Raw genomic sequence first — 72,089 nt, forward strand, 5'->3', positions numbered from 1 at the left:
ACAACATAATTTGCTAATACTATCAGGACTAAGTTCATGATAAATTAAAGTTCAATTAATCATATTACTTAAGAACTCCCACTTAGATAGACATCCCTCTAATCCTCTAAGTGATCACGTGATCCAAATCAACTAAACCATGTCCGATCATCACATGAGATGGAGTAGTTTCAATGGTGAACATCACTATGTTGATCATATCTACTATATGATTCACGCTTGACCTTTCGGTCTCAGTGTTCCGAGGCCATATCTGCATATGCTAGGCTCGTCAAGTATAACCTGAGTATTCCGTGTCTGCAACTGTTTTGCACCCGTTGTATTTGAACGTAGAGCCTATCATACCCGATCATCATGTGGTGTCTCAGCACGAAGAACTTTCGCAACAGTGCATACTCAGGGAGAACACTTATACCTTGATAATTTAGTGAGAGATCTTCTTATAATGCTACCGTCAATCAAAGAAAGATATGATGCATAAAATATAAACATCACATGCAATCAATATAAGTGATATGATATGGCCATCATCATCTTGTGCTTGTGATCTTCATCTCTGAAGCACCGTCATGATCACCATTGTCACCGGCGCGACACTTTGATCTCCATCGTAGCATCATTGTCGTCTCGCCAACTTATGCTTCTACGACTATCACTACCACTTAGTGATAAAGTAAAGCATTATAGGGCGATTGCATTGCATACAATAAAGCGACAAACATATGGCTCCTGCCAGTTGCCGATAACTCGTTTACAAAACATGATCATCTCATACAATAAAATATAGCACCATGCCTTGACCATCTCACATCACAACATGCCCTGCAAAAACAAGTTAGGCCTCCTCTACTTTGTTGTTGCAAGTTTTATGTGTCTGCTACAGGTTGAGCAAGAACCGTTCTTACCTACGCATCAAAACCACAACGATAGTTCGTCAAGTTAGTGCTGTTTTAACCTTCTCAAGGACCGGGCATAGCCACATTCGGTTCAACTAAAGTTGGAGAAACTGACACCCGCCAGCGACCTATGTGCAAAGCACGTCGGTAGAACCAGTCTCGCGTAAGCGTACGCGTAATGTCGGTCCGGGCCACTTTATCCAACAATACCGCCGAACCAAAGTATGACATGCTGGTAAGCAGTATGACTTGTATCGCCCACAACTCACTTGTGTTCTACTCGTGCATATAACATCAACGCATAAAACCTGGCTCGGATGCCACTGTTGGGGAACGTAGTAATTTCAAAAAAATTTCCTACGCACACGCAAGATCATGGTGATGCATAGCAACGAGAGGGGAGAGTGTGTCCACGTACCCTCGTAGACCGAAAGCGGAAGCGTTAGCACAACGCGGTTGATGTAGTCGTACGTCTTCACGATCCGACCGATCAAGTACCGAACGCACGGCACCTCCGAGTTCTGCACACGTTCAACTCGATGACGTCCCTCGAACTCCGATCCAGCCGAGCTTTGAGGGAGAGTTCCGTCAGCACGACGGCGCGGTGACGATGATGATGTTCTACCGATGCAGGGCTTCACCTAAGCACCGCTACGATATGACCGAGGTGGATTATGGTGGAGAGGGGCACCGCACACGGCTAAGCGCACACGGCTAAAAGATCCAAGAGATCAATTGTTGTGTCTATGGGGTGCCCCCCTCCTCCGTATATAAAGGGGGAGAGGAGGAGGGGGCCGACCAAGGGGAGGAGGCGCACCCAAGGGGGGGCAATCCTACTCCAAGTAGGTTTTACCCCCTTTCCTATTCCAACTAGGAGAAGGGGGAAGGAGGAGTTGGAGAGAAGGAAGGAGAAGGGGGCTGCCGCCCCCTTCCCTTTCCCAATTCGGATTGGGGCAAGGGGGGCCGCGCGCCACCTCCTGCCGCCGGTGTCCGAATATAGTTGTCCAATATATCAATCTTAATGTCCCGACCATTTCGAGACTCCTCGTCATGTCCGTGATCACATCTGGGACTCCGAACTACCTTCGGTACATCAAAACACATAAACTCATAATATAACCGTCATCGAACTTTAAGCGTGCGGACCCTACGGGTTCGAGAACTATGTAGACATGACCGAGACACGTCTCTGGTCAATAACCAATAACGGAACCTGGATGCTCATATTGGCTCCTACATATTCTATGAAGATCTTTATCGGTCAAACCACATAACAACATACGTTGTTCCCATTGTCATCGGTATGTTACTTGCCCGAGATTCGATCGTCGGTATCTCAATACCTAGTTCAATCTCGTTACCGACAGGTCTCTTTACTCGTTCCGTAATACATCATCCTGCAACTAACTCATTAGTTACTATGCTTGCAAGGCTTGAGTGATGTGTATTACCGAGTGGGCCCATAGATACCTCTCCGACAATCGGAGTGACAAATCCTAATCTCGAAATACGCCAACCCAACAAGTACCTTCGGAGACACCTGTAGAGCACCTTTATAATCACCCAGTTACGTTGTAACGTTTGGTAGCACACAAAGTGTTCCTCCGGTAAATAGGAGTTGCATAATCTCATAGTCATAGGAACATGTATAAGTCATGAAGAAAGCAATAGCAACATACTAAACTATCAAGTGCTAAGCTAACAGAACGGGTCAAGTCAATCACATCATTCCCCTAATGATGTGATCCCGTCAATAAAATGATAACTCGTGCCTATGGTTAGGAAACTTAACCATCTTTGATTAACGAGCTAGTCAAGTAGAGGCATACTAGTGACACTATGTTTGTCTATGTATTCACACATGTATTATGTTTCCGGTTAATACAATTCTAGCATGAATAATAAACATTTATCATGAAATAAGGAAATAAATAATAACTTTATTATTGCCTCTAGGGCATATTTCCTTCAGATTAAACTACCAAGTCTTCTATTGCCAAGTAGTACATAATAAAAGCATCAAACAAACATATATCTATGTCCTATGGTTACTGCATTGTCTTGCGAAATAAAAATAGAGACATGGTTCAAATCATATTAGTTCAAGACAAAGCAGTAGTGAAAGAATACGAAGTGTGGGAAACTACAGAGCGCAACAAGATTTCAGATGGGTACCACGGGTCTACATGTACAACAACACTATTTGCTCTGTTGTGATGCTAGTAATGTGCATGATATGAGAAGTCAACTGTATACATAATTGAAATTGAAATCAACAGAGCTATTGATAAGAGCAAACCTGTTAAAGAAACATGCGTAAACATACCTGCTGTGCCATTGGAGTTTCGGTTGGATCCTTCTATTTAAAAGTAAGTTTGTATGAGTAAATACAGTGATACAAGAGCAAAGCAGTATGCACGATAGCAATGGAATCTTAAATCAGAACATTTGTTCTTCAGGTTTAAGCACTTGTTGTACATGAACAGAGTACAATAAGACGCAAGAATATAGTACTTAAAAATAGAAAATGAGCTCATAGACCTTACCACGTTCTTGGTTCAGGACCAGTACAGAACAAGGCGTTCCCAGTCATCGTCCAACAAATGTGTCTCAGGAGAACATAAGGGAATATGATGAGTTTCTTTGCCAGTGAAGTACGTTTTCTTCAGGTAATTCTGATACTACCACCAAGAATTCTTGAAGATCGCAGAGGTATTAGCACAGGTTACCTCATTGTGAGTTTCCGAATTGGTCCTTCTCTATAGAGAAAAATGGGAAAATTTGCTACATTATAACCATCATGGAGGTAGAATGTATGGGACAAAGCAAAGTAATTGCCATGAATAACATTACTTACACATAACTCCTAGAAAAACACCTCCAAATGGCATTTTCCTTCATCTTCAGTATAATATTTCCAAGATGGGAAGATACACACATAGGATTTAACAACATCAAATGCGATAGATGCTAAACTACGACTGGTTGGTTGTGCTTCCTCCACAGGAATAGGCGTACTAACTGGTGGAGTTGGGGTTCGCCGTGGTAGTAATGGCCCTTTGGGCACTAGAGCTGCCTTACTAACTGCTCTTGTTCGGGAGCTCTGTGGTGGAGATGGTGCTGTGTCAACAGGAACTGGGTTACTATCTGCTGGGGTTGGGGTTAGATTGGGTGAAGCTGGTTCTCTGTCCATCGCAATAGGGGTACAATCTACGAGAGTCTGGGTTATGTGTGGTAGGGCTAGTTCTCGTGCATGTACAACCGGGGTGTTATCTCCACCAAGAGATATCACTGTTTGATCTGGAGACCATGTTTTTACTCTGCTAGATACTGGCATCACACCGCTCCAATTCAAATGGCTGATAAACAGGAAACATAGTTGAATGTACAGACATTGTATGATAGACATATGTAATAGATAGTGTGGAAAAAAGAGGGCATGAAATAGTTGACATGTATAATGTTTAACTAAAACGGATAGCATGACATAATTTCACATATATGATGTCTATCTAAACTGGATAGCATAGCATAACATAATTCAAAGATATGATGAACAACTAGACAGGATCGCATGACATAATTCACATACATGTTATTTAAGTAATCAGGATCACATGATTTAATTCACACATGTGATTTATATGCTAAACAGAGGGAATTCACATATATGATGTCTGAACTAAGAACATGGTGTTGAATATTGTGTATATGATGTCTAAACTATGCAATGCAAGACACCATATGCATGATATGAGCAGTATAACCGTGCCAAGTTAGAGCATACACCTCAGCGGGGGAATATGACTGTTCATCTATCTCTGAATCCATCTGAGGAGCTATCGGGACCCAACAAGAGATCTGCTTCGACATGTAGCACTGTCTGCTTTGAAGGCCTTGTTTTCACTCCAGATTTTTCCATCTCCCACCCAAATGGCTGATTCACAGGTAGAGTAGTTTAATGTACAAACATTGTCGACAAATGGAAATGTAATGAAGAAAAGGATGGGCAAGATATCATTCAAATACATGATGCCTGGTTAAACAGGATGGCATTGCACATTTCACATATATTATGGCTGGTTAAAAGACATGAGACTGCATAATTCCCATATACGTTATAGAAACTAAACAGGTGGCATTGTAGAACATGTCTAAACTAAGCAGATGACATATATGATGTCAAAAGTAGGCACTGCAAGGCAACATATGCATGATATGACTAACATCATCATGCCAAGGTAGAGCAAACACCTTGTGGGTAAATAGGAGTGGTCAGCTGCATCTGAATCCGCCTCAGAATAGATAACTTCCTCTGGATTACAATCTAGAGAGGGGGGGGGGAGGTTTGCCTTTGAACCCTCCATGGAGCAATGTCTGCATGACATTGTATTGCCGCGCAAAACTCTTTTCTTTTTCTCTACATGTTCAGCATGACTGTGTACAATATCTGACATGCATACGAAAAAAATATGGTGAGATTATGTAAGGAGAGCATGCAGAAATCTAGAGTGATGGTAACAACCAGTGGATGGATCCAAAAATAATGATAGCAGGTTGATGATTGCTTTAATTTAATAAAAAGACAGATGATTATTGCTTTACTTTTTGTTTCCCACCCAAGATGAACAACGTAGGCATACCCTAGGTGAACCAGATATTAGACAGGGATACTATAATATTCATTGCTGCCTCAATATCTGCCCCACAACTAATTTAGAACTCAAGTTTGAACATTAATTTGGACCTGACTTGGAGTCTAAGAGGTGAACAGGACGATAAAGTAGCAGGTAATTTTAAGCAATGCATAGCATAAGCAGAAACAAAAGAGTGCGACCTCTCTTGTGGACCCGTGTACTCCTTAGGTTCATCTGCTGAGTCGATGATGCACTGGTGTGCATCGGTCCTAAACAAACGGTTTTTAACCCCTTTCCACGACGGCATTTGGAACCGTCGCCAAGTGAGTGTGGGTGATAGGGGGGTCCTTCCCGCACGACCCAGAAACCGTCGGGCATATGCCCTCCTGGCACACATGCTCGGCAAAATGAGGTCGTGTGCGACCGGCGAGCGCTCAAATATGGAAATACGTACAGTAGAGCTAAAAAATACAATTATACGACGAAATTGTTTCCGATCGCAAGTACATCCCACACAGTCAGTCCCCGCTAATCGTTTCTGTTCGCATGTACATCCCACACAGTCGCCCCAAGGAAAATGTTTCCGTTCACAGGTACATCACACACAATTTTTCCCGTTAAACCCATTTGTGATAGCATTGCCATTGCACACGATATTAATAATTTTATCGTTTGCGTTATTGAATGCACCACACACGGTGCGTAGAAGAAACTGTGTGGCAAAGGCTGTCCATCACACACACTTTTTATGTGGTAAACGTTTGCGCAAGGTGGCCTAACGCAAACAGTTTTCAAGAGAAAGTTGTGTGTGCAGTAGAGATTGATCGCACACGTAGTGGATCCTAGAAACATTTCTGATCTCCACGTATATCGCAGACGTTTTGCTTTTGCAAACCGTGTGCAGTGTAATCCCTAATTAATCCCTCATTTAAAAATCACATGTTTTGAATTTGAAAGTAGGCAATCACTTATTTCATATCCAACCATGTTTATTACAAATACAGGTTCAACCACAAATTCGATGCACATGAACATATACTGAAGAACTACAGAAGCACCAAGTAAAGAATGATGAACCACAGTTGTACTAAATACTGTAAAGAGAGAGGCGAAAGACATTCTTGTTGCTGGAGAAGGTGAAGCGGAATGCCCATATTGTGCCCTCCTCCATGCGTAATGCGCGCACGACTCTAGGCCAACCCCTTGTGATGGTTGCCTATCCATCGATCACTGTCTTCATTAGGACTTCTCGATGCTCATTATAGTCTGGATGAAATACTTTAACCTTCATTGCGTGTCCACCAATCATGTACTCTGCAAGGTAATCTTGAGTGAACTTCTTCGGGAACCACTGGGAACGAAAAAGATTCAGACATTGTTGTCTAACAACTCATTATGGGCAGTAAAAAGAGAAGGCTGCAAAGTTTGTAGTTACCATCCTACAGCTCACTGCTGTGTTGGATAGCATAAACAAATAATTTGTTTGCCACCATTCGTATCTTTTTGCTAATAATCCTTATTAGTTTCCTCACTTGATGCTTGTTCATCAATATCTCATTGCCCCATACACAAAAAGGGTCGATGCATGGATCCTTGCCAAGGGCATATGTACCTACAAGCAACAAGTCAACATTAGAAGCTAACTAGTGTCCAGACCTGGATCTATATGCACTACATTATGGAATGACGGGGGGAGTACAAGCCGAGGGATGAAGCTAACCTCGGCGGAAAAAATGGTGGCCACTCCCGTTGTTGTCCTGCATAAGTAGTGGAAAGGCATGATAAGTACAACAATCTTAACATCAAACAAATATAGCAAAGGTAAACAACATAATCTCCAAATGATAGCTTGAATGTGTTGGTTTCAGCATGCTGTTAAAGCTGATATAAAATGGAAGGCAATGTTACCGACAACATGCTTAACAGGCATCAAATATTGCAATTCAAACTGGTATTGTTGAAAATGAATAGAACGTAGGTAATGCTTAAACATCACACTGGACAAATGTCTAAAATTGAAATAAAGGGCATGTGTTAACTACACCAGGAATAACTGGAACCAAATATAGCCGTTCAAACTGGTATTGATGTAGTCGAGCGACACAGTTCCGACTTGCACATAATGAACAACACATTGTGAATGACTGAAATAAACAAGGCATAAATGACCAGTATAACAACCAAATATAGCCATTGAAAATTGGACAGAGTCTCACTGCAACCAACCTAACAAGCAAATACAGATAAACATGGCATATGCTTGAAAACTGGACAAATGTTCACTTCAACCAACCTAACAAGCAGATAAACATAAACAAGGCATCTTCTTGATAACTGGACAAATGCTAAAAAAAGCAACCTAACAACCAAATATAGATAAACAAGGCATCTTCTTGATAACTGGACAAATGCTAAAAAAGCAACCTAACAACCAAATAAAGATAAACAAGGCATCTGCTTGATAACTGGACAAATACTCACTCCAACCAAACTAAGAACCAAATACAGATAAACAAGGCATCTGCTCGATAACTGGAAAAATGCTCACTCCAACCAACCTAACAACCAAATACAGATAAACAAGGCATCTACTCACTATAAACAACCAAATATAGCCATTCGTGAAACTGAAGTGGACAATTCATACTTAAACATCACATAGACCTATTGAACAATACATTTTTGCATAACTGAAATAATTAAACATGACACAGTTAAAGCACCGAACGGAAAATGCTACTACAACAAAGGGTACGGGTTGGCAAGCTAGAAAAGGTAAGATTTGCTGATAGAATGTTGTGTCACATTTCATGGACGGGATCCTTCCAGTTGGAAGAGCACAGACCCATGGTGCGCTCTCTGATGTCACAAATGGGCTGTTTCACCTTGGAAGAACCTTCGTGGGTGCCCTCCTCATGGTCGTGGTCATGGTTGATGAGATCTGACTTGGCAATTGAGGATCCCAAGCTACCACCGTAGAACGTGTCCTTCAGAAGTGGCAAAATGGGCTCGATGGCATATAAAGCTCGCAAATCCTTGACCGCTTGGCAGAGGAGATCAGCGACAGGGCCGTCGAAGAGATCAACAGCGGTTGAACCAGAGGGGTTGGGGATGGACCACTTAACCTGTGACATGGCCCGCGTGAAGCCGTCGGTGTGGACGAGCTTGATGTCGTAGCCAGCTTTCCCGAGATACAGTAATACGCTAGCCCGCTGAGATGAAGCCTTCAGCATGGCAACGTAGTCAACGTCTTCGCCAGCTTCCGCGGCGACGTGTTGCTCCGAGATTGACAGGTTGGGGCGAATGGCGACCACCTCGCCAACGTTCGCCGGAGAGGCCATGATAAACCTCTTCTCGGCCGAACGCTTGTCTGGCTCCCCGGGATACGCGGTCGAGCTTAGGCTGCGACATTCTAGAGCAGGGGATGTGGATCTGGAGGGGAGGGACACTACAAGCCTCATCTAAAAACTCAGGGGAGTGGGGCGACGGTATGGGACGCGCAGACCGGCAGGGGTTGGCGGCGGCGGACGCGAGCTAGGGTTTAAGGGGGAAGGGGGGCGGGTGGGGGACTATGGAGGGGAGGGGGGTGGTGTTTGAGGATACATCATGGCTACTGAAAATTTTAGTAATGGTGGGTGGAGATGGTGGTGGACGAGGGAGGGCGACGGTTCAAATGCCTCGGCTACTGCAATTTTACTATAAGGTCGGTGCTGGAGGAGTGTGGGCGATGGTTGAAGTACGCCTGCTACTAAAATTTGTGTAAAGGAATTGATGTGGGGCGGGAGTGCCCAAGATCGCGCATGATCCAATAACAATATGCATGTATGATAATAAGGAAAAGTGGTGCGGATCCGCCGATTGTTGCAACGCTCAAGGCGGGTAGTTTTTTATATATATTTCTAGCTAGCTGGTCTATCGCACACAGTTCGTCCTAATTTCCAAATAAACTTACCTTCATTTAGCTTACACATGTGGTGGTTTTACATCGCACTTGCATCGCACACGGTTAAGCCAGTACCTCCACCCTTTGCTCTCGCTTGCGCGGTGGTGGTGATTTCAGCGCACTTGCATCGCACATGGTTGAGCCAGTACCTCCACCTTAATTTGCTCGCGCTTGCACAGGCGTGGTGATTCACATCGCACTTGTATCGCACACGGTTAAGATATTATACCCCGTGTCCGTTGAGGGTCATCAGAGTATTTGCAGCAAAAAATAACGTTAGAGAGGGTCAAAAGATAGCCACACCAGCATGTGGCCCAAATATATATGAGTGAAAAGGGTGGTCTGTGATGTTCAAAATTCCAATGTACAACTTTGACCCCACGGGCCCACGGTTGGGAGCGTCGTTGAAGATCGATGAGAGGGGCCAGAAGTCAAGAACCACCTGGAAGTGGCCAAATATATGTACGAATATTGGGGATGTTTAAAACTTTAAATACACAATGCATAACTTTGGTGGCACCTGCCTCGCAAACCTGAAAGCACCCTAACAACCACCTAGCTAGGATATATATAATGACATAATGTCGTACCTAGCTAGGATGCTTGGCCCACCACCTCCCACTTCGTGTGAGCGGGTCGGATGCACGTAATGATCGATACTTTGGTCATACATGCATGTCGCCATGACCTACCATAAGACGGACCAATGGATCTATCATTTGGTCAAATGACAATTGTTGTTGTCGATAAACCGCTTGGGCCAATAAATTGAACCATCATAAAAATCGCACGAGAGGGACCACAAAACCAGCACCTCTTGCATGCGGCCCAAAATGATGTACGTTGGGAAGGGGTGATGTGTGTTTTCAATATAGAATAACGTACAATTTAGATGTGGTGCCTACCTCTCGATACAGACAACAACCATGAAGGCAAGGTAGTTAAGGACGAGATACGTACGCAGGGTTTGATGTAGGTCGAACCCAACAATCCGGGCATCTGGGAGGGAATCTTGACAACGCATGAGCTCAAACTTTGGTTGACCGACATTTGACGGTGACCGTCCCTAACACGAACTAGGAGGAATCCATTCATGGCCAACACATACCCCTCATTATCGGTCAAAGGGATGAAATATATACACTCGGGAGCCCACAGATATCCATGTCATCATAAAAAACTGGAGTGAAGTCTGAAAAAAACCTTGAACTCATGTGGCTCATCGCAATTAAACCCTGACCTTCGAATCCCTGAAATCGGCACCCTATACTCTGTGATCCCGGTCAATATTAACCCTTAAGCTGTTTGGAGCACCTGGAAAATATCCAAGCCGGCCAGGATCAGAACCTACTGTCACTTACATCCCTGTCCCACATGTCATATTTTTCTCAACATGTCATATTTTTCTCATCATATACCCCCACAGCCTCATTCACCCGCCTGCTCGCAGTGGCGCTCCACGACACACCCTCCGCCTTGCGAGTCGTACTCACGGGCATGCAAGGCAGCGACCGCATGATCGCCATTCATGCATGTAAGTCGGCCTAATCCAATCAATTCAACATTGTACTGTACACTAGTAGCAAGATCGATCAGTAGGCATATCAATGGACAACAGCTAGCTAGCCTCGAATCACACGATGGCTCTGGGGCCTCCGACTTGTCCAGGCACGATGCATGGGTGAGGACGATGACGATGGTCACCGGCCAACAGTAGTACGCGGCGAGGTCGCTGAGCGTGACACCGTGCACCTCATCGTCCACTTCAGAACGGTGCGCACCGGCAGCTTTTCAGGCACAATGCCGTCGCTGACGTGCTGACAACCAAATTAGAGCTACCTCTCTGGCGCCATGAGTCAGACCAGAAACTTGCACCACAATGTGGTCGCATGCCACTCTACGGTAGTGAGGTGCAACCGTGCTGTCATCGTATGCCATGCCGAGCGACTACCATTATGTCGAACAGTTATAGTGTGCATGCACTCCTCAGCAGCTCACCTCGCCTCTGAGCTCACTCCGACCGCCCCTATGGCTTACCGCGTCCTTGGATGATCTCTATAATTTCTCCTTATACCTTGATTTCTTCCCCCACTGCTCGAACTAGGCAGTTGCTTGCTCCGCCGCAAGAGCTCGCCATGCAGAACGCACGCTGCATGGATGGCGACGAGACCGGCGCCCATGCGGTCATGCCTCTCAAATTTCTTTCTCATGATACACGCCAAGACATCCATGCTTCTCTGCTATCCCCACACGCCACGGTAGTCGTTGCTGTGCTGCTGGCATGGTGCTCGCCAGTGGTTGCCCACCGTCCCGTCGATGGTGCGTGGACAGGCAACGCAGACCATCCTCCAGACTCCACTTCCTCCACCCCGAGTCTTCAAATCCCTCTGCTTAACCTCATGCTCGTCTCAATTTCAAGGAAACGCTACTTCGGCGAGCTCTGTCGAGCCTTGCCACCACCACCCGCTCGGACCACGAGGCTGTCGATCGTCATTGTCGTCATCGCCAGTGACCCGAAGCCCTGCCCCTGGGCCCGTGCCGAAGCGTTGACCGGTCAACTCGCACCAACCATTGCCTAGCTGGGTGCCTACTGCATCGGTCCGAGGTACGCGTTCTTGGGGAGAGAGAGGGACGCATAGAAGATGGACATGGGATAGAAGCTGAACAGGAAAGGTGGACCTGTGTAGTCAGTGAGAGTAGTGTGTGATCCCGATCGGGATCGTTCTTTCCTACCATGCCAAACTAGTTTGAACGGGTTCAGGGTTGAGATTAATCGGGATTGACAAGTACAGGGTACCGATTTCAGGGATTGAGAAGTTAGGGTTCAGTTTTGACTGCATGTATAAAATCAAGGTTTAAAATAGACTTCACTCTAAAAAACTGTACAAGGGAGACGTGGTCAATCAGAAGACCCCGTATAGACTGCATGCGTCCCGAGAATATGTATGGGTACGATGGTGTATGATGTGTTTAAATCCAAAATGCACAACTTCGATGGGCCACGCCAACTACATTACAAACCGAACACCGTACCCGACTCCAAGCCTGGTTCAATACCTATGATGTCAGTTTCCCAACTTCGAGGCGGCGGGGGGGGGGGGGGGGGGGGGGTCGTCCCATGCATGCGCTCAAACTTTATTTTGTCTAGCATGGGACACATCTATATATATCTATACATCTATATCTATACACCTATATAGTGTGCGGATAACTTTGAAAGTTGCTCGTTGGATGAAGCCAATCCGACGGTACAGAGATGGCAAATCCGAGCAATACTGGCCGTTGGATATCATCTACATTCCACCAGATTCTGCCACATGTACAATCTAGAAGACTCCATGGTTGAACTTAAGCATAATGCACAAACCTGAAAACACAAGCAGTTCTCCTTTGTTCTCTAGAATCTTCCATATCTTAATTGCCCAAACCTTTTTTTCTAAATGAATTGTCACTTTTTGTTTTTACCTTTACAATGCACAATTCCATGAATCTTAAAATAGTTTTTTTATAAAACTAATTGATTTTGGATGAGATGAACTATAAGAATTAAACGAACATCTACATCATGCATATCTGGGAGAAGAGGCGGGAAACCGATGAGAGGAGTGGCGAGAAACGGTATCCTATTTTGAATGAAAACCTAGTAGAGAAGGAAGCGTGAGCTACACGACGCATGCGCATAGTGCTTACCCATGTACTACATGTGCTGTCGAAAGGGCTCAGGGTTGCCATTTGATCTGGGAGCATCCAACGGTGCACACGTACGATCCGTGGGGTTTGGGTTCTGGCCAGTCAGAACGCATGAATCAGATCACGCGCGCAGCATGGGGGGGGGGAGGATATCATACGGAAACTAACATTCGGTGGAAATCGGTGAAAACCACGAGAAAAAGATTTTTTGAATTTAAAAAAAATTCCAAAAATATGTGAGATGTTAAGAGGATGATGTTTTATTGCCACATAAAATTTCAAGTTGAAACACATTACGAGATGTAAGCTACGAAAAAGACAACATCTGTGTTGAATAGTGCCGAATAGTAATGTCACTATTCAGGACAGAATTTGTCTTTTTCATAGCTCACATCTCGTAATGTTTTTCAACTTGAAATTTTGTTTCGCAATAAAACATCAGCTTCTTAACATCCCACATTTTTTTCCAGATTTTTATGAAACTTTAAAATATGGTTTCCACGAAGATTTCATTGAATATCGGCTTTCCTGAGTGAACCATGTGCTATTTGAAAACATTTCATGAGAAGAATCTCGGTTTTTAAATCCCCGTAAATCCAAAACTAAGCTGAAAATCGTGAAACCTGCCTGGTGTCACGACATGGCACTTATATGTCGAGGAATATTTTCGTCCATTGTGGCGCAAGTTTTATTACAAGCCTCTTACAAACCGGAGCTTCTCTCAAAGAAGCCTCGTGGTTCCAATAAGGAAACGTGTCCCCCTTGTGGGCGAAACATAATCATTGCCTCTTTTCGCCTTGTATTTTCTTCTACGGGCAACATGGAATGACAGGATATCCGTGCTGAAGTTTAAACTTATTCAGGGTTCGTTTGGCATTTTTATACACTAATTGAGTTTCCTAGGCATTTAATGTCCACAATTCAAATCTGAACTACAAATACATGCTCCAGTTCACCAAAATGGCTAGAAAAATTATACATGTGTCCTTGGGTGCATGTTTAGGTCCCATGCCAGGAATGGGAACGAATTACAACCATACCGGTGTCATGGCTCCTCCTCAAACATTTCTAATCTCGGTTTTTAAGTCCCCATAAATCCTAAACTCACCAGAAAGTCATCAAAGGTGGCATGGTGTCACGTCATGGCACATATATGTCGTGGTAAAAACATTGTCCAATTTGGGCCAAGCTTTATTACAAACCTCTTACAAAAACTGGAGCTTCTCTCAAAGAAGCCTCGTGGTTCCGATAGGGAAACATGTTCCCCTTGTGAGCGAAACGGAATCACAGCCTCTTTTTGCCTTGTATTTTCTTCCATGGGTAACATGGAATGACATGATGTCCATGCTGAAATTTAAACTTATTCAGGGTTCGTTTGGCGTTTTTATACACTAATTGAGTTTCCTAGGCATTTAATGTCCATAATTCAAATCCGAACTACAAATAGATGCTCCAATTCACCAAAATGGATAGAAAAATTATACATGTGTCCTTGGGTGCATGTTTAGGTCCCATGCCAGGAATGGGAATGAATTACAACCGTACCAGTGTCATGGCTCATCCTCAAACATTTCGAATCTTGGTTTTTAAGTCCCCATAAATCCTAAACTCACCAGAAAGTCATGAAAGGTGGCATGGTGTCATGTCATCTCACATATATGTTGTGGTAAAACATTGTCCAATTTGGGCCAAGATTTATTATAAACTTCTCACAAAAACTGGAGCTTCTCTCAAAGAAGCCTCGTGGTTTCGATAGGGAAACATGTTCCCCTTGTGGGCAAAACATAATCACTGCCTCTTTTCGCCTTGTATTTTCCCTCACGGGCAACGTGGAATGACAGGATATCTGTGCTGAAATTTAAACTTATTCAGGGTTCGTTTGGTCTTTTTATACACGAATTGAGTTTCCTAGGCATTTAATGTCCATAATTCAAATCTGAACTACAAATACATGCCAAGGAATGAGAATCTCGGTTTAGGTCTTGTTTAAGGAATGAGAATGAACTACAAACTTGTTGTCATCCTGAAACATTGAGAATCTCGGTTTTTAAATCCGAGTAAATCAAAATTTACCCAAAAAACAAGAAACTTGGCATGGTTTCATGACATGGCACATATATGCCGTGGTAAAAAAATCGTCCAGTTTGAGAAGAAGCGCACACATTAGTAGCCAACGAAGTCCTGTTTGAAACAAAAAGTTGACACATTAATATCGCAAACGGTTGTATCATATTTACTGTGTCGAAATTTAACCATACTCGGTGGCGTGCGTGCAGCTATTTGATTAGACGGGAAGAGCGCAAGAAGTCCGCCGTGCAGGCTCGATAGGACGGTGCGAGCAGTCCGCCGCGTAGGCTCGACAGGAAGTGTGCATCCTGTCCACCTCGCAGGCTCGACGAGACACGTGCAAGTAGCAAGGCTGCCCATGCTCACCGGGAAGCGAGCTCTTTGACCTCCATGCACCAGCCGCCGCCAGCCTCGCTCACAACTTCTCCATTAATGGGTTAATTAAAGCACCTAGACGGAGGGTGTTTTCTTGTGATCCCATGGCATCATTTGCTTTGTTCATCTTTTCAACTCGTATTCCGCCCTAATTTAAATTGCCACATAGGGCAACGGATAATATGACCACAAATAAAATGGCAATGGATAATACGACGGCAAATTTACAATGGCGCAGATAATAATTGTCGTACATATTCAGGATAATTTAAAATTCGACATGCGGCAAAGCCCGGAAGACACGGGGGCAAGAGAAGAAGGAAATTGCAGACAACGATCTGGGTCGCTACTGTCTCTACTCGTCGATGGATCGCCGGGCGGCGAAATCCTCCAGCTCCTTGTTCAATTCCTCACGACTTTGCTTGAAAGTAGCCACATATTCCTCCACTTCCTGCTCACGCTCGATCCGGAGCTTCCTCAAGGCACCCATCAGTTCCTCGACGACCGCTTTCAGCGTCATCTCCGAGGCACTGCTCTGCTCATGCAACATCTTCCAGCCGTCGGCCTCCTCCTCGTTCTTGGCGACCAACTTGAGGAGCTTCGCATTGTCACCCATGAGTTGCTCGACGAGGCTGGTTGCCTTGTCAACCGAGGCATCGCTGATCTTGAGCAGCTTCACCAAGCCGTCGACTAGCTCCTGCTGCGTAGTGACGCCAGCGAGAATGTCGTCGTCGCCCAGCGGAGGACTTCAGGAATGCCGGCTCGTCACGATGGCCGACGCCGCAAATGCGCTTGTGAGAGCCCTCGCGTTCCCGTGAGAGCTTTTTCGAGGGCTCCACGGCGTGCCGGGACATCTCTACTATGGCCGCGGCTTCACGGCGGGACCTTTCTAGTGCTTCCGCATCCTTGGTCTTTGCTGCCTGGTTATATGCCCACCCTGAACTCCTCCTACCGGTCATGGCGGAACGACTTGACAGAAAAAACCAGTTTTGTGGGTGATGTGGAGAGGAACTGTGAAGTAATTTCCATGTGGGTAGCTTTTATAGCCCGGTGCTAAGTGTGAACACATATTAGTTTGATAGGTGTGAACAGATTTGCATTTACTTATTGCGTTGTAATCTACAATGTGACGAGAAACAAGGTCAAAATTTATTGATGGTAGAAGGTTGACCACGTAGTTGCCACGTGTTATTTATCGCACAAGTGTTAACATAAGGAAATGCATGTGTAACTTACTAGTCATCGCACACGAGTACTTGCAGACGCATCGTGTGCGATACTCCTAGCCACCGCAAGCAACCAGTTTACATTTTTCAAAGTTTTTTGTACACACAGAATTGCACACGAACTAACTATATTAACCGTCTATGTTGTAAATTCTGATCACAAACAGTTCATACGAGTCGGCTGTTTGCCATGTATCACACACATCTTGTTAAGTTGAACTGTTTCTGTTGCGTTCACTAATAAAAAACAGCTCGTCCGAGTGAACCGTATGCACTATATCACACAAACGTTGATCTGGCTAACCATTTATGTTGCACTCCCTAATATCAAATGGATCATCGGAGCAAACTATATGCCATATATCGCACACACATTGATATGGCAGCCCGTTTCTGTTGTTTTGCCTCATCGCAAGTAGTTCGAACGGGTTAACCGTGTGCCCAGCATCGCACACGCAACTAAAATCTGAACCGTGTTTGATGCATCCTCCATCGCAAATGTTTTGCACATTTTTGATGGTTTTTTACATCTCCATTTGTGGTTAATGCATCACACACAATTTCGTCAAAGGGTCTCTGATTGTAGTGCCGCGTTAGCAGCATCCTGCAGTAGTGATGATGATGCCGCTGCGGTGGGTGCCGGCGGCAGGGAAGGAGATCTGAGGCGGTGCAAGATGGTCAGGAGTCATGATGTCTGGTTTGGTGGATGCTTCCGTCGATGGAGTAGCTCAGGTGAGGTGGACAACGTCGTGGCAGGAGCAGGACAAACCACACAAAGTTTCCTTCGACACCTAGCTGTAACTGAAATAATTCTGTAAGGGCTCATTTGGCTTGCATGATTCTAAAAACGCAGGGATAGGAAAAACACCGGAATAGGATAGGAATGCACATGGTAAGCAGAGCATTTGTAAACACAGGATTTCTGTCAACTTGGGTGTTTGGTTCACAGGAATTGGAAGAGCAGAGGAATGCAAAGAAACATGGCCAAAATAAAGTGAAACCATATGAAAGCATGTACAGTTAGAATGTTATTCTGCCACTAATGCACTTGGTCTTGTTTTCATGCATAGGATTTTGAAAAGTAGGTCCAGGTGGATGTTTTGCTCCATTCCTTTCAAAAAAATGCACGAATAATTGAATAGTAGAGTGCCATAGGAAAATTTGCTATTTCTATGTTTTTCCATTGAACCAAAATAGCCCTAATGGATCGACATGAATGTAGAGTAACAAGTGATGCAACAAGTGTATAACCTCTTTGCCATAGCCATGTCGACCTCAACATCATTGGGTTGGTCGCTGAAGAAGTTGAGGCAGAGGTTGTTGTCGGAGGTGTGGAGGAAGATCTCAGGAATCTGTAGACGGCGTCCAGGGCACTGCTCTGTTGTGATGGACCGTTCTGTCGTTGGAGCAGCTCTGGTGAGCCGTAAGACGTCAAGGCTGAAGCAGTACAAGATAGACATCGTAAATCTCAAGTGGGATTCTAATAGCATCTCCAATAGATGATGTAAAATACATTACCAAAAAGTGACAGATGTAAAATTTACATCACCAAAAACCACCTGACTACAACGGATGAGGTAAAAACTGTTGACTTTGAACTTAACTGTCAAAACTGAAATTCACTGTGAAATCTGAATGTTACTATCGAAACTGAATGCAATGGTACCACAGAGGCACTTCACATGTAGTTTAGGGACGGCCTGCAGTTCATCTTCAACCTACACCCCCTGAGCCACTAGCCACCACCGGCCGAACCCTGGCCCCGGTGCCGCCTCGCCGGCCCGAAGCAACTTCCCACCGCCGGTCCGCCGCCGCCTCTCCACCCTGAAACAACTCCCCACCGCTGGTCCGCCCGCCCCGGCCATTCCTCTAGGCCCCCGGTGCCGAGATTTTTCTCCGGTGATCCCCACGCCACCGCCGCACCACCATGCTCCCCACCGCCGGAGACCACTGCTCCCACCCTGAACCCTAAGATAAATAGTGGGGTACCTCTTCGGCGAGCCTCCTCCCCGCTGCGGGTAGTTATTCCTTAACTCCAGCGAGCCCCCCCACCCCCTGAAAATCGACTGACCCAAAAGTCGACTCAGTCGACTGAAGTGTAGCTAAATCAGAGTAGAGCAGCAGCACGAGCGAGGGGGAGAGCAGCAGCAGCAGCGCGAGCGAGAGCCAGAGCAGCAGCAGCAGCGCGAGCGAGCGAGAGCCGGAGCAGCATTAGTAGATCCGGCTGGTATGGACGCCACCGTCGAAGGGGCCTCGCACTGGGGGAGAGCCGCCGTGGAGATGTCGCCTGCGGCGCCGGCTTTGAGGTAGCCGCTCCATGGGGGTGCGGATGGAGCACCGTCAGCACCGGGAGGTCGAGTTAAGGAGAAGGTGCGATGCGATGAGTGTAGAACCTCTTTGGTGGCGTCGAGTAGGCCTTGACTTCATCCGAGGAGTCGGTGAGGATGTTCCGGATCCGGTGCAGCACGTTAAGGCGGCGCTGTGGGGATGGACCAGCCGTGATAGACGAGGCGATCGTCGGAGCAGCTCCTTGGAGGTGGAGGACGGGGCAGCTGAACCAGCGGGACGACAGATCCTCATCCGGGGAGGTGGATGAGGGACATCGAGCTGTTGCGGTGGACGACGTCATCGGGGAAGAGGCTCTAGCTAAGCAACGGTGAGGTGGCGGATGGAGGAGGGTGGGGTTTCGTGGCTGGAGCGGAGAGGTTATGGCGGCCTGGGATTTCGAATGGCAAAAGGGAGGCGATGGGAGGGAGGAAACCATGACTTAGGGATGTGCTTGTCCAAAATGTAGGGTGTGTTACAAAAGTACCCCCACCGATTTGAACTAGCAGCCCTTTCAGCTCAGGGTTAGAAGGGGGATTTCACGTGTCGGGATTTGGCCGCTGGAGGGATTTTTCGCGCGCGTTGTAATTTCGGGAAAGCAAGGTGCGGGTTGTGAAGGCGCCAGTTTTTGGGAGCACGATATCGGAATTTTTAGGATATAACAAGGCGCGGGTTGAATTTTAGGGACAAGCCTAACGTGTAATATTGTACTTGTACGTACCAAATCAATTCGCACTTCCCTCAACGAAAAAACGAAAAAAATAAAACTATTCACACCACACAAAGAGAGAGTCTTGTCTCGTTTTACTATACAAATGCTATTCAAAGCTACTCATACCAACATGTTATGTCCAATTAATTTTTTCGTTGGCTGTATAATGCATGTAACCTACTTGTAACGCTAGGGTAATCAAGCTACAGTAATTCCACGCAAATGGTGCTACGTCACCACAATTACTGTTGCTAATCTAACGTTAGTTCAAAACCGGTTCAAATTCAAATTTAAAATAAAGTTAAAAATAAAAGTTTTCAAAAATTAAAACAAAATTGTTCGGGAGGTGCCATATTTTGATAAGTAATTATGGTGTAATAAACACGTTTTTATAAAATGCCTAAGTATTTTAAAATGAATTAAAGCAGAAAAGAAAATAAGTAAAAACTAAAACTAAAACTAAAAAAAGAAAGAAAGGGAGAACCCCCCCCCCCCGCCGCTGGGCCATGGCACAGATGGCCTCGGTGCCAAACAAGCCAGCCCAGTCGGCGCCTACATCACCCCAGGGGCGACCGAACCCTAGCGGTCCCTCCCCAGTCGCCCCCAGTCGCCCCCTTTCCCCCCACGATCTAGATCGGGATCGCCCCGATCCCGCGCCTCCCCGCGACCTCGATGACGGCGCCCGTCGCCGGCGCCGCACTGCTGCCGTCGCCTCCCCTCTTCCCTCCTTTGCGCCCCCGATTTGGATCGGGGGTTTGAACTGCCGCCGCCGCCCGGACCGCCACCGCCGCGGCCTACCTCGTCGACGGCCACCTCGCCGGACGGCCTCCTCCTCCCCGTCGGACTGCCTCCCCGTCACCACATCGACGTCGTCCCCGTCTCCCTCCTCGACCCCCGTTGCCCCGTGCCCTACGCCCCCGATGAGGCCCACGGCCTCCTCTTTCCCCTCCATTCATCTCTGCTCCTGTGGCCGTGCCGCTCGTTGCTGTAGCCCGTGCTCGTCTCGCCCACCGGTTCTTGCTGCTGCTGCTGCAGCCCCGCGCGCCTTCACGCGCTGACCGGCCCCGTCCTCTCCTCCTCCTCCCCGCACTGCGCCTGAATGGCGCCCCGGCGCGCGCCTGGCTCCGCCCCGCCCCCCCGCTCACCATGTCACTCGCTCCGCTATGGCCGCGGCCACCTCCGGTGACGCGCCGTCGCCCGCTCATCTTCTGAAGCTTAGTTTAATGTGAATGTTTACTAGCCTGTGAACCTTCACAATCTAGTAAGTATATTGTAGGCCTGTTATTTGACACCTCACTTTGCCGCGCTACGCGACCAGTGTGAGTGTCTACATCCAGTACCGCATCCTCTAATTTGGTGGATGCCAAGTTGAAAAATGTTACCGATGAGGAGCCATAATTAAGCTGGAGGCGTCTCTTATTTTCTTTTGAATGGGCAATAAGCTTGAGAGCTGGAGAGTGTCTCTAATGGGTTGTCTCTAGTGTTAAGGCCCTCCAGTACGAAACACGGGCAGCGGACAGGGCCGATATAAAAGCCTATCCATCTTAAAGCCCATTTGTTTTTGTTTTTTGTGAGGAGAAGCCCATATTTCTTGAAGAGGGGGCGATCCCAGAAAAACCCTCCTTCCTCCTCGCTTCCACTTATACTGCAGCTCGCTGGACTCTCCCGCTTCCGTCGCCCCCCAATTCCCCCACTCCCCATCTTCCTCACTCGTCCAGAAAACCCCCGCTCACCTTCTTCCTCACTCGTATAGAAAACACCTACTCCTCTTCTTCCACTCCTATAGAAAACCCCAACCCTCCTTCTTACCCACTCGCACTGCCACTAGGCTCGTCTCTGGCTACTCTGCTCAAACCCGTGAGCTCGGTGCGACACCCACATGGAAAATGGAGTTGGTTGGCCCCAGCGCCAAGAAGATGAGGCTCCTGCCAGCGGCAACGCCGGTTGTAGATCCCGCACCCGGCAGCGCGGGGAGAAGCGGCGAGCCCCCCTACTCCCCAATCTCGACCGTCGTCTGATATCTGTCCTTCCTGAATTTGATCTCCTCAGAGCCATCGTATCCTCTCACCAGGAGGGCCCCGTTCAATGCCTCTGCATCCCAAAACACTACCTGTTGTCCACACCCGGCACGGTGGACGCTTGGCTGACATCTCGTGAATTCGGAAAACTCCACCAGTTTGAGTTCTACCATTACCATGAAAGTTTCATACCACGAACACACCAAGAATTCGTGCACACACCACCGTTGTCCATCTCACGGTTTTCCTCATCTCTCCACACCACCACCTTCACCCGGTGCCATCTACCAGACGATCTGGTACAAATGTTTCGACTCCCACTGCTAAAAAAACCTTCGCTTGTGGTGGTTTATCTGTCGGAGGCCTCACTGCACAGCATCATCCACTCCGGTTGCCCTGCCTTGGAGTGCTTGCTGATTGTTTTGGGAATAGAAATCCCTATCAGTTGTCTCCAAATAAAGTCGCCTCACCTTAAAAGTATTGGAATTCATTTTGAAGGACAAAAACTCATCATCGAAGATGCCCCTTCATTTCAAAGGTTGCTCCTTGATGATTGTTATAGAACTTCACAAATAAATGTCGTCTCTTCGCCCAAACTGGAGACCTTGGGTCTAATTAGTGATCTGTTTAATGATCACAGGAAGTTAGTGTTTGGCTCCTCACTTTTTCATGTACCGTATATTATCATCTATAGATTTGTACTCATAAGATGCATTTTTCATTTGTGCGCATAAGTTTATATTATCTTGGAGTACACTTTGGGTACTAATATTATGTTATATGCTCAATGAAGAGTTCGTCCATGGATAGCCTATCAATGCTGCTGGATTCTGTCAAGATCTTATATATCAGAATGTCTAGTTTTGATCTAAACATAATTATTAGCTTGCTGCGATGCTTTCCATCTCTGGAGAATTTATATATAGAGGTGATGATTTCTCGCACATTGAAAGCCCGTGTATATTGTACTAGAATTAACCGTTCAGCTGTCTCTCTTTAGACATACTCTTTTTTCAGACCTTAACTGGTTTCAATCTTCATGTCTACTTAGGCACTGGTACCACATGGAGAAAAATGTATAACCAATCGGTGGCGTAATAAGCACCATGATTTTCTCAGTTCTCATGACATGCGCTTGAGGACAATAACGATGGATGGATATGCATCCAACCAGGCAAATAGAAGCTTTGTCACATTCTTCCTGTTGAATGCGAGGTTGCTATTGTCCACGAGGCTTAAATTTTTCGTAAAGAGATTTCTCACGGACAGACATGTTGAATAGCAAAAAAAAAGTTTCAGGTGGACAAATGGGCTTCTGAACGTGCTCGGCTTCTATTTACAACAACTTGTAGTTGTCCTCCAATAAATTGTTTTGCATAGGATGTTGATTTTATTGATCAGACCGATCCATTTGTTTGTGACTGCGAAAAAGAGTGGTTGGGTTAGATGTTATTGCCATGTTCAATCTGGGTCCTGTCTAAATTTGATGAACAATTAATCCTTGGGCTTTTTGTACTATTTGTAAGCTTCAGTTACATGTTGTTGCCCTCGTACTACCCTCCGCCTGCCACTACACTGCCGCACCTTCCACTGCTCTGGTTTGTTCCCGTCCGAGGCCTCGCTGTTGTTCTCCGCCTTGGTTTGCTCGCTGTGCCCGCCGCCGTCTGGCATTGTCAACATGGTCAACAATCGAGAGGAATCAAGAGATGACCGTACATGGAGAGGCTGACAGTAGTGACCCACCAGGGTCATTGCATTACGCAAGCAGGTGCCTCATTATTACTCCTACAAGCCAAAAAATACCCCCTCCTAATTGTTTGACAACTAGGTGCCACACCATTGTCAATGTAGTCAATAAACAAGAGAATTACACAATGAGCGGATAACACCAGGGACACAGCAGCTCACCTAGTTGTTTTTTAGTTATAGAGATGGAGCTCAGCTGCGCGCTGTGCGGGGGTTGTGGCCAGTTGATATCTTTTTTTTCTTTTTGAAAATGGCTAGGCCAGTTCTTTTTTTTTTGGAGAATACCTAACCGAGGCCTACTTGCTTTTCTCAGCCCTGCTGGGCCACAAATCTTTCAAGACAAGGAGGGATATGTAAGTAGTAAGAAATGGGCTTCCCTAGAAAATGGTCTATAAGTTGTAAGAAACGGGCTATAAATTTTTAAACCAAAGCCAACCAGCAATTACATTAAAATATCTTTTTTTCTGGATTTCTCTACTCTTATAAAAGCAGAGTTGGTGATGATGGTGTGCCTACCATCCTGCAATATAGGCCGTCCAATCTATATCTAACGGATAGGAAGGGAACTATGACAATTTACATGCAGTCCTCTTCACATTTGCAGATAAGGCCTTCCCTTGTTTATCCTTTTCTCCCACAAGATAAACTACTCATACAAATGCATCTTCATGTTCCGTGCAACGCACGGGCATCTTACTAGTAAATATTTTAAATTTCATTCATTTTTTGGCGGAGAATTTTTTTGATATAATTTTTTAAAATTATTTTTAACGTGACTCAAAATTTCGTGATTAAAAGAGTTCGGACCCCATCAAAATATGAAATATTTTGTTGAATTTTTAGCAGTGCCTAGAATATATGGTCTGTAATCTTTCCCTAATAATAAAGCATGGATTGACTCCGTGGGTTCACCGTCACAATACGCTTCTTTTCGTGAATTTACGCTTTCATTTTATAAATATAAAATATATGGGTTAATTTGATAAATGCCACTCCAAATCTGGCGATTCCGAGAAATGCCACTGCAATTTCTAATCTTTGAAAAATGCCATTTCATGCCATTTCCAGTGGCATTTTTCAAAGTCTGGAGTGGCATTTTCAAAGTTTGTAAAAATTGCAGTGGCATTTTTCAAAGTTTGGAAATTACAGTGCCATTTTTATGAATCACCATAATTGGAGTGGCATTTATCTAATTAACCCAAAATATATACGCGAGGTGGTACTAATTGGTTACTCCCTAATTTTTGTCAGTCTTCGTTCCGTCCGTCCGTCTCAACCAAAATTCCCCTCATGGGCCGCACATAGCTTATTTTGTGCATCCCCGCATGGGCCAAGGTGGGCCTGGTCGGATATTTTGGCAAAAAGGGACATTTACTTGCGTCAGGAATTGAACTCACGATCTCTCAAACCATACCATACACACCTACCAACTAAGCAATATCAGCTCATGTGTACTCAAGACGTTTACTTTTCTTATTCAATAGTACCACCTCGCCCCCTTACAACTGAAAGCACCAACATATATACGTCTTAGAGTTACACTTTATCAACCAGCTCGATAAGTCGGCTAAGGAAGGAAGGAAAATGAGTCCAGGGAAGGAAAGATATATACATCCATACTATGTGGGCTAATTAGAAGGAAACGAAGAAAGAAGGAAAGAAGAAAATTAGTGGGCAATGAGTTCTGGGAAGGAAAGAAATATGGCGGGCCAATTAAAATAGGAAGGAAGGAATATCCATACTACGTGGGCGCTAATTATACTGGAAGGAAGGAAAAGAATGATGCAGTGCGTCCTATGTGGACTAATTAGACGAAATTCGGGCTAATTAACTTGTGGGAAATTAATGAGATTCATAATGCCATGATTGCTGCATAAATTTAAAAGAGGGCGTTTAAGAAAACAAGTATTAAAGGAGATTAGGTGAAATTGCTAATTGGTGGTTGTTCAAGAAAAAGCCAATAAACCCCCTAATTAAAGGAGAGTTTTTCTAAGGCACCCAGTGTATTTGTGTGGAGGGCCTTCCTGTAATTGGCGTGGAGGGCGGGCGCTATCCGACCCTACTTGGATCCTAACCAAATACAATGAAGAACGACTCTTTTGTACTCTTTTCAATTTCCTCCTCGGTGTGTGCATGTGTGTTGCTGTGCAAAGCTCAATCTCATTAAGTTTCCTATAGCTAGGTACACGAGCTAGGTTCTGCATATACCAGCTTGATCTGCATGCAAATCTTATAGGAAAGCAAGACTGGATCGATTTGTCCTAGAACTGTGTACATGTGTAAACTTGGGCAAAACTGAACACAACATAGTTTCATGTACCTTGGTTTGTTGGTTCTACATGTCAATGTTGATGATCTCAAACAACTACTTGGTTCTGATTGTTGATGTTATAGGATGGATGTGTGCACAATGAGAGAGCATCATGGAGATAGCAGAAACTAAAGGCCTAATTTGCCTCCACACATGGTTTTGTCTTGTCCAATTTCACAACTTGACTGGTTAGTAACTTACTATTTTACTGGTCATGGAACAAACTATGTATAGGTCTAGGTCAAGACAAGGTGGATGATTCATCTGTCTAAATTGGGTAGGGTCCATCAACAACACGAGACTGCTCGGTAAAAGAATATTTCACAGTTGCGCCTTAGAAAATCAAGCCATGAAAATACTATCAATTTCTCTGTTGAAAAATAATTATCTCTTTGTGGCACATGTTTACCTCCTCTTCAATGGTTTCCATGTTAACTAGACCCCATTAAAGATTAGCTCACCTAGGCACCAACTCAATATGAGGGCGCTCGAAAACAAGCCGATGAACTTCCGCACTCGAGAATTCAGAAAAAAATGTTTCATGTCTACCACATCTGCACAACCTGATTCTCGTGCCTTGCAAGCTATGTTACTTTAGTTGAAGGAAGGATAATGTAGGTATGCTATTTTCTCCTGTTGCAATGCCCGGGAAATTTTACTAGTGCTAATAAAAAGAATATGGGCTCCAAAATATCCTTAAGAATTAGCAAACGGGCTATAAATTATTGAAAATAATGGCTAATGGGCTGTATGCTGTTTTCCATAGATTTGGAGGCCGACTTCTGGGCCTACTAGGTTCATGATGACGCTATCCTAATTTTTTTTGATGTGTATGCAAGGCTTTGTCAACTTAGTCAACATAGAGCAATGACTGTTGGATGTCCGTCCAACAGCCGCCATGCTTCTTCAATCTCTGATCTTCCTGCTCCAGCCGCCCAAACCAACGCCGGCGGGACTGCCTGCTCCCTCCTCCCGTGGCCGGCTGTGCTACCGCCAGGCCATCCCTCTACCCACCCGCACATCCTGTTATTTTCCGGTGACGCCAGCCTCACCCCGCAGCCGACTAGTCAGCGCTCGTATTCCCCTCAGCTGGGACCCACCAGAAGGGCCTCTGTATTTCGCAAAAAAAAATGTTCCCCCCGCTGACAGCTCGGACCCGCCAGTTATATCTTCACACACAAGGAAGTGCCTCCTTATTACGCACAAAAAAAATGAATACTCCCCTGCTAGCTGGGACCCACCATAGTGTGAGGCTGACTTGTGGGCCTACTAAGTTGACGGGGATGGAGGGCTTTGTCAACTTAGTAAATATGAATGATTCTAGCTCCAGTGGCCGTACGATGTCCATCCAATGGCTGTAGTGCTTCTTCAACCTCTAGTCTTCTTGCTCCAGCCGCCCAAAGCAGCGGCGGTCATGCCACCTGCTCCTACCTCCCGTGCCGGCTGTGCTGCCGCAGAGGCCTGACCGCCCCTACTACTCCCACCGTTGGCCAGGCCATCCACTCACCCACACCCCTTGTTATTCTATGGCAACGAGAGCCTCCCACCGCAGCCGAACTAGTGAACCCTCGTACTCCTCTCCGCGTGGGCATCCACTGCCGCGTCTTCCCCGACTCCGTGTCGTCCCCTTCCTAGGCCTCGCCGTCATCCACCGCATTGGTGCTCTTGGCGCAGTGTGGTCAAGGAACGACTTCCATCGAAAGAGTACTATATGTGGAGGGCTAACAGCTGGGTCCACGGCCGCAGCAAGGAAGTGCCTCCTTATTACGCGGAAAATAACGATTCCTCCACCTGACAGTAGGGACCCACCGGATGGGCCACCGTATTTCATGAAAAAATTTTCCCCCTGACTGCTGGGACCCACCACCTACATCTTCGCACGCAAGGAAGTGCCTAATAGTCGGGACCCACCTGGTCGAAGTGTATGTAGCGTTTTCATTCTGGTCGCGAACGTGTACGTACATACTGGTCGATCGGTCTGTCTGCAGGCTGCAGCGATGAACCGTGGTCATGTAAGGAAGGCATGTGTCGTAGTAGAGGCACACACATAGCATATCACGCAGTCCCGTAAATATCGTGTACACGTACATACAACGGCCAGGGTGCAAGAAAGTAAATACGACCACGTACGCACATACGGGCGGGGTCTCGAGCACGTATTCGCGCATATATATACTTGTGTACATGGAGAGGCAATGGATGGCAGCAACGATGTCCTGTTCATCGGGCAGCGAACCGGCTGGGTCGAAACGGATAAACAACGTCCTGTTCATCAGGAGGCAACCAACTGGGTCGGAATACGTCGTGATCATTGGGAGCCAACCGGCTTGGATGGAACAGCCGATCGAAATGAGGCCTAGCGTACCGCACGGAGGAAACGTCCTTGTGTTTGACCGGCCACAGTCGAAACATCCTGTTCATCAGGAGGGGTCTGGCATACCGCAAAATGTAGGAAACAAACTTCTCTTGGACCTCCTACAGTCGAAACGGGGTCCTGTTGATCGGGAGGGGTGTGGCATACCGCAAAACAGAGGAAACAGACTTGTGTTGGAGCGTTGCAGTCAAAATGGGGGTCTTGTTCATCGGGAGGGGTGTGGCGTACCACGAAACGGGACTCACAGGCTACTGTTCATCCACCGTTGATCTCCTCCAGCCTCCACAAGCTACTGTTCATCCACCGTCGACCTCCTTCAGCCTCCACCTGCGACTGTTCATGCACGGGCTCCTGTTCATCCAGCCTCCACTGCTCCTCCACCGGCTACTGTTCAACCAGCCCTCTCCATGGGGTCCTGTTCAGCCACCCCTCCACGGGCTACTGTTCATCCAACGCTCCACCAACTACTATTCAACTAGCCCTCCACGGGGTCCTGTTCATCCAGCCCTCCACGAGGTCCTGTTCATCCAGCCCTCCGGGGTCCTGTTCATCCAGCGGCAACAACCTCTACTACCACGGGGTCCTGTTCATCCAACCCCCACCAGGAACTGTTCATCCAACCCCCCCAACAACGCTCACTGTTCATCCATATGCAGCATCGATCGGCTTCAGTTAGGAGCAGTGTGGTGAAGGAATCGCTCAATCGGGTTCAGTTAACAGCCATCGATCGATCGCTCGGGTTCAGTAACGCGTAGCCTGCAGTGCAATCGCTTGGGTTCAGTAGGCGAACGCCTCACTCGGGTTCAGTTAGAGCCCAACGCCTCGCACCCACGTGCATACATGTACGAGAGAAATGCGTATCGCTCGGCCCCGACCACCCACCGTAACTAGGAACTCCCCGATATTTTCCTCTCTCTCTCGCTTCTACCACAAGTTTTTCCGTCATGGATGGCCCAAAGAATGTCATGTAGTTGCATCTCCGGCCCGCCCAGGATGAAAAGCCCATTTTCTGTCATGATTTTTTGTCATAGAAGTAGGAGCCCACCACATCTATGATGATACCGGGTTTTGTCAAAATTATCATCATAGAAGTGTCATAAGCCTGACATAATTTTTTTTCGTTCGGCCCAAAATGTCACAGATGTGTCTTTTTTTGTAGTGTCATCAAGTGTCATCTCTCTAAGAACATCATATAAGTTGAATGTAACAGTGGGTGGTTCTATCCTAGAGTAGAAGTGAAAACTTTGCACAAAGGTGTTTGTGAGGAGAAGGTATTGGTCACACTTATCTTCGAGGAAGGGGATGATACCTACGTTGTTCAGCAAATGATAAAACTCACCGAGACCCGCATTCCCCAAAGAAAGTGTTACACGACCATTCGCACGGTTGCACTTCAGCTACATGAGGAAGGTGATATTTGGGCTTCGGATCCTCCTTAGGATTCTGGCTCAAAGAACCTCTTAACCTCCACTTGAGCATTTTCTTTTTCTAAAAATTTTAGTGACTCAAAATATAAGTGACCAAACTCGCCAAAACTGATAGCAACTAGTCCCATAAATGTCTACAGGCTATATCATGCATCAAAACTACTTTGGACCATATAAATTCAACATGCAAGCTCAAAAACATGCTCATCACAATAGCAAAAATTTACTATATATATGCACTAGAACAAAAACTAATTGGACCATTGGAGGAGTCACATAACTAAGAATAATCTCCCAAAACAATTTTGGAAACGGAGTTCCGATCAAGGAGATCAAAAATTGCAGTCAATGTGCAAGAACACAGGTTTGAGCAAGCTAGTGATTTTTCTGGAGGAATAAGAAGGGAGTGGGCGGCTGGGATAAGTGAGTGGGTCCCTATGGGACCCACAAGCCCACTAGGTGCACCCTGGGGGGGCGCCCTGTGAGCTTGTGGCTCACAGGTACACCCCCTAGGGGTGTGTTCGGTGCACAAAATTTTTAAATACCCTAAATCATACTAAATTTTCAGGGCATTTTGAGAACTATTTTCGGGTCATTTTTATTGCACAAAAAATTCAGAAAACAGGATAATCATGACATTTGTACTTTATTAACTTTAAAGAACAGAGAGTGAATAGTGGGTACAGTCGGTTGTGCTTACTAAATTCATCGACTACATGACCCTGAAAAGGATTCCATTAATAAGCTTAATCAAGTCTTATTAACAAACCATTTTTGAATGACATGAAACCGAAGAATCTTCGTATTTACCTCAACGGGGATATGCATCTCCCTAATAATAAGAGTTCCATATTTCTTTTTGATTGATGTAAGAGGGAATTGAAAACCTCCAATAATATTTGTCGAAACCTTTTCAATACTATTGATACCATCCACTTGGAATTGTTTCTTCGTAAAGTGTACCGTATGCTCATTACCATTAATATGAAAAGTGATCTTGCTTTTGTTGCAATCAATAACAACCCCTGTAGTGTTCAAAAAGGGTCTACCAAGGATAATCGACATGTTGTCATCCTCGGGCATATCAAGTATAACAAAGTCTGTCAAAGATACTAACATTTGCAACTACAACAGGCAGATCATCACAAATTCCAACAGGCATAGCAGTAGATTTATTAGCCATTTGCAAAGATAATTTCAGTAGGTGTGAGCTTATTCAAATCAAGTCTTCTATATAAATAGAAAGGCATAACATTGACACCGGCTCCTAAGTCACATAGAGCAGTTTTAACATAACTTCTTTTAATGGAGCATGGTATAGTGGGTATCCCTGGATCTCCTAGTTTCTTAGGTACTCCACCCTTAAAAGAATAATTTGCAAGCATGGTGGAATTTTCAGCTTCAGGTATCTTTCTTTTATTGGTGACAATATCTTTATGTATTAAGCATATGGGGACATATTCAATATATCAATCAAACGAGTACGCAAAGAGACTGTCCTAAGCATTTCAACAAAGCGTTCACATTCTTCCTCATCCTTGTTCTTAGGAGGTTTAGTTGGAAAAGGCATAGGTTTTTGAAACCATGTTTCTCTTTCATTACCATGTTTTCTAGCAATGAAATCACTTTTATCATATCTTGAGGTGGGTTATCAAGATCTACATTCAGTTCTATTTCAACATCATTATCTGGTTGAGCATCTACATGAGCATCATTATCTTTATCAATAGGTGTATGTTCATCACCAGATTGTGTCTCAGCATCAGAAATAGAAACATCATTACTATTCACAGAAGGTTTTTCTACCTCAGGTTCACTAGAAGCATGCAAAATCCTATCATTTTTCTTTTTCTTCTTAGATGAACTAGGTGCATCAACATTAATTCTCTGAGAATCTTGCACAATTCCTTTAGGATGACCTTCAGTATACAGAGGTTCCTGAGTCATTCTACCTCATATAGTCATAACTCTAACAACATGATCATTCGTATTGTTACTCATCTCATTAAGCTAATCATTTTGTGACTTGACAACTTGTTCTGGCTGAGTTTGAACCATGGAAGCATGTTTACCTAGACCTTTAACACCATTAGAAATTCTAAACATCAAGTCACCCAAACGATCAATCATGAAATCATTGTGTTTCAATTGTTTCATAACATACACATTAAAATGTTCTTCCTTAACAATATAGTTATCAAATTCATCAAGGCGTTGACTAGAAGATCTATTATAAGGAATATCACCTTCATCTAATCTTATAAGAGAATTTACCTCTACTACCTGTGTCAGGGTGTCGAGAGCATGTATTTATTCAATAGGTGGTAAATTCTTAACATCTTCAGCTCCAATACCTTTTTCTTTCATAGATTTCTTTGCCTCTTGCATATCTTCAGGACTGAAGAATAGAATACCTCTCTTCTTCAGTGTTGGTTTAGGAAGTGGTTCAGGAAGTGTCCAATCATTAACATTCCTCAATATATTGTTTAGACATTCTTCAGCTTGTCCAAAAGTTCATTCCCTGAAAACACAACCGACACAACTATCTAGGTAGTCCCTAGAAGCATCTGTTAATCCATTATAAAAGATATCAAATATTTAATTTTTCTTAAGAGGATGATTAGACAAATCATTAAGTAACTAGAGAATCCTCCCCCAAGATTGAGGGAGATTCTCTTCTTTAATTTGCACAAAGTTAAATATTTCTTGTAAGGCAGCTTGTTTCTTATGAGCAGGAAAATATTTTTTTAGAGAAGTAATATATCATATCCTGGGGACTACGCACACAACCAGGAGCAAGAGTATTAAACCAGATCTTAGCATCACCCTTTAACAAGAAAGGAAATAACTTAAGAATATAGTAGTAGCGGATCTTTTCCTCATGAGCAAATAGGGTGGCTATATCATTTAATTTAGTAAGGTGTGCCACAACAGTTTCAGTTTCATAACCATGAAAAGGATCAGATTTAACCAAAGTAATTAACTCAGGGTTGATGGAGAATTCATAATCCTTATCAGTAACAAAGATAGGAGAAGTAGTAAACTTAGGATCATACTTCATTTTCTCCGTCATATATTTTTCTTTCAACTTACATAGTAGTTTCTTAACATCTTCTCTATGATTACAAGCAAGAAATGCTCTAGCTATCTCGCCATCCATAACATAACCCTCAAGTACCTTAGGCATTTCAATTCTAGGAGATCTAGGTATAATAGGTGATTCATAAATTTCATCAGGTTTAGCATTTTCAAATTCTTTAGCTTTAGCAAGTTGTTCATCAAGAAATTCACCTAGTGGCATAGTTTCATCAAGCATAGTACTAGCATCATCATAAGCATCATTCATAGTAGAAGTGGCATCATCAATTACTTGTGACATATCAGAATTAATAGCAGGTGGTAGTGTCACAAGCCTACTCAAAACAGAAGGTGAATCAAGTACATAGCTAGATCACAGTTCTTTACCTCCCCTTGTCTTAGAGGGAACAATCTTGGTTCTACCATCCTTAAGATTCTTCATAGTGATCAACAGATATAAATCCCAAGTGAATCAACAAATAGAGCTGGCTCCCTGATACGCCTCCGTCGTAACTATAATTTTTGATTGTTCCATGCCAATATTATACAACTTTCACATACTTTTGGCAACTATTTATATGATTTATTGGACTAACATATTGATCCAGTGCCCACTGCCAGTTCCTATTAGTTTTATGCTTTTTGTGTCGCAGAATATCCACATCAAACTAAGTCCAAACGCGATAAAATTTAGGGAGAATTATTTTGGAATATTTGTGATCTTTGGCAAAAAGAATCAACGGGAGACGATCCCCGAGGGGCCCACAAGCTTGATGGGCGCGCCCCCTACCCTAGCCGCGGCCAACACACTTGTGGGCCTCCTGTAAGGCGGTTGGCGACCTTCTTTCGCTGCAAGAAAGATAATATCCATAAGAAAATCGTATTGAAATTTTAGCCCAATCGGAGTTACGGATCTCTAGGAATTTAAGAAACATTGAAAGGCCAAAAAATGGGGTGGCGAAATAGAAGAGAAACAGAGAGATAGATCCAATCTCGGAGGGGCTCCTGCCCCTCCACCGCCATGTAGGCCATGGACCAGATGGGATACCCTTGTCCCATATAGGGGGGAGGTCAAGGAAGAAGAAGAAGAAGGAGGGGGTGCTACTACTTGAGCTTGCATTGAAGTTTCCCTTGAAGAGGAAAGGGTGATGCAACAAAGTAGAGATAAGTATTTCCCTCAGTTAAGAACCAATTTATCAATCCAGTGGTAGGCACAAGCAAGTCCCCAATATATGCACCCGCACAAACTAACAAACACTTGCACACAACATGAAAAAGGGGTTGTCAATCCCTCCATGGTCACTTGCAAGAGTGAGATCTAATACACATAGATAAAGATAAGTAAGTAAAAAAATAAAATAAATATAAATAAATTGTAGGAAGGTATTTTTGGATTTTTAGTTTTATAGATCTGAAAATAATATGATGGAAAATAGACCGGGGGCCATAGGTTTCACTAAAGTCTTCTCTCTTGAAGAAAGCATACGGTGGGTAAACAAATTACTGTTGACTAATTGATAGAAAAGCACAAAGTTATGAAGGTATGTAAGGAAATGATCATGAATATAGGCATCAAGTCCGTGAAAAGTAGACCAAAACGATTCTACATCTACTACTATTCCACCACACATCGACCGACTCCTGCCTACATCTAGAGTATTAAGTTCATAAGAACAAAGTAATGTCATAAGCAAGATGCCATTGTGTAGAGGGATAAACTCAAGCAATATGATATAAACCCCATATTTTTATCCTTAATGGCGACAATACAATACGTGCCTCGCTGCCCTTCTGTATCACGGAGAGGACACCGCAAGATTGAACCCATCAAAAAGCACTTCTCCCATTGCAAGAAAAAGCAATTTAGTTGGCCAAACCAAATTGATAGATCGAAGAGAATTACTAAGCTATCTCAATCATTCATGAGAGAGTTTAGAAAATACTCAAATAATATTCATAGATAACCTGATCATAAATCCACAATTCATTGGATCGCAACAAACGCATCGCAAAAGAAGATTACATCGAATAGATATCCAAGAACATCAAGGAGAACATTGTATTGAAGATCAAAGAGAGAGAAGAATGCATCTAGCTACTAGCTATGGACCCTTAGGTCCATGGTAAACTACTGATGCATCATTGGAAGGGCAGCAAGGTTAATGTAGAGGCCCTCCATGATCGAATCCCCCTCCGGCGGAGTGCCAGAAATGGCCCCAAGATGGGATCTCACGGGAACAGAAGATTGCAGCGGTGGAAAAGTTTTTTTGGTGTGCCACCTAGTATAGAGGGAATATTTGAGGATTTATAGTGCAAAGATTAGGGCTGGAGGGTCTACGAGGGGCCCACAAGCTAGGGGGTGCGCCCCACCGCTTGTGGCCGCCTCGTAGGTCTTCTGGCCTCCTCTCCAAGTCTCGTGGGTTTCTTCTAGTCCAAGAGAAATCATCCTAAAGTCTTATTTGGTTTGGACTCTGTTTGATATTCCTTTTCTGTAAAAGTCAAAAACAAGGAAAAAAGAAACTGGCACTGGGCTTTAGGTTAATAGGTTAGTCCCAAAAATAATATAAAATAGCATATTAATGCATATAAAACATCCAAAACAGATAATATAATCACATGCAACAATAAAAAATTATAGACACGTTGGAGATGTATCAAGCATCCCCAAGCTTAATTCCTGCTCGTCCTCGAGTAGGTAAGTGATAAAACAATTTTTTTTGATGTGGAACGTTACCTAACATATTTATCCATGTAATTCTTGTTATTATGGCATGAATATTCAGATCCATGAGATTCAAAACAAAAGTTTAATATTGACATAAAAACAATAATACTCCAAGCATACTAATAAACCAATCATGTCTTCGGAAAATATCATGGCCAAAGAAAGTTAGCCCTACAAAATCATATAGTCTGGCTATATATGCTCCATCTTCATCACACAAAGTATTTTATCATGCACAACCTCGATGTTAATCAAGCAATTGTTTTTTACTTTTGGTGTTCTCAAACCTTTTCAACTTTCATGCAATACATGAGCGTGAGCCATGGATATAGCACTATAGGTGGAATAGAATATGGTGGTCATGGAGAAGACAAGAAAGAAGGATAAAGTCTCACATCAACTAGGAAAATTAATGCGCTATGGAGATGCCCATCAATTGATATCGATGCAAGTCAGTAGGGATTGCCGTGCAACGGATGCACTAGAGCTATAAGTTTATGAAAGCTCAAAAGAAAACTAAGTGGGTGTACATCCAACTTGCTTACTCACAAAGACTAGGGCAATTTGACGAAGCCCATCATTGGAATATACAAGCCAAGTTATATAATGAAAAATTCCCACTAGTATATGAAAGTGATAAAATAGGAGACTCTCTATCATGAAGAAAATGGTGCAATTTCGTAGCACAAGTGTGGAAAATGATAGTAACATTGTCCCTTCTCTCTTTTTCTCTCATTTTTTGTTGGGCTCTTTGGCCTTTTTTTATTGGTCTTCTTTGGCCTCTATTATTTTTTAAAGTCTGGAGATCCATCCCAACTTGTGAGGGAATCATAGCTTCCATCATCCTTTCCTCACATGGGACAATGCTCTAATAATGATGATCATCACACTTTCATTTACTTACAATTGAAAATTACAACTCGATACTAGAACAAGGATATGACTCTATATGAATGCCTCCGGTGGTATACCGGTATGTGCAATGATCTAGCATAGCAAAGATATCAAAAATGGACAAGCCATGAAAACATCATGCTAGCTATCTTACGATCATGCAAGGCAATATGATGATGATGGTGTGTGCCATAATAAAACGGAACGGTGGAAGTTGCATGCAATATATCTCGGAATGACTATGGAAATGCCATAATAGGTAGGTATGGTAGATGTTTTGAGTAAGGGTATATGGTGGGTTTAATGCACTAGCGAAAGTTGCGCGGTACTAGAGAGGCTAGCAATGGTGGAAGGGTGAGTGTGCGTATAATCCATGGACTCAACATAGTCATAAAGAACTCACATACTTATTGCAAAATTCTATTAGCCATCGAAACAAAGTACTAATACGCATCCTCCTAGGGGAGAGGTTGGTAGGATTTAACCATCGTGCGCTCCCGATATCCACACAAAGGATGGCAATCAATAAATAAATCATGCTCCGACTTCATCACATAACGGTTTACCATACGTGCATGCTACGGGAATCACAAACTTTAACACAAGTATTTCTACCAATGCACAATTAATCACTAGCATGAATCTAATATCATCATCTTTATATCTCAAAATAAATGCAAGGAATCAAACTTCTCATACATTCAATGCTCTTTATATGAAAGTTTTTATTATATCCCTCTTGGATGCCCATCATATTAGGACCAAATTTATAACCTAAGAAAATTACCATGCTGTTTATGACTCTCAAAATAATATAAGTGAAGCATGAGAGTTCAACAATTTCTACAAGATAAAGCCACCACCATGCTCTAAAAACATATAAGTAAGCACTAGAGCAAACTGCCTAGCTCAAAAGGTATAAGTGAAGCACATAGAGTATTCTAATAAATTCACGATTAGTGCGTGTCCCTCTCAAAAGGTGTGTACAGAAAGGATTATTGTGGGAAACTAAAACTAAAATACTCATATCATACAAGATGCTCCAAGCAAAACACATATCATGTGGTGAATAAAAATATAGTCTCAAGTAAATTTACCGACGGATTGAAGACGTAAGAGGGGATGCCATCCGGGGCATCCCCAAGCTTAGATGCTTGGTTTTCCTTAAATATTACCTTGGGGTGCCTCCCAAGCTTAGGCTCTTGCCACACCTTATTCCATAGTCCATCAAATCTTTACCCCAAACTTGAAAACTTCACAATACAAAACTCAACAGACAACTCGTAAGATCCGATAGTATAATAAAGCAAATCACCACTTTAGGTACTGCTGTAAACTCATTATAAATTTATATTGGTGTAATATCTACTGTATTCCAACTTTTCCATGGTTCTTACCCCCCGATACTACCCATAGATTCACCAAAATAAGCAAACAACACATAGAAAACAGAATTTGTCAAAAACAGAACTGTCTGTAGTAATCTGGAAACTTCGTATACTTATGTAACTCCAAAAATTCTGAAAAATTTGTAAAATCTAGGAAATTTGTATATAAATATTTTGTTAAAAAATTCATATCAAAAGCATGTTTTTGTGATTTTCTAAAATTCTGGCAATGAGCGCATAAGTTTCTGTTTTTCAAGAAGATCAAATCAACTATCACCATGGACCATCCCAAAGGTCTTACTTGGCACAAACACTAATTAAAAACACTAAAACACAAGTACTATAGAAGTAATAATGTGTATTTATTCAAGAACAGTATCAAAAACAAAAAAGCGAAAAATAAAATTGGGTTGCCTCCCAACAAGCGCTATTGTTTAACGCCCGTAGCTAGGCATATTGCATAGATCTAGGTATGGTCATTGTCGGTGTCAAAACCGGCGGATCTCGGGTAGGGGCTACCGAACTGTGCGTCTAGGCCGGATGGTAACAGGAGGCAAGGGACATGAAGTTTTACCTAGGTTCGGGCCCTCTCGATGGAGGTAAAACCCTATGTCCTGCTTGATTAATATTGATGATATGGGTAGTACAAGAGTAGATCTACCACGAGATCGAGGAGGCTAAACCCTAGAAGCTAGCCTATGGTATGGTTGTTGATGTGTATGTTGTCCTACGGACTAAAACCCTCCGGTTTATATAGACACCGGAGGGGGCTAGGGTTACACAAGGTCGGTTGCAAAGGAGGAGATATACATATCCGTATTGCCTAGCTTGCCTTCCACGCCAAGTAGAGTTCTATCCGGACACGAGACGAAGTCTTCAATCTTGTATCTTCATAATCCAACAGTCCGGCCAAAGGATATAGTCCGGCTGTCCGGACAACCCCTAATCCAGGACTCCCTCAGTAGCCCCCGAACCAGGCTTCAATGACGATGAGTCCGGCGTGCAGATTGTCTTCGGCATTGCAAGGCGGGTTCTCCTCCAAATTCCGTGTACCTGTTGAATAAAGTACGGTTTCTTATAGATGTTTGCGCTCCTTGGCTTCTACGCCCAATAATGGCCGCTTCCCATGTGTCAAACAAATATGAAAAGTCTGAGTGTTTTTACATTCACACCCCTAGCCGTGTAAATGAGCTGCCCTATTTAAGGGGACGAGGATTTAGATCCAATCCACACCTTCTCCCCTCCGCGAGTGTTCATCAGAGCGCATCCGACAAAGGTCCATTCCACCATGGCCAGCCGTCGCAGTTCCTCCCCTCGCCCTTCCAGCCCTAAGCCTGGATATTGGGAGAGATGTTCCATCCCGCATAGCGAGCTAGTGACGCTCCAGACCTAGGGATTTCTCCCCCCGGCCTATATGGTCCTGGTTCGAGCCGGTCTTGCCGTCTACAACGGCGGAGAGCAAGCAGAGAATGCCCCTAATCCCTCCAAAGGAGAGCGGGTGTGCATCGTCCCTTACTTAATAAGGGGGCTCGGATTTCCAATCCATCCATTTCTCCGGGGGCTGCTGGAGTTCTACGGCCTCCAGCTACATCATCTCATGCCTGCCTCAGTATTGCATATCGCGGGCTTTGTAGCCCTCTGTGAGCTGTTCTTGGGTGTTGAAGCTCATTTCGGACTGTGGAAGGAGCTATTTTGCCTCGTGCCCCGTTCCAAGAAGGGGTCAATGTATCAAGTGGGCGGAGCCGAAGTGTGGCGCATCGCCGGGACCGGATATCTGTCCGGAACCGCAAAGAAGGCATCCAAAGACTGGCCCTCGGAATGGTTTTATATAGAAGACGTCCCGCTGCCGGATCCTGTCCGGATTGGCCTCCCTGAATTCAACAGTGCTCCCTTAAAGAAGCGCCTAAGCTGGCGCCCACGGAGCCCTCAGAGGGGAGGTGACAGGGACATCCTTTACCTGATGGGCCGAATAAGATTGTTAGCCCATTCCAGATTAACCATGATCAGGGTTATGGCCGAATGCATTATGCGGGGGGTGCAGCCGCTTCATTATAGAAGCCACCCCATGTGGGACTTCAACGGGGAGGACGACGCCACCCGCTACGGCTGTAAGGGGCCGGATTCAGCTGCCGCTCTACTAAAGATCTTGTCCACTTTGTATAAGGGACAAGAGGAGGAATTTCTCCGCGTCAACCCTCAAGGTGGATTCTCCATGCACAACCCCCCAAGCTGGGTAAGCGGCCGTATTTACTTATCCATCCGTTTTGTATTCCCATTGTTAAATATTTGGTCTGACGACTTCAACGCAGGAACTGCGCCGGGCTGTTAAGGAAATAAGCAGCCCTCCTCCACAACCCGAGGACCCAGGACAGTCCCTCGACCCGGCCTCTCAAGAGGATCCGGATATATTTGTGGAGCTGATTGATGGAGTGTTCCATCAATTGAGCAAGGACAACGCCTTGGTGGCCATTACAGCCGATTACCCAGTGTTAATCCTGACGCCCCAGGTACCTAAGATCGAAGTCCCAGTACCCCGAATAGGTGTCCGCCCACTCGTGTCCAGTTTCCTGATTGCAACCAAACTTTGCAGGGGAGTTTTTAAGGTGGAAGGCCGAACCTGCGGCGACAAGCCAATGAGGGGCCGTAGGGCCCCGCGGGCAAAAAATAAGTGCAGTCCGGACTGAGGCATCAGCGCAAAGGTATGGCGCGCCCCCTTATCCCAGGTGTTATACCTTCGAGGCATATTAACACTTGCGCTCTTTTCAGGACAAAGAGACCTCGCCGGACTATATCCGGAGAGGCTGCCAATCGCGCCTCCACCAGCCAGGCTCCAAAGCCTGGTCCGGAGGATCCACCGACGGAGGATGTGGACGGGTTGTCTGCCACCAACTCTGAGGTGGAGAGTGCCATGAACCACAGGCGTCGCCGGACAATTCTTCACGACACTTGTTTCTCCCAAGGGGCGTTAGATGCCTTCAACTCGGGACATGCGTACCTCCGTGCCGCTCAAAATGGTCTAGCCAGAGCCACGGAGCAGTATGTAAAAGACATACGGGTAAGAAAATTCTAGTAATTATATGTATATAGCAGTAGCCCCCGAGACTTGGAATAGTTAGAATAACTGTTTTAAGGATCATTTGTTATGCAGGTTCTTACAGAAAAGAATTCCCTACTGTCCAAGGAGCTGGCAGAGTGCAAAGCCCAACTTGAGGCCGCACTAGCCGCGGCAGGGGAGCCCAAGGAGACCCCCTCTGGTAATATACACTTCGAAAGATAAGTATTTTGCGAAGCACGGCATTGGTGCGAATCTGACAAATGAAATTGCAGATGGTGCCGAATTGAATCTGGAAAGGCAACACCTCCTACGCCAGCTAAAGGCTGGTGAGAAGGTGCTGACAAAGGTGAGGCGGGAGAAGAACGATCTCCAAGATGCCAACACCAAGCTGGGCGTCGAGCTGAAAGATGTTCGTGCTCAGCTGTCAGACTTCGTGAAGGAGAATGAGCGGCTTCGGCGCGGCATATTTAGTAAGTGCTTGAACGAACCTTTGAAAGAAAGTTCGGCGGGGAAGTCGACTAACAGAGCAATGTCTATAGGTGTGCTAACAGGTCATCCTGCAGAGGAGATGCCCGGTTCTACGGGTGACCTTCTTCCCGAGCTCTCGCAACTACTCGATCGAGTTCGGCAGGCGATGCAAGGCATCGCCCAGGCCCTGTGGCCATCTGCCTCCATGCCCGAAGGTCTTGGAGAACTTGCGGAGAAGCTAAAGGGAGCACGGCGGCGCTTCCGATTGTGGAAGATATTAGCCTGCCGTCAAGGCGCTAGGGAGGCCTGGGCCATGGTGAAGACGCGGTACGCAAAGGCTGACCCCAACCACATGGCCGAGGTCGGTCCTGTAGGGCCCGACGGGAAGGAGATCCCTGTAAGCTTAGTATATGGCCAAGTAGAGTTGGCCTCAAAGTATTCCCAGTAGGACTGTAAATTAGACAGCCTGCTAGACGGTATTGAAGAGGAATACAGTCAGTCAAAATGACTATGTAATTTAATTGACATTTATAATGCCTTCTAGCCGGATTGTAGATCATTTGTCATGGCCGACCTTTTAGCTTCAGCCTCGGGACCTTACGGTCCGGAGTGTGTCCGAATTCCCATGCGGTTATATAGGAACCGGGGAATGCATGGAGACCAGGTGTAGGGGTCATTAGGGCTTGAACAGACAAGTGCCCGACTAGTTATGTTATATTACATGGTTAGTAAGAAACATCTTCCAGGGAGAATAGTTCTGTTAGGGGTTCCTTTCCCTGGGAGGCATGCCCTAAGGTGCATGTCCATGCTGCGAAAAGAAACGCAGGAAAAACATCTGGCGGCGTATAGATAAAAACAAAAAAAGATCATCTTTAGTTCACCGACCAAATATTCCCTTAAGAACGCTAGCTTTTGGCTTCACCCAGTCTGAGGTACACGTCCGGCTGACCCGGCAGTAACAATCGCAGAGGTGCTCCCTTTACCTCCTAGCCGAACAATCGAGAACGTAGGGGTAAGCACAGGAGCCAGGCAACCCAGCTTGGCCAAAACTTAAGTCATATCGATGCATATAATGGTGAATAAAAGGTACATGCGGAAGTGTGACACATGTGTTGGGCATGAAGCCCGTATGAATAAGCTTCTGTTTAAAGAAGCCCCCAGGTTTAATGAGCACAGATAGCGTGTCACTTTATGAGCCTTTAGAGGCTATAAGAGAGAGAGAAGAAGAGGAGAAATGTAAGACAGAAAATATATAAAAAATGGACAGAGGAAGGAGACGAACACAGAGTCTGGCGCTAGGCATAGAATCTTCGGAGACGGGCTGCGTTCTATGGGTTTGGCTCAAGTCGGTTATCCGATGCATCCCGCGGGCGGTACGCTCCACCAGTCAGGACTTGGTCAATTATGAAGGGACCTTCCCACTTGGGCTTGAGTTTGTCCTTCTTATTGTCCGGTAGTCGTAGAACTAATTCGCCAATGTTGTAATTTTCGGCCCGTACTTCTCTGCTTTGGTATCTTCGAGCCTGCTGTTGATAGAATGCGGAACGGGCTTTTGCCACATCACGCTCCTCCTCCAATGCGTCCAAGCTGTCCTGCCGATCAAGCTCGGCTTCTCTTTCTTCGTACATGCGCACTCGAGGTGAGTCATGAATTATATCACAAGGCAAAACTGCCTCTGCGCCGTACACCATAAAGAATGGTGTGTATCCGGTGGTGCGATTCGGTGTGGTCCGCAGGCCCTAGAGTACGGAGTCGAGCTCCTCTACCCAGTCCATGTTAGATTCCTTGAGGGACCGCACTAATCTGGGTTTGATGCCGCTCATGATAAGACCATTTGCACGTTTGACCTGGCCATTAGTTTGTGGGTGATAGACGGAAGCATAATCGATCTTGATGCCCATGTTTTTGCACCAGAGTTTTACCTCGTCGGCTGTGAAGTTCGTGCCGTTGTCAGTGATGATGCTGTGGGGGACGCTGTAACGGTGTACAACCCCGGTTATAAAGTCTATCACCAGTCCGGATTTGGCTGTCTTAACAGGCTTGGCTTCTATCCATTTGGTGAACTTATCCACCATGACCAGTAAGTATTTTTGCTTGTGGGTTCCGCCTTTAAGGGGTCCAACCATGTCAAGCCCCTAGACCGTGAAGGGCCATGTAATGGGATAGTTTGGAGGGCGGTGGGTGGCATATGGCTTTGGTTTGCAAAGAGCTGGCAACCGGTGCATCATTGGACTAAGTCATGAGCGTCTGCCTGGGCCGTCGGCCAATAAAAGCCTGTACGGAAGGCCTTGCTTACAAGGGACCGGGCTGCAGCGTGATGACCACCGAGTCCGGCATGAATTTCAGCCAGGAGGTTTCGCCCCTCCTCTTCGGAGATGCACCTTTGAAGGACTCCGGTGGTGCTTTTCTTATAAAGCTCTCCCTCGTGGACTCTATAGGCTTTGGATCGCCGCACTATGCAGCGTGCCTCATTTTGGTCCTCGGGGAGTTCCTTCCTAGTAAGGTAGGCGAGGAATGGTTCTGTCCACGGGGCGATGACGGCCATTATTACTTGGGCTGAAGGTGTTATTTCATTGGTAGAGCCTCCGATTGTGTCAGAATGTTCGGTGTCGGGCAGTGCGGTTGGGTCCGGGCTGTTATTGTTCGGCTCCCCCTCCCATACTACGGATGGCTTGAACAACCTTTCCGAGAAGATGTTGGGGGGGACTACATCGCATTTTGCGCCGATGCGTGCCAGGACATCTGCCGCCTGATTATTTTCCCGGGCTATATGGTGAAATTCAAGCCCCTCGAACCGAGTTGACATTTTTAGGATGGCGTTGCGGTAAGCTGCCATTTTTGGATCCTTGGCATCGAAGTCTCCATTGATTTGGGATATTGCGAGGTTCAAGTCCCCGCGCACCTCTAGGCATTGGATGCCCATGGATACTGCCATCCGGAGACCATGTAAAAGGGCCTCATATTCGGCTGCATTGTTGGAGTCCGTGTACATAATCTGTAGTACGTATTGAACTGTGTCTCCTGTGGGGGATGTCAAAAGGACGCCAGCCCCCAGTCCGGCCAACATCTTGGAGCCGTTGAAATGCATGATCCAATTTGAATATGTGCCGTATTCTTTAGGGAGTTCGGCCTCCGTCCATTCTGCGACGAAGTCAGCCAAGACTTGCGACTTGATGGCTCGTCGTGGCTTATAAGTTATGTCGAACGGGAGGAGCTCAATGGCCCATTTTGCAATCTGGCCCGTTGCGTCACGGTTGTTTATAATATCGTTAAGTGGTACTTCCGAGGCTACTATCATTGAACACTCTTGAAAGTAGTGTCGTAGCTTCCGAGATGCCATGAATACCGCGTACGCAATCTTTTGATAATGCGGGTACCGTGATTTGCAGGGAGTGAGGACAGTGGGCACGTAATAGATCGGCTTTTGAAGGGGGAATTTGTGTCCGTCCGCTTCTTGTTCGACGACGAGCACTGTGCTTACAACCTGATGTGTTACTGCAATGTATAATAGCATTGGTTCGCCAATGTTTGGTGTGGCCAGGACTAGGCTTGTTGCCAGTATGGCTTTTATTTCGTTGAGTCCGGCCGTGGCTGCATCCGTCCATTTGAAGTGTTCGGTGCGCCAAAGGAGGCGGTAAAGGGGTAGGGCCTTTTCTCCCAAGCGGGAGATAAAGCGGCTTAGAGCCGCCACGCATCCGGTTAACTTTTGTATTTGTTTGAGCTCCTTTGGGATATCCAGTTGCGACAGAGCTTGGATCTTGGCCGGATTTGCTACAATTCCTCTATCGGATACTATGAAGCCCAAGAGTTTTCCGGCTGGAACGCCGAAAACGCATTTTCCGGGTTGAGCTTGATGTCGTATGTTCGGAGGTTATCGAATGTGAGCCTCAAGTCGTCTACTAGAGATTCAACATGTCTTGTTTCGACAACCACATCATCTACATATGCCTCCACTGTTTTGCCGATCTGGCTTGCCAGACATGTCTGAATCATGTGCTGATATGTTGCGCCGGCGTTTTTGAGCCCGAAGGGCATTGTGTTGAAGCAGAATGGCCCGTATGGTGTAATAAATGCGGTTGCAGATTGGTCTGGTTCTGCCATCTTGATTTGATGGTAGCTAGAATATGCGTCGAGGAAACACAACGAATCATGTCCTGCGGTAGCATCGATAATTTGATCGATGCGGGGGAGGGGGAAGGGATCCTTTGGGCAAGCCTTGTTAAGGTCTTTAAAATCAACACACAGGCGCCAGGATTTGTCCTTCTTTGGTACCATCACCAGGTTTGCTAGCCAGTCCAGATGTTTTATATCTCTGATGAATCCGGCCTCCAAGAGCTTTGCTAGCTCCTCTCCCATGGCCTGTCTCTTAGGTTCGGAAAAACGCCGAAGAGCCTGTTTGACAGGTTTGAATCCTGCTTGGATATTTAAGTTGTGCTCGGCCAGCCTGTGTGGGATTCCTGGCATGTCTGAAGGGTGCCAGGCGAAAATGTCCCAGTTCTCTCATAGGAACTCTCGTAATGCGGCATCGACATCAGGGTTTAACTGTGCCCCGATGAAGCTGTTTTATTGGGGTCCATTGGATGGACTTGGAATTTGACTATTTCGTCCGCCGGTTTAAAGGAGTTGGACTTGGATCTTTTATCGAGTACCACATCGTCCCTATTCACCGTAGAGCACAGCGCAGTTAGCTCCTCAGCCGCTAGGGCTTCGGATAGTGCCTCGAGGGCCAGTGCGGCTGTCTTGTTTTCAGCGCAGAGTGCTATGTCCGAATCACTAGAGAGAGTGATGATCCCGTTAGGCCCGGGCATCTTGAGCTTCATGTACCCGTAATGGGGTATTGCTTGGAAGATTGTAAACGCTTCCCGCCCTAGCAGAGCGTGATAACCGCTTCTGAACGGAGACACCTGGAACGTGACCTCTTCGGACCTGTAATTATCCGGCGTGCCGAACACCACATCTAGTGTGATTTTTCCTATACAGTGCGCTTCCTGACTGGGGATTATTCCTCTAAAGGTTGTGCTGCTTCGCTCAATGTGGTTCCAGTCTATTTCCATTTTTTGAAGGGTCTCCTCATAAATGAGGTTCAATCCGCTGCCGCCGTCCATGAGTACCTTGGTAAGACGAAAGCCGTCCACTATTGGACTGAGGACCAATGCGGCTGGTGCTCGGGCTGTTCGGGATTTAGGTTCATCACTAGCGTTAAAGGTAATAGCCGTGTCACTCCATGGGTTTATTGTTGCTACTTGGTAGACCTTGGCAAGGCTGCGGAGTGTCCTTTTTCGCATATTATTTGATGCGGAAGTCTCGAAGACTGTTAATACCGTATTGGCGTCTCTGGGGTGGCTTTCTGTGGCCTCCGGAATTAGGAGATTTTCGCCAATTTTGGCCACTTGCCGGAGTATCCAACATGCTCTGAGGTTGTGAGTTGGTGTGGCGTCCTCTGTACTGTGAATTTTACAGGATCCATTAAGCCATCCTTCCAGTATGGTTCCATGCCCTGTAGAGGGTTTTTGCTTTTTAATGCTTGACCCGGGTGACTGGTGATGATGCACCCTTTTATTTCGGACTGGGTTTGTATTCAGGGCCGGATTGTCCCAAAATTTTATTTCGGTTTTCCAGGCGCTTTCCATCGCACAGTACTTTCGTACAATGGACGCCAAGTCAGCGAAGCATGTAATATCACGGCGACTTATGGCGTTGAGTATTCCCTTGCCCGTGCAATTATTGCAGAAGATTGAGATTGCGTCTTCCTCGTAGCAGTCCCTTAACCTGTTCTTAACCAGGAGGAATCTGGCCCAGTAATGATGTACTGTTTCATCGGGTTCTTGCCTGATTTTGGATAGATCGCTTATGTTGAGGTGGGTGGGTGGAATTAAATCCGAAGCCTCACCCCATCTAAGGCTCAGAGGCCGAGGAATTTCCGAACTCGAAAATTTGGATTCTGGATGTTGTCCAATGAATCCAGCCCGTCGCCTGACTCTAAATTCAGGTCTTGAGTGATATCCTCCCCTCCGCGGGTATCCGGCTTGGAGGGATCCGGAATCCAGGCGTAGCGAGTCCTTAAGATAGATGAAGGGTCGCCGCACTGTCCCTCTACCACAACAACATGATGGGTGACTAGGGGAGAGTTAATCTCTCTCAGATCGGGTTTAGGCGCAATCTAGTCGTAATCCGTGGCGATTCCCAGGGCAGCGAAGTGATCCAAGAGCTCGTTTATGGAGGAGAGCTCCATTGGATCTAACTGCTCGGCGAGTTCCGAGCTGACATGAAGATTGTTTTCGATGGCTCGAGAGGTCATCGTCGGCGGGTCATAAGAAAACCACCTAGACGGAGGGTTTGGCCGACAGCCAAAGCTCCCTTAGCAACGGTGCCGTCTTTAAAGACGGGGTGAGGCATCCTTCCTAATGGCGACGGCACAGAGGAACTCTCAATGAAAGCACCAATGTTGGTGTCAAAACCGGCGGATCTCGGGTAGGGGGTCCCGAACTGTGCGTCTTTGACGGATGGTAACAGGAGGCAAGGGACACGAAGTTTTACCCAGGTTCGGGCCCTCTCGATGGAGGTAAAACCCTACGTCCTGCTTGATTAATATTGATGATATGGGTAGTACAAGAGTAGATCTACCACGAGATTGAGGAGGCTAAACCCTAGAAGCTAGCCTATGGTATGATTGTTGATGTGTACGTTGTCCTACGGACTAAAACCCTCCGGTTTATGTAGACACCGGAGGGGGCTAGGGTTACTCAAGGTCGGTTACAAAGGAGGAGATATACATATCCGTATTGCCTAGCTTGCCTTCCACGCCAAGTAGAGTTCTATCCGGACACGAGACGAAGTCTTCAATCTTGTATCTTCATAATCCAACAGTCCGGCCAAAGGATATAGTCCGGCTGTCCGGACACCCCCTAATCCAGGACTCCCTCAGTCATCTTTGGTATTAAATCCATAAGTAGCTCTCATATTCATATGGCAATTTATTTTTATTTATTGGATAGTGTTCCATGCCCTTCCTTAACGGAAATTGAAATCTAACGTTTCCTTCTTTCATATCAATAATTGCACCAATCGTTCTAAGTAAAGGTCTACCAAGTATAATTGGGCATGACAGATTGCAATCTATATCAAGCACAATAAATATATGGGCATATAATTCCTATTGAAACAATAAGAACATCATTAATCCTTCCCATAGGTTTCTTAATAGTGGAATCCGCTAGATGCAAATTCAAAGAACAATTATCAAATTTATGGAAACGTAGCACATCACATAAAGTTTTTGGAATTGTGGAAACACTAGCACCCAAATAACACAAAGCATTGCATTCATAATCTTTATTTTAATCTTAATAGTATGTTCCCATTCATCATAAAGCTTTCTAGGGATTGAAACTTCCAACTCAAGTTTTTCTTCAAATGATTTCATCATAGCATCCACGATATGTTTATTAAAAGCCTTATTTTGATTGTAAGCATGAGGTGAATTTAGCATGGATTGCAACAAGGAAATACAATCTATTAAAGAACAATTATCATAATTAAAGTCCTTGAAATCCAAAAGAGTGGGTTCATCGCTACCTAAAGTTTTGACCTTGCCAATCCCACTTTTATCAATTTTTTCATTAAGATCTTCACCCTCTAAATTATTGGGACGCCTTCTAGCCAAAGTGGACTCATTTCCAGTCCCCTATTTATCAAGTTTTATATTAGAAAAGACAGATTCAATAGGATTCACACCAAATACTTTAAGATCTTCATCATTATTATCACAAAAACTTAAATAACATGCTTTTACAAACCAATCTCGCTTAGCACACATCCAAGTGGTTCTTTCTCTACTTTCATTGATAGAAACTTGACTAGCTTTTAGAGATTCATTAATATCAATATTTGGTGTCATAGATCTAATATTAAAATAATCAATCTCATGAGAAATTCTATCAATTCCTAGCAAATCATCAATCTTAAGCAATTTTTCTTCAACCATAGCATTGAAAATCTTTTGAGAATTAATGAAACCCTTAATATTATTCTCAAGATGAGTATGTATTTTATTATAATTTCCATAAGAATTGTTGTAGGAATTACCATAATTATTAGAGGGATTACTAGGAAACGACCTAGGGTTGAAATTACATCGATACGCGTTATTACCAAAATTGTTCCTACCAACAAAATTCACATCCATAGATTCATTATTATTATCAATCAAAGTGGACAAAGGCATATCATTAGGATCAATAGGAGCACTCTTACTACCAATCAATTTAATAAGTTCATCCATCTTTCCACTCAAAGTATGAATTTCTTCAATCACATGCACTTTTTTACTAGTAGAGGATCTTTCGGTATGCCATTGGGAATAATTTGCCATAATATTATCTAGGAGTTTAGTAGCTTATTCTAATGTGATTTCCATAGAAGTATCTCCCTCGGCGGAATCTAAAAGGTTTATAGAAGCAAAATTCAATCCGGCATAGAAATTTTGTATAATCATCCATAAACTTAAACCATGAGTAGGGCAATTTCTTATCATCAATTTCATCCTCTCCCAAGATTGTGCAACATGTTCATGATCAAGTTGCTTAAAATTCATTATATTGTTCCTAAGGGAGATGATCTTAGCGGGAGGAAAATACTTGCAAATAAAAGCATCTTTACACTTATTCCATGAATCAATACTGTTTTTAGGCAAAGATGAAAACCAAGTTTTAGCACGATCTCGTAGGGAGAACAGAGATAGCTTGAATTTAACAATATCATTATCCACATATTTTTTTTGCATATCACACAACTCAATGAAAGTATTTAGATGGGAGGCAACATCTTCATTAGGCCTACCGGGAAATTGTTCCTTCATAACAAGATACAACAAAGCGGCATTAATTTCAAAAGATTCCACACAAGTGTCGGGAGAAATAGGAGTACTAATAAAATCATTATTATTAGTGTTAGAAAAATCACACAACTTGGTATTTTCTTGAGACATGATGACAAAACAAGCAATCTAGCACACAAGCAAACAAAAGGAAAACAAAAAGATGAATGCAAGAAGGCAAAACAAAGGCAAATATTTTTGTATTTTGTAGAACCTCCCCGACAACTGTGCCAGAAATTCTTCCAGCTACTTCTTGCGCTTGCGTTGATATTTCCGGAAAAGGCTCCCTCCCGTGGAGTGCTGGAAAAGGCCCCAAGATGGGATCTCATGAGCACAGAAGCTTGCGGCGGCAGAAAAGTATTTTTTGTGCGCCCGTTGGTATAGGGGGAATATTTGAGGAATTATAGTGCAAAGATTAGGGCTGGAGGGTCTACGAGGGGCCCACAAGCCAGGGGGCACCCCCCGTGGCGCGCCCCTATAGCTTGTGGCCGCCTTGTAGGTCTTCTGGCCACCTTTCCAAGTCTCGTGGGTTTTTTCTGGTCCAAGAAAAATCACCATAAAGTTTTATTCTGTTTGGACTCCGTTTGATATTCCTTTTTTGTCAAAAACAAGGGAAAAATAGAAACTGGCACTGGACTCTAGGTTAATAGGTTAGTCCCAAAAATAATATAAAATATCATATTAATGCATATCAAACACCAAAATAGATAATATAAAAGCACGGAACAATAAAAAATATAGATACATTGGAGACGTATCAGGGAGTCTCTCCCCCTCTCTCCCGGTGGCGCCAGAGTGCCGCCGGGGCAAGGATCCTGACGGTGAGCTACACTGTTACATCTCCATCGTATCTACTTTTCCAAACACTTTTGCCCTTGTTTTGGACTGTAATTTGGATGATTTGAATGGAACTAACCTGGATTGACGCAGTTTTCAAAAGAATTGCCATGGTGTTATTTTTGTGCAGAAATAGAAGTTCTCGGATTGACCTAAAAATTTATGAAGAATTTTTGTGGAATATATAAAAAATACTGGCAGAAAAATATACCATACGGGGGCCACCCAGGGGCCATGAGCTCCATACATACCTATTCGCAGATAAAAAAACATCTAAGAGAAGGATTCATCGCATTTTACGACACGAAGCCGCCACCACCTCCTGTTCTTCATTGGGAGGGCTGATCTAGAGTCCGTTTGGGGCTTTGGAGGGTGGAAATCGACGCCGGTGCCATCATCAACCTTCCTCTATCGCCAATTCAATGACGCTCACCACTAAGAGTGAGTAATTCCATCGTAGGCTTGCTGGACGGTGCTGGATTGGATGAGATTTGTCATGTAATTGAGTTAGTTTTGTTAGGTTTTGATCCCTAGTATCCACTATGTTCTGAGATTGATGTTGCTATGGCTTTGCTATGCTTAATGCTTGTCACTAGGGCCCGAGTGCCATGATTTCAGATCTGAACCTATTATGTTTTCATGAATATATGTGTGTTCTTGATCCTACCTTGCAAGTTGTAGACACCTATTACGAGTTATGTTCCGAATACCCCAAGGTGACAATAATTGGGATTCTTTCCGGTGATTACCGTAGTTTGAGGAGTTCATGTATTCACTAAGTGCTAATGCTTTGTCCCGGTTCTCTATTAAGAGTAGGCCTTAATATCCCTTAATTTCCATTAGGACCCCGCTGCCACGGGAGGGTAGGACAAAAGATGTCATGCAAGTTCTTTTCCGTAAGCACGTATGACTATATACGAAATACATGCCTATATTACATGGATGAATTGGAGCTAGTTCCGTGTCACCCTAGGTTATGACTGCTACATGATGAATATTATCTAGCATAATTATCATTGCCGATCCAATGCCTACAAGCTTTTCACATATTGATCTTTGCTAAGTTACTTTCGTTGCTACTGTTACAGTCACTAGAAAACCGCTACTGTTACTTCTGCTACTGTTATCATTACTACCATACTACTTTGCTACTAAATACTTTGCTACAGATATTAAGTCTTTCAGGTGTGGATGAATTGACAACTCAACTGCTAATACTCGCGAATATTCTTTGGTTCTCCTTGTGTCAAATCAATAAATTTGGGTTGAATACTCTACCCTCAAAAACGGTTGCGACCCCCTATACTTGTGGGTTATCGAGACCTTTTTCTGGCGCCGTTTCTAGAGAGCATAACTCTATTTGCTGAGTCACTTGGGATTTATATCTAATGATCACTATGAGGGATCTTAAAGATACCAGAACCAAGATCATTCCCTCTAAGATGAGGGGAGGTAAGGAACTGCCATCTAGCTCTGCACTTGATTCACCTTCTGTTTTGAGTAAGCTTGCGACACCACCACCTACTATTTATTCTGATATGTCGCAAGTTATTGATGATGCTACTTCTGCTATGAATCATGCTTATGATGATACTAGTACTTTGCTTGATAAGACTGTGCCACTGGGTGAATTTCTTGATGAACAACTTGCTAGAGCTAAAGATATTGAGAATGCTAAAACTGATGATATTTCTGAAACTGATGAAATTATTGAAACTGAACACTTTGAAACACCTATTAGACCCAACACTCCTAGATATGAATTGCCTGATATACCCGAGGGCAATGTTATGGATGGAGAGGTAGCTAGGGATTTTCTTGCTTGTAAGGATATAGAGGATCTCAAGAAACTACTAGTCAAGTTGAAAGAAAAAGCTTTGAATGCTAGAATGCAATATGATCCTAAGTTTGGTACTTCACCTATCTTTGTTACTGATAAGGATTATGAATTCGCTATCGATCCTGAGTTACTTACTTTGGTTGAATCTGATCTTTCCATGGTTATGAAACTGAAACTGTTGTGGCACACCTTACTAAATTGAATGACATAGTCACCCTATTTTCTCATGAGGAAAAATTTCACTATTATTATATCCTTAAGTTCTTTCCCTTCTCATTAAAGGGTGGTGCTAAGATATGGTTTAATTCTCTTGCTCCTAGTTGTGTGCGTAGTCCCCAGGATATGATATACTACTTCTCTGAAAAATATTTTCTTGCTCATAAGAAACAAGCTGCCTTAAATGAAATATTTAACTTTGTGCAAATTGAAGAAGAGAGTCTCCCACAAGCTTGGGGGAGGATTCTCCAATAACTTAATGCTTTGCCTGATCATCCTCTCAAGAAAAGTGAAATACTTGATATCTTTTATAATGGACTAACCGATGCTTCTAGGGACCACCTAGATAGTTGTATTGGTTGTGTTTTCAGGGAACGAACTATTGAACAAGCTAAAGAATTATTGAGTAATATATTGACTAATGATAATGATTGGACTCTTCCTGAACCACCTCCTAAGCCAACTCCGAAGAAGAGAGGTATTCTATTTCTCAGTCCTAAAGATATGCAAGAGGCAAATAAATCTATGAAAGAAAAAGGTATTAAAGCGAAAGATGTTAAGAATTTACCACCTATTGAAGAAATACATTGTCTCAATACCCCGACACAGGTAGTAGAGGTTGTGGCATCCCAGCTCAGAGTAACCGGTTTACCTTGCATTGCCAGCCCAGATATCATGTCTTCTGGCAACAGACAACAACTTGGTATAGAAAAGCAACTGCTTTATTGATATCTTGCGGGAACATAGGTTTGATGATACATAAAGTAGCGAGGCCAAGCGACACAAACGGTGCTGCTGCACATATGTACATTATTTAGTGAACATGATGCGGGCCTCGAAGATAACGACACAACTACGCGGCAGTGGAAAGATGGCGTAGTAGGACTGCATCTCACAGGGACACTAATGTGGACACGACCAAGACCGCGATGCACGATACAACTCCAACTCCTAGTACATCTTCTCCTAAAACTGGCATGACACGCCAGGTGAGTACTTTTAATGTACTCGCCAGCTCACAACAAACAATACAACAATGACAAACAATAACATGATATTTAAGCAAGTTATTTGCAAGAACATGGCATGCTACTCATGAAGTGTAAGTGCTTGCAATCAGGGTCCCTCGGAGCTGCATGCCATCTTGGTTACCTCGTAACCATGAACATCATCTTACCACACGATCACCTCCAGATCACAAAACAAACCAACCCGATGGTTCCAATAGCTCATCCATCATATCAAGTGCCATGAGTGTAATATTAGTGTGCAAGTTAATTATTTGTGTTCACCCACAGTGTGACCTACTATGAAATGTGTCCATGACCGAGGACGCGGCTATCGATAGATTAAACACACCCTGCAGAGGTTAGTACACTGTACCCACACCAAAGAACCCATGGCCTCATGCCCCCATTCGGGTGGACCAATGACATTTCGACAAAACCAATCTATTGCATGACACTTTCCCGGCCACTCCGACCAACTCCCCTTTGGGCTAAGTCATGGGTGGCCCTGATGTCACCCCGTGACATCCAATAGCCACCGTTGTGGCAAAACAATACGGTCCCAAACAGGGAAAATGGTACCAAAACAACCATGGACACAAGCTAGACCTACCTACCGGGCCAGGGCAGCGCAAGCGCATAACCTTCCCTAGTTGGAGGCACCGGGGAGAGGCATGACAATAGACGAATAAGGTCCTTACCATAAAGGCAAATGTGGTTGCACTGGGAAGCTCGATTCGCTGGCACCATGACTCGATCAACAACATGTTCAAGTTGTATTATTGTCATATTTAACTTGAAATAAAATCTACTCGAGCCATAGTATGCCATGCATATGCACCATTTCAACCTGATGATGGTATTCACAGAATCATGCTTATGATCATATCAACTCTACTACATGATTTAAACAAGTAACCAACATACTTCTGTAAAATATCTAGCATAGCATGAAAGTGAAACTAGCACAAGTGAAATTATTTTAATAACTATATGCATTATATGAAGTTATATTCAAGTAAAAATCATAGCTATTGCTATGTCACTCTTGCAAATGTTTGTGGTGGCTTGCCTTAGTTCAGAGGATGGTCACAAAACTCCTAGTCCTCTTCAAGACAAGTTTGCTCTTCTGAAAATGATCAAAATGGCATAAATAAAATGTCACGTAAGACATTTAAATGCACTAGAAAATATCTACAACAAGGAAAAATCTCAACTTTGGCATGCTGAAACAGGAGCTCATAAAAAGTAATGCAAAAAGAGTCATCTCATGTGGACTTATGGTTTAAAAGTTATAGCCGGTCAAAGTTAGGTAAAATTTCTGAATAAAAATGAATTTAAACTAAAAACAGAAACTCCCAGAGAGGGCCACATCGAAGGTGTACTTTGGGTTTACGCTTTCACTTATACCGGTTCCTCTAGAGAGAATAGAGGCTGACAGGTGGGGACCTCAGTCAGGTTTATAAGAGAGAGGGAGAGAAACAGAGACGGCGGCTCGGCCGATGATGGTTCTCCGGCGAGGAGGCCACCGCGGCCGCCGACGAGGTGGGGGATGGACGCGGTTCATCGAGATGAGCACACACGTACCAACAAATTGGACGGAGGGGGACAGACGGTGTCGCGGCGATCTTCTTTGGAGATGGAGGGCGGGGGAGCTCGTCGGAGTTGGCGTTTCCGGCATGGATAGGTTGGTTCAGTAACACCGTCTCAACCAGGGGGAAGCCACAAGCACGCCTGAGAGGTTGGGAGAGGTAGGGAAGCACCGAAGAGAGCATGCGACAAAAGGGGATCCGTGGCCAACTCCGGCGATGAACGACGGCTGGAGGCCTGCCCGGCCTTGCCGCGGTGCTACACTAGTGTTTTTGTGGCTAGAGGAGGAGCTTGGGATGGATGGAGAGGCTTAGGGAGGGCTGTATTTAGAGGGGAGGGCGAGGCAGGGCTCGAGATCGCCGAAGGGGGTTCTAGAGCGGGGAGTGGCGACGAGAGGGGCTCAGAGCGACTGGAGGGGTCACTGGTGATCGCACATGCACAGTTTAGAGGTAGAGCGAAGCACAGGATGAAGCAGAGCGACGAATCGGGCGCGCGGGAGCACAGTGTTCTCTGCTCCGCCGTATCCATGTTTGCAGCAGCTGTCACCAGTGTCGGGAGCTCCAGGGAGTACTCGGGAGGGATGAGTCAAGGGCGCAGAGGATAACTGACATGCTGGCTGGGCTCGCGACAGCTTCACGGGTGTGACAGAGGAGGTGCTGACGCGTTGGACACGCTGAACACATGCCAGGCACCGTGAACCAGACGTGCTGAACACATGCCAGGCACCGTGCGCTGGTGCCAGGCAGTGCACCAGGGCTACAAAACCTTGTCAAGTCTCAAGTCCTTGCAGAGCTAGGCCATATTGATGGGTTGGTTCATTGCCAGGTCGACCATAAATGACATGAGCTCTTTGACAAGTTTCTAGACAGGAAATGTTGCAGCCATTTGAGAGAAATCTAGAAGGAGTTAAGAGTTGAAACTTGGAGGTTAAGGTTTTGTTTGGAAGTCACTGAGCCATAAAAATTTCAGCTCAAAAGGATTAGGCAAAAATGCACTTCCTTCACAAAGTGCTTTTCCTGACCAGAAGAGAAGATATTTTCTAGAGAAAAAATACTCCTCATGACCATGGGATATTTTTGCATAGGAAGATGATGCATGATCCAAAGAATATTTGGGAATTGTCTCAGATTTTTGGGGGCAAGAAAAATGGGGGTTGCTTTGGAGCAGAAGTGAAAAACATTCATTTTCAAAGAGAAAATGAATATTATGCCATTGAGAAAAATATTCACATGGCATTATTTTGAGAGATATGAGGTCAAGAGATGTTTTTGAGAGTGATATGAGTCACTTGGGTGAAAAATCATAAGAACGCCCAAGTGCTATGTCCAAATGAGTTAATTCCAAGAACCAAAATTCAAACCAAATATGCAATAAATTCCAGAAAAAGAAAAGTGGCAAAAACCAGGGTGTTAGAGAGGTAAATTCTCTCTATAGATTTGATGAAGGTGATATTCCTTATAATAAATCTTTTAGTCAATGCTTGCATTAATTTGATAACTTAATTGTTAAACAAGAAAACGTCTATGCATATGTTAGTAGACAATTGAAACGAAATGCTTATATGCTTGAACGCTTGATGTTAATGGTATACATGTTAATGATTTTAAGGTTGTGAGTAAAAATTCTTCTATGGTAAAAACTCAAGTAGAACAAGTTCTCAAGGCACAAAATGATTTTCTTAATGAAATAAATAATAAGATGAATGACCATGTTGTTAGATTTATGACTAGAGGTGGTAAAATGAGTTGGGAACCTTTGTATCCTGAAGGCCAGCCTAAGAGAATTGAACACGACTCTCAAAGGATTAATACTAATGCACCTAGTGCACCTAAAATGAAAAATAAAGATCATAGGACTTTGCATGCTTCTAGTGAACCTACTGTAGACACACCTAAAAACACAAATGACATTTTTGTTTCTGATGTTGAAACACAATCTGGTGACGAACATGAACCTAGGAATAATGATAATGATGATGTTCATGTTGATGCTCAACCTAGTAATGATATTGATGTGGAGATAGAACCTACTGTTGATCTTAATAACCCACAACCTAAGAATAACTCATATGATAAAAGAGACTTAATTGCTAGGAGACATGGTAAAGAAAGAGAACCATGGGTTTAGAAACCCATGCCCTTTCCTCCCAAAGCTTCAAAGAATAAAGATGATGAAGAATTTGAGAAATTTGTTGAAATGCTTAGACCTTTCTTTTTGCATTTGCGTTTGACTGATATTCTGAAAATGTCTCCTTATGCTAAGTATATGAAAGATATTGTTACAAATGAAAGAAAGGTACCAGAAGCAGAAATTTCCAGCATGCTTGCTAATTAAACATTTAAAGGTGGAATACCCAAGAAACTAGGAGAACTAGGAATACCAACTATACCATGCTCAATTAAAAGACACTATGTTAAAACTGCTTTATGTGATTTGGGAGCCGGTGTTAGTGTTTTTTCCTTTCTCTTTGTACCGAAGACTTGATTTGATAAGTTGACACCAAGTGAAGTGTCTTTGTAAATTGCCAATAAATCAACTGCTATACCCATCGGTATTTGTGAGGATGTGCCTTCATAGTTACAAATGTTACTATATTAACGGACTTTTTTATTCTTGATATACCTGAGGACGACAGTGTGTCGATCATCCTGTGTAGACCCTTTTTGAATACTGTAGGGGATGTTATTGATTGCAATAAGGGCAATGTCACTTTTCATGTTAACGGTAATGAGCATACGGTACACTTTCTGAAGAAACTACCTCAAGTTAATATCATCAACTCTACTAGAAAATTTTCAACAATTATAATTGGAGGTTTGGAATTCCCTATTCCTACTGTCAAAAAGAAATAAGATATTCTTATTGTTGGGGACATGCATATCCCCGTGGAGGTAACCTAGTGCTATACGAAGATTCTCCAGTTTCATGTCATTTGGAAGAAGTTTTTTAATTAGACTTGATCAAGCTTATTAATGGATTCGTTATGAAGGGAATGAGATGGATGAATTTAGTAAACACAATGTAACACCCTAATTTTTGGCCCTTTCTTTTTCTTTTTGATTTATTTGGGTGTTGCTCTGATTTTATTTTTGGAGTGGATATGTGGACTTGAAACCTGGGAGACCCTCATTTCTTCTCCTCCCAAGTGGTTCATCATTCTCAAATCTATCCCAAGATGATGTCAATTCCATTCTAGCTCAACCTCAAAATTCTTTTCTTGGAATATTCCTTTTCTATTAAAGGAATAATCCTTTTTGCCCTAGGTTGTGAAGCAACCTATATTTATGTCACTCCTAAAATTCGCAAATAATTTTCATAATTTGCTTTGGGTCACATATTTCTCAAATATGCTCAAACTTTCCTGTCCTAGCCGAAAATTAATTCCCCAATATTATTCCTTCATTTCTGTCTAGAGTGGCTTTCTGTGAAGGAAGTGCCACGTATCCTTTCTTGATTGCTCCCCAAATTTTTGGGCATTCTATCTCACCCAAATAATTGCCTCATGCAAAAATTCAACTTTATTTGCCTAGCCAACCTTCCTTAGTGATTTTTCAAAGTTTCTATCAAACAGAAGCCACTGTGAAGGAAGTACTATCTAGGAGTATCCAAATGATTTGAAATTTTGCATGCCTCTTCATGTGCTCATATCATCTCCCTCCTCCAAATTTCAGCACCATACCTTGATCTATGTGAGCACAGGATCAAATCTTTGATTCTGTTAATATTTTCAGGTTGTGAAGCAAGTATATTTTATATTGCTTCATTAATTATGAAAAATTACTAGATCATGATCCTACCTATATGACATCTCTGCACCAAATTTGGGACCATTTCATCAAGCCATTTTATCACCAATATTATTTCAAGTTTTTGGACATAGAGGATGTTTGTGAAGCAAGTACCATTTTCACAAGTCCATTTGGTATAAAATTTTGTAGCATCTTAATATGTCCAAATAACCCTGCCATGCCAAATTTCAGCTCAAGTGGGTTGTCCATGTGAGAGCATCATCATATTCTCTTTTCTTGACCTAATTTGCAGTTGCAAAGCAACTATATTAATTTGGGGTCCATTTCTCCTCTAGTTGCACAAGATTATTGTCCTTCCTATCTTAAACACCCCAGACAACTTATTTGACTCCTAAGTCACATCTAGTGATCACTACATCATGATTCAGTTTGATGCAGGAAACTTTCAATGAAGCCTCACATCTCTCCAGAGCTCCTTTTCTCGATCTATCACCTCCCTCTGTCTCAGTGATGCAGGGACTCATCACTAGACATGTCCATGCAGCCTCTCTTGTCCTCTCCATGCCAGTGCCCGTGGTGACTGCCTCCCTGGCATCTCATTTCACGCGCTCTGGCGGCATCCGACGCGTTTTGAGGAGAGGGCAGCTCTGCCTCGACGGTTTTCTCGCGCCCGAGCATGCCAACCTGACTCCCCTGCTCTCTCCCATCGCCCTTGGCCCCTACCCCTATCGAACCCTCCTCGCTGGAGCTAGACGCCGAACGCACACGGGTGCACTATGCCCCGCTTGACCCGGTCCTTGCCCCGTGCGTTTCTTCTGCTCCCCGGCGTCGGTTTCTTCTCCGTGACCCTCCCCTGCACTCCCTTGTCCTCTCCCTCGCCCTGTGATGCTCTCGGCCATTGCCGAAGCAGGCCCGTGCGCCATGGTGGCATCTGGCTTGGCCTCATCCTCCCCTTGTCTATATAAGCGTCTCCTAGGTGTCCCAACCGCACCAGGAGCTCCACCGCACTCCTCTAGCCCTCCCCAGCTACCTCCTCTTGCTCGGGAGCTCCTCCTCGCCGCCCCTTTGCCACCACGGCCGCCGCCTCAGCCATCTCAAATTCTTCCGAACCAAACCCTCTTCCTCCAATCTACCTCCACTAGAAGCCTCCAGCTCCACCCTGGACCTCCCCCATAGTTTGGTGCCTCCTCCCCATGGATGTAGCGTCGGAGCCGTCAACGTCCGAAGCGCCGTCCGCCGCGGTCTAGTCACCCGCAGTCGGTTGGTCCCTGATGTCCATGCCCTAAACCGGTGGCTGCGCTGTGATCCCCTAAGCACGTCGGTGGTCCAGGCGCAGCAAATAGTGGCCCACAGCACCGGCACTCATTGCCAGAGTCTGCCCCCGCCCCGGCCGGGCGCGAGGCCTGGAGGAGGAAGACGACGACCAGGCCAGGCGGGCCCCACCCCAATGCCGACCCCACCTGCCAGTCACTCCACACGTTGACTATCGGTGTCAAAACCGGCAGATCTCGGGTAGGGGGGCCCAAGCTGTGAGTCTAAGGATCAATGGTAAAAAGGGACAATGGGGACACGGTGTTTACCCAGGTTCGGGCCCTCTCAAAGGAGGTAAAACCCTACGTCCTTCTTGATTGTATTTGATGAGTATAGGGGTTAGAAGAGTTGATCTACCTCAAGATTGTAATGGCCAAACCCTAGCAGTCTAGCCTATGATTATTCTAATGCCCTCTGCGGACTAAACCCTTTGGTTTATATACACATCGGAGGGGCCTAGGGTTGTACAAAGTCGGTTCACAGAGGAAAGGAGTATTAAACTGGACACCAAACTTGCTGTTCTACGCACATATGAGTCCTACCCGGACACAGGAGGTGGTCTTCTGCTTCGCCTTCACGACCCATCAGTCCAGCCCGTATCGGATAGACCGGAAACCTGAGGAACCCCTAATCCAGTACAACCTCAGTAGCCCCCAAACTTGCATTCAATGATGATGTAGTATCCGACTTATGTCTTAGGCTTTGCAAGGCGGGTTCTTCATCATACTCCGAATTGACGACAGTCTGGTTTTGACCTCCATGTTTTGCCTTTACGATTCCTTCCTGTTATCACCTCAATTTCCATGCGCTGGGCGAATGCGAATTGCCCATAATAATCTTTTACAAATATGCCCCTTACCATGCAAGGGCGGCATCTATATAAGGAAGTTAGATCCCCGAATGCCATCCACATCGCACAAAGATCATCAGAGCCAACCACGAAAAACTTCAAAACATGGCCAATGCTCCTAGATCTTCTTCGCGCCCTCATGGCCCTCAAGCGGGTGATTGGCGAAGTTGTTCCGTGTCTCACGTCCAGCTGAATCGACTTCAGACGGAGGGATATCTCCCTCCCGCAGATCTAGTCTTCGTGCGGGTGGGATTGGCCTCGATTGGCAATTATGTGCTAGCAGAAAATTTCCCCAACCCCAACAAGGAGGAGAAGGTGTGCTTCGTCTCATTCCTTCAAAGGGGCTTAGGATTCTAGATCCAACCCTTCCTCAGAGGTCTATTGGAATTCTACGGGATCTAGCTGCACATCCTCACACCAGGTTGTATCCTGCACAATTCAGGTTTTGTCGCTCTCTACAAACTGTTCTTAGGCTGTGATGCTCATTTCGAACTATGGAGAAAGTTCTTTTGCCTTGTCCCTCGTTCCCAAGGGGGTTCCATATTTGAGGTGGGCGGCGCCAAAGTATGGCGCATAGCCGGATCAGGTTACCTCATCGAAATTCCCAAGATGGAATCCGAAGAATGGACTTCAGAATGGTTTTATATTGAGGACATTCCCCTTCTGGACCCAGTTCGACGTGGAGTTCCTGAATTCTCTAGTGCTCCTTTGAAGAAATGCTTCAATTGGCACCCCCGGAGCCCCAAGCAAGAAGACAGTGCGGAAGTAAAGAGGTTGGTTAGCAAGGTCAGGGTACTTGCCCATTCTAAACTTTCGATAATCAAAGTCATGGCCATCGCGATAAAGCGATGCATCCAGCCCCTTCAGTCTAGAGTGAACCCTTTATGGTGTTACAACCGAAAGGACGACGCATCTTGTTCTTGTTATAATCCCAAATACCCCAGCCGCATTATAAGGGAGAGGAAGAAGAATTCACCTGTTTAAATTGTCGGGAAGGTTTTTCCATGTATAACCCCATTGAATGGGTAAGTTTTTGATTATGAGCATTGTCCTACCTCATTATCGAGGTGTGCTAATCAAATTGTTCTAGTCTTCTTAAAACAGACATGGAGGAAGGTGGTCTAAAATGTTCATTGCCCCTCCCCACAGCTGAAGGACTATATCTTGCAATGAGGACCCCGGCTTCCGCGAGGATCCGAATATATTTATAGAATTTGATGATGGAGTCTTTTATCAAGCGAGCCTTGACGGTTCAAAAGTGGCTATTATGGACAACTACCCTGGCATTCTCCCTTTCTCCAATGTAAGTACTCAGAAATCATCCTCAAAAAAAGGAGCCCCCCACTTGCATTTCACCCATCACACTGAATCGTGCGTCATAGGATCAGCGCTCAACGAGCCGCACTCCCTCGAGGGCGGCCCCTAGGAAGGGAGCATCTACGTAGGGGGAGCCTTCAAAATAAAAGAAAACCGGGAGCACCGTCGAGCCCCCTCCTTCATCAAAGAGGTATAACCTTTAATATGTGCCTAGGCATAAGACCAAATTGTCAAATTTCTCCTCCCATCTTATTTCAGGAGGAGCACACGGCGAACTGTGTCCAAAGGCCCAATTAGCCGATCATGAGCTAATCTGGCACTGGGCTCGAGAGCCAATACAGAGGCAATGCCAACGCATCCACCTCATGAGGATTCAGATGACGTATCCGTCAAAAATTCCAAAGTGGAGAGCATGGTGAATCATCGACGACTGAAAGAGACCATGCGTGCTCCAGCTTTTACTGACCAGGAATTTACTGCCCTTAGCTCCATGGATGCATATATACGAGCCGCCCGGGACGGACTAGCAGGAGTTGCTTACCTGTTTTCAAAGGATATGCAGGTAATAGTTTGTGCAAATTCAATAGATATATGCCAGTAGCCCCCGATACTTGAAGCGGTTAAACCAACCGATTTAAGAATTGTTATGACCGCATGTTCTCAAAGATAAGAACAACGCACTGTCCCAGGAGCTTGAAACGAGCCAGACAAAGCTAAATGCCGCCACCACTGAGCTAGAGGTAATGAAGAAATTCACGATGACTATTGATCAAAAGAACAAACTGGAGGAGGAAAAGTATAAGCAAGCCGAAGAGATAAAGAGCTTAAAGGCTCAATTATCGGATGCACAAAAAGAGAGTAAAAAGTTGAAAGGCGGCATATTTGGTACGACCTTTGAATCATCCAAGCAACTCATATTGTCTAGTAATTCAAAGTATTATAATGATGCTCTTGCAGGTCTGTTAACTGGGCGTCATGAAGAAGAAGTATCCAAATTCTGAGGCGATGTTCTAAAAGAACCGTCCGTAGTGCATGAGCGAGCCCGAAAAGCCATGGAGAGTATGGTCAAAGCCTTATGGCCATCCGATGCCCCTCCAGAAAGGTGCTCGGTGCCATTTTAAGCTATGGAAGGCATCAGCATCCTGGGAAAGTGCACAAAGGCATGGGCGATGGTGAAAACACGCTACACCGGGCTCAATTCAAATCGTATGGCCCTAGTTGGACCTCGGGGACCGGACGGAAAAGAGATTCCTATGAACTTTGTACATGACCAAGTGATGATAGCTGCAAAATATTTGCAAGAAGACTGTAGCTTAAACAGTCTTATAGATGACATAGATAAAGAGTAGGCACTCGATTCGATGGATCAATGTACTTTATCATCGAACTTATCTCGAACCGGACTTGTTCAAAAAATTTCATCGCAGGCCTTCGGCTTCAACCTCCGAACCAAGAAGTTGGAGTGTTTCCGGATACCATGTTTGAATGTAATAAGCATTCATTATGTCTGGAAACCAGGCAATCCGGTCATATTGCTCGAGAAGACAAAATTTGTTCGGGGAGTTATGTTATATTACTATTTAATGTAAGAAACATCATCATGGGAAAATAGTTCCGTTAAGGGTTCCTTCCCTTGGGGCATCTTGCTTAATTATGCATGCCTAGGCTTTGATCCGAAAGATAGAATTACGATAAATGTAAATAATCTGTCATTGCTTGCCGACCAATTATTCCCTTAAGAACGCTAGCTTTTGGCTTCACCCGTCTGAGGTACAGATCCGGACTACTGGTTGTAACAATCGTAGAGGTGCTCCCTTTACACCCTAGCCAAACAATCAGGAACGTAGGGTATAAACACAGGAGTGAGGTAACCTAGCTTGGCGAAAACTTAAGTCATAGAGGTGCATATAACGGCAAAAGATGTATAGAACAAATGCGGTAAACAATGTAAGCAACAAGCTTTTAGTAATAAACTTCGTCAAAGAACTACCCAATTATAGTGGGGTGTGTACCTTTAAAGATGTGTACCCCTAAAAGTTTGGTAGATCTGGACGCACCCAGGGATATTAAAAGAAAAAATAAAAAAAGGAGAGGAGAAAAAGGAACCTAGTCAAAGTAGAAAAGGTGCTACCGAACTATATGTAGAATTGTCGGAGCCGAGGAGCGTTCCATGGATTCGGCTCAAGGCGATTATCCGATGCATTACGAAGGAAATAGGCTCCTCTTGTGAGAACTTCATCGACGATGAAGGGGACCTCCCATCGTGGTTTGAGCTTATCCTTTTTCTTCTCTGGGAGACGCAAGACGAGATCACCCACGTTATATGTATTGGCTCGCACTTCTCTGCTTTGGTATCACCTGGCCTGTTGTTGGTAAAATGCAGAACGAGCTTGTGCGATATCTTGTTCCTCTTCGAGGCCATCTAGGTCATCCTACCGATCAAGCTTGGCTTCTCGCTCTTCGTACATGCGCACTTGAGGTGAGTCATGAATAATGTCGCAGGGCAGGACAACTTCTATGTCGTACACCATGAAGAAAGGTGTGTATCTGGTTGTTCGGTTAGGTGTAGTCTGTAGCCCCAGAGCACGGAATCGAGTTCCTCAACCCAGTTCTTGTTTGACTCCTGTAGGGAGCGCACTAGTCGGGGTTTAATGCCGCTCATTATCAGGCCATTGGCCCGTTCGACCTGACCATTTGTTTGAGGGTGGTAGACGGATGCGTAGTCGAGTTTAATGCCCAATTTAGCACACCCGTTATTTACCTCATCGGCCGTAAAATTGGGCCATTATCAGTGAAGATGCTATGTGGGACACCGTAGTGGTGTAGCACGCCAGATATAAAGTCAATCACTAGTCCTGCTTCAGTCGTTCTTACTAGTTTGGCCTCTATCCACTTAGTGAATTTGTCCACCATAACTAGTAAATAATTCTTTTTTTGGCTTCCCCCTTTAAGGGCTCCGACCATATTGATCCCCCAAACCACGAAGGGCCAAGTGATGGGGATTGTTCTTAAGGCGGTGGGAGGCATATGACTTTGATTGGCGAAAAGCTGACATCCGACACAATGTTGGACAAGGGCTTGTGTGTCTGCTCAGGCCGTTGGCTAGAAAAAACCTATCCAAAAAGCTTTGCTTACGAGGGCCCGAGCTGCGGCATGATGGCCACCCAGGCCATCATATATTTTAGCCAAGAGTTGCCGTCCCTCCTCTTCGGAGATGCACCTTTGGAGAACTCTGGTAGTGCTTTTCTTGTACAGCTCACCTTCGTGAACTTTGTAGGCTTTAGAATGCCGAACTATGCGACGGGCCTCATTTTGATCATCAGGAAGCTCCTGCCTATTAAGGTAGGCTAGGAAGGGTTTGGTCCATGGAGCAATAACGACCATGATCTCATGAGCAGAGGGTGTTATTCGATATCCGAACCCCCGATGATATCTGTATTGTGTTCGACTGCTAGGGGCGTGATCAGGTCTCCACTAGCGTCTCTGCTCTCGTCCTGCCATACCACGGATGGCTTGAAGAGCCTTTCCACAAAGGTATTAGGCAGGACAGGGTCGCCCTTGGCGCCCATCCGAGCAAGTATGTATGCTGCCTGGTTACTGTCTCGAGCGATGTGATGAAATTCGATCCCCTCGAACTGAGCCGATATTTTTAATACGGTGTTTCGATATGCCTCCATTTTTGGATCTTCTGCATTGAACTCTCCGTTTACCTGAGATATTGTTGGAGTTGTGTCGAATATCGTGTACAAGGTAGGTTACAGTTGGACTATGAGTTATATTGTGTTTACATAGGATGTGGAGTCGTGTTCTAGCAGGACACTTGTATCCTAGACCCCTCATATATAATGGGGGTAGACACACGATGTAACCTATGCCAACATAATAGCACCGGAACACAGGGGAAGCCGGCGGCATGTGCCAGTGTCCAGGGCGACCAGGTGCGGCATTGTGACGGTGTCACGGGGAGGAGCGCCCATAGTCAAGCCCCGGGGATGTAGCCATATCGATGAACCTCGTTAACAAATCTCGGTGTCATGCTCGTGTGATTGCTTGGTCCTCGGATGATCGACGGTATGCCTCGAATTTATTCTAACAAGTGGTATCATGAGCTAGGTTGTTTGGAGCCTGCGGATTGTTGATTAGAGGAAATCGAATCTGAGATGCAGCCGGCCATCGGCGTGCTTCTCGGCATGATCGAAAAAAGGCAATCATAAGAGGTACTTGACTAATCTCGGCGAGTTGCGGCGATCAACAACAGACTAGTACGTGTGGCGCGGCACGCATGCGCATGCGGGATGTGCGGCGATCGATCGGATGATCGCGCTCGATCGGGCGAGCATCAGGCGGCGGCGAACGTGCGGGCAGAGAGAGTCTTGGCGAGATCGTTCGAGTTGGTCGAGATTCTTTCGGTATGGCCTGTGGAGCCTTGCGTGCGGTCACGGACGAGGCGTGCAGCTGGCGCGTAGGCCAATAGAAGCAGACCAGATGGGGCCGAAGTTGGGCTGCTGGATTGGCACGTGTGCGGCCGAGGTGTATATGGATCGGACAAGACTTCCAGGAGCGTTATGCAAAGCCGACGTGTGAGATTTGTTTTGTGGAAAAAAGTGACGGAGTCCCAGGTGGAGATGCATTCACCTCGTTCCGAGCCGGACTAGTGCAGCAACAACGCAGTTCCTTCGTGTACGGGAAATTCCACCGTGCCACACGTCTGTTGGAAATAGCTAAGGCATTGGCAGCAATTGCTAGCATATGGACTTGAGTCGGATAGGAGCCAAATTCACGTTGAAGACCAACTTGTTTTGGATTTTCTATTAGTACATGAGGGGTTTGCTCGTGTACTTGGGCCTCACGTAAAAATAAGCTCGGTTATTTTTCATTGGATCGGTCATACAAAGAACCATGGCGTCAATGGATACTAGGTTTGAGGTGGAGAAGTTCATCGGAACTGAAAACCTTGGGTTATGGCAGACAAGGATGAAAAAATTCTTGGCACAACAGGGATGCTTGAAGGTGTTGCGGGGTGTCAAGCCAGTTAAGATGGACGATGATGGTTGTGAGGAGTTGCAGATGGTTGCAGTCAGGAAAGTTCGGCTCAGCTCAGACACATAGGGCAGTTAGCCTGGATAGTCTAACAGATCGACGCAAGTCGGTTGGTACAGAAGATGGTGGTGGGTTCGGCGATGACGACATTGGAGCGTGTTGCTGATGGTGACCGACTTCTGGGGGTGGAAACATGTGGCGCAGGCCCGAGGGCTTGTGCGGCTTCAACAAGACTATGGCGCGGGATTGATTCAAGGTGGTGTATACACGGAGCTTGAAGTCAATGAGGCGCATGGGTGGATTGATCATCTACATGGAGTCATGTTGAAAGTGGAGCTGGATTGAGGGGCTATGGCGTAAGTCGACGAGGTCAAAGCCTATTCAGCAGGTGGGAAAAGCGAGTGACACGCAGTTCGGAATGGAGCCCAGTGGTCTGATGGAAGCGTGAAACTCATCATCGGTCTATGATGATCGGTGGTACTCTGTAGTGGGGGTTGAGTGGTGTGGGTTCGCGACCCTTGAGACTCGACCGGGACAGCAGAGGCTCGACGTGGTAATAGCGGCGAGGCGTGCGGTATGCACGGGACATGGAGACGGGCCAGGGCTCTGGTGGTCATACATGTGGTGAGACAACTACGAATTTGACTTGAGATGACTACAAGCAATGGTGAAATTCTTTCAAGTTTCAGACAAGCAGTCAAGAAAGGAGCGGTGATGGAGTTCAGGTAACTCTTATGTGTGACACCCAATATGTGAGTTGTTTATTTTCACGCAGATCAGTGATCAATGTGTGATGCGTTGAATGAAGCTCTGGAAGTTGGGAGCATACACTAGAGTAAAGAGGAACTTAATTTTGCTCGAGTGTTGACTATGGTCAAGAAAAGAAAGGACTACAAGTTGCAGGTGGAGTCATATGGAGTCTTTGGAGTAGCAGCGATGCTCATGGAATAAGCTCAAGTCTAATGTACATGGAAGTTTGACGCATGGACGAATCCAAGGCGATGGAGAATATTCGCCAAGGTGGAGTTTGTTGGAGTTGTGTCGAATATTGTGTACAAGATAGGTTACAGTTGGACTATGAGTTGTATTGTGTTTACATAGGATGTGGAGTCGTGTTCTAGTAGGACACTTGTATCCTAGACCTCTCATATATAATAGGGGTAGACACATGATGTAACCTATGCCAACATAATAGCACCGGAACGCAGGGGAAGCCGGCGGCATGTGTCGGTGTCCAGGGCGACCAGGTGCGGTATTGGGACGGTGTCACGGGAAGGAGCGCCCGTAGTCAAGCCCCGGGGATGTAGCCATATCGATGAACCTCGTTAACAATTCTCGGTGTCGTGCTCATGTAATTTCTTGGTCTTCGGATGATCGACGGCATGCCTCGAATTTATTCTAACAGATATTGCGAGGTATGAGTCGCCGCGCACCTCTAGGCGTTGTATGCCCATGGAGACAGCCATGCGGAGACTGTGTAGAAGTGCCTCGTATACATGATTTGCAATATGTAGTGGACTGTGTCCCTCGTAGGGGATGTCAAGATGACACCAGCCCCCAGTCCGGCTAGCATTTTAGAGACGTCAAAGTACATTATCTAGTTGGAGTAGCAACTGTACTCTTTAGGGAGCTCGGTTCCGTCCACTCTGCAATGAAGTCGGCTAGCACCTGAGATTTAATAGCTCGGCGTGGCTTGTATGCTATTTCAAATGGTAAGATATCGATGGCCCAATTAGCTATGCGGCCGGTGGCGTCCCTGTTGTTTATAAACTCGCTCGGTGGTACTTCGGATGCCACCGTGATCAAACACTCTTGAAAATGGTGCAGGAGTTTTCGGGATGCCATAAAGACCGCGTAAGGTATCTTTTGGTAGTGAGGGTATCAGGATTTGCATGGTGTAAGGACCTCCGATATGTAATAGACTGGCTTTTGGATGGGGAATTTATGTCCCTCTTCCCCTCGCTCGACGATGAGTACAGCAGTTACCACCTGGTGAGTTGCGGAGATATAAAGCAACATAGGCTCGCCAACACTTGGGGCGGCTTGGATTGGGTTGCCTACTAATAAGGTTTTTATTTCTTCGAATCCGGCTATGGCCGTTTTCGTCCATTCGAAGCTGTCGGTGCGTCTAAGCAGTCTATAAAGTGGTAATGCTTTTCCCCTAATCCGGAGATGAAGCAGCTCAAGGCTGCTATGCACCCTGCTAGCTTTTGGACCTGCTTTAAGTCTATTGGTTTAGCCAATTGTGACAAGGCTCGGATTTTAGCTGGGTTTGCTTCAATTCCATTATGAGAGACAATGAACCCTAGTAGCTTTCCAGCTGGAATGCCGAAGACGCATTTTTCCGGATTGAGTCGTATGTCGTATGTTCAAAGGTTGTCAAATGTGAGGCACAGATCATCCACCAATGCTTCGACGTGTTTAGTCTTGATGACTACGTCGTCCACATATGCTTCAACTGTCTTGCCGATTTGTTTTTCCAGGCAGGTTTGAATCATGCATTGGTAAGTGGCACCAGCGTTTTTAAGCTCAGGCATAGTGTTGAAATAGAAAGGCTCGTACAGGGTGATGAATGTCGTCGTGGCCTGGTCGGACTCCTTCATTTTAATCTGATGGTATTCGGAGTAAGCATCAAGGAAACACAGTGAGTCGTGTCACGCGGTTGCGTCAATGATCTGGTCAATGCGGGGCAACGAGAAAGGGTCTTTAGGGTAAGCCTTATTGAGGTCTTTGAAATCGACACAAAGGCTCCACGATTTATCCTTCTTCGGCACCATGACCAAGTTGGCTAGCCAATCCGGGTGTTTGATTTCTCTGATGAACCTGGCCTCGAGTAATTTGGCTAGCTCCTCCCCCATAGCTTGTCGTTTGGGTTCACAAAATCGCCGCAACGTTTGCTTGAATGGTTTGAACCCTTTGATTATGTTGAGGTGATGTTCAGCCAGTTTGCGTGGGATCCCAGGCATGTCCGAGGGTGCCAGGCGAAGATATACCAATTTTCGCGTAGGAACGCGCGTAAAGCGGTGTCTACTATCGGATCCAGTTGTGCTCCGATGGATGCTATTTTATTAGGATCCGTCGGGTCCACTTGAATTTTAACTATTTCATTTGCTGACTTGAAAGAGGTGGATTTAGGTCTCTTGTCGAGTATTACATCATCCTTATCCACCATGGATCGTAGGGTGGTTAGTTCTTCGGGCGCAAAGGCTTCAGATAGTGACTCAAGAGCCAATGATGCTGTTTTGTTTTCAGCGTGGAGTGCCTTATCCGGATCACTCATAACTGTGATTATTCCATTGGGCCCTGGCATTTCAAGCTTCATGTACCAAGAATGGTGTATTACTTGGAAGCGTGAGAAAGCGTCCCGCCCTAGAAGGGTGTGATATCCGCTATTGAAGGGAAGAACATGAAACGGAAACTCTTCTAACCTATAATTTTCGGACGTGCCGAATACCACATCAAGTTTAATTCTCCCCAAACATCGTGCTTCTCGACTAGGGATGATGCCTCGAAAGGTGGTATTGCTTTGCTCGGTGCGTGTTCTACCGATCTGCATTTTGCCGAGCATGTCCTCGTAAATGAGGTTTAGCCCACTTCCGCCATCCATGAGCACTTTGGTAAGTCGAAAACCATCCACAATGGGGTTTAGTACTAAAGCGGCGGGTGCTCGGACTAATCGGGCCTTGGTTTGTCGTCCGCGGTAAAGGTTATTGCCGCGTCACTCCATGGTCTCGCTGCGGCTACTTGGTGGACTTCGGCGAGTTCGCGAAGTGCCCTCTTAAGCCGGTTATTTGAAGAGAAAGTCTCGAAGACTGTAAGGACGTTAAAATCGTCATCTTTCGGAGGGTGTTTCTCTGGAGTGGAGGTGGTGAGGATGGCCTCCGCACTTTTTGCTAATTGCCGGAGTACACAACATGCTCGATGGCTATGAGGTGAGTCTGAGCTTGGCGTTGCGTGTATCGTACATGGCTTGTCGAGGAGTTCGTTAAGAATGGACCTGTATCCTGAAAAAGGTTTGTTTTTCTTGCTGATGGGCTTATGGTCGGATGCCTTGTGAGGATGTATCTGTTTTTCTTGGGCCGTGCACTGCTTAAAGGCAGCA

This window comes from Triticum urartu, chromosome 4, assembly GCF_003073215.2.
Source record: "Triticum urartu cultivar G1812 chromosome 4, Tu2.1, whole genome shotgun sequence".
In the NCBI taxonomy this organism is placed as follows: Eukaryota; Viridiplantae; Streptophyta; class Magnoliopsida; order Poales; family Poaceae; genus Triticum; species Triticum urartu.